General features: G+C 40.3%; 3 protein-coding genes and 1 long non-coding RNA gene across 17 annotated transcripts in view; 2 read left to right on the top strand and 2 right to left on the bottom strand.

Annotated features, from left to right (window-relative positions):
• ZNF699 (zinc finger protein 699) overlaps positions 1-11,569 on the bottom strand; it is a 13,449-nt gene extending 1,880 nt beyond the window's left edge. The window contains exons 1-6 of one of the 4 annotated variants that reach the window (XM_005611964.4): positions 11,282-11,569; positions 8,197-8,243; positions 7,198-7,324; positions 4,148-4,246; positions 3,561-3,744; positions 1-3,211 (exon numbers count right to left, since the gene is read on the bottom strand). The exon at positions 1-3,211 is cut by the window's left edge and continues 1,880 nt beyond it. In XM_005611964.4, coding sequence (XP_005612021.1) covers positions 1,756-3,211; positions 3,561-3,744; positions 4,148-4,246; positions 7,198-7,324; positions 8,197-8,238 — 1,908 coding nt within the window. In that variant the 5' untranslated portion in view covers positions 8,239-8,243; positions 11,282-11,569 and the 3' untranslated portion in view covers positions 1-1,755. Of the gene's footprint in view, positions 3,212-3,560; positions 3,745-4,147; positions 4,247-7,197; positions 7,325-8,196; positions 8,548-11,281 lie in introns of those variants that run through there. The other 3 variants (XM_070274156.1, XM_005611962.4, XM_005611963.4) reach the window with 3 other exon arrangements.
• A 12,321-nt stretch (positions 11,570-23,890) lies between these two features.
• Positions 23,891-57,662, top strand: ZNF177 (zinc finger protein 177). 9 transcript variants are annotated; one of them, XM_070274149.1, is made up of 14 exons: positions 23,891-24,293; positions 34,604-34,824; positions 35,304-35,392; positions 37,043-37,164; positions 37,676-37,737; positions 38,284-38,365; positions 48,046-48,105; positions 51,496-51,594; positions 52,823-52,908; positions 53,816-53,942; positions 54,379-54,471; positions 54,982-55,070; positions 55,608-56,616; positions 57,519-57,662. In XM_070274149.1, exons 4-14 carry the CDS (start codon positions 37,131-37,133, stop codon positions 57,536-57,538), a joined length of 1,761 nt encoding a protein of 586 aa, XP_070130250.1. In that variant the 5' UTR covers positions 23,891-24,293; positions 34,604-34,824; positions 35,304-35,392; positions 37,043-37,130; the 3' UTR covers positions 57,539-57,662. The 9 variants fall into 9 exon arrangements, with proteins under 9 accessions (XP_070130250.1, XP_070130252.1, XP_023501265.2 ...); XM_070274151.1 differs by lacking the exon at positions 48,046-48,105; XM_023645497.2 differs by having other exon boundaries at positions 55,608-57,662.
• On the bottom strand, positions 37,467-38,739 carry LOC138925169 (uncharacterized). Its single transcript, XR_011441008.1, has 2 exons — positions 38,642-38,739; positions 37,467-37,714 (listed from the first exon to the last, which is right to left on the bottom strand). It is a non-coding gene; the product is annotated as an uncharacterized lncRNA (long non-coding RNA).
• Positions 57,663-61,344: 3,682 nt separating the features above from the next.
• LOC111774296 (zinc finger protein 426-like) overlaps positions 61,345-71,763 on the top strand; it is a 14,062-nt gene continuing 3,643 nt past the window's right edge. For all 3 annotated transcript variants that reach the window (XR_011441007.1, XR_011441006.1, XM_070274155.1), the window contains exons 1-4: positions 61,345-61,704; positions 69,221-69,329; positions 70,158-70,241; positions 71,533-71,763. The exon at positions 71,533-71,763 is cut by the window's right edge. Coding sequence is in view for 1 of the 3 variants with exons in the window: in XM_070274155.1 (XP_070130256.1) it covers positions 61,693-61,704; positions 69,221-69,329; positions 70,158-70,241; positions 71,533-71,555 (228 nt within the window). In the remaining 2 variants the exon portion in view is untranslated. The remainder of the gene's footprint in view (positions 61,705-69,220; positions 69,330-70,157; positions 70,242-71,532) is intronic.

The following is a 71,763-nucleotide window of genomic DNA, read 5'->3' as shown; positions in this document are numbered from 1 at the left end:
GTGGTTGCCTCTATGGAACAATTATTGAGAAGGCAGATGAATGAAGTTTGCGGAGTTGTGGAAATGTTCTATGCTTATCAGGGTGTACGCATATGTGAAATTTCATCAAGCTGCACATTTACGATTAGCACACTGCATGCATATTAGTGTATGCATGCCTTAATAAAACAGTAAAAGGTGTTTAAAGGGAAGCGGTAAACTATATTTTTAGAAGTAAAGGGAAAACATAATGGAAGGAAAAAGTGTAGCTAGATGCACCTGAAGCAGGGCAAACCAAATAGCTTTCATCTTCTTGAATTAAAAAAGTAATAAAATCTTCCCTCTTTGAAGGTATCAAATATAAATCTTCCTGCACTGAAATGAGATGACACCCTGTCTGATGCTTACCTCAATTATACTTAATTTTCCTCATTCTCCACAGCTCTTCTCCCTGCCTTTTTGAGTTCAAAGTGGGCTTGTATAGATGCGTATTTCCCTATGAGCAAAGTGACATGATGGGATTGGACTACATAGATGACACCAGTACTTGCTCCAAACTGAGGCCAACTCTTGAGTCAGTTGATGTGCCAAAAGGACTGTAATATCAGCAAAATGACAATGCTAGAACTTGCCAGATAATCCAAGAAGTTGTGTATGCCCATGATGGACTAATTTAGAGATGTCAATGGAGCCGTTGCCTCTGAGGTAACTAAAGCCAAGCACTTATGTCCTGTTGTATTGATCAGTGGGGTCCAATAATGAGGAAAATGAGCTGGAAACTGGAGCCCACCAGGCCCCCTATGCATCTGTCTCCCTGTCTCATGGCCCCACTCAACAACTTCTTCCCTCTGCCTTCCAATTGTCTAATCTGGAACTGGATAAGGAAGTGATTCTGGGAAATGTAGTCCCAGCCATGCCCAAATTAACACAAGTTAAGCCAGCCCAACCAACTTCACTTCTAGCATTCTTGTCACAAGGTCTTTTTTTAAAACTCAAAGATTGGGTCCAATTCCCAGCCACAAGCAAGGACAAATAACAAAATACAAAAACAGCTTATCAGATGAGACTCTTCTTTCAAGACCTTTGCACTATTAACCTCTGCTGAAATTACTTATTAGACAGGAAAAGCTTTCAATAGTAAAAGCTGATAACCTCAAAAACTTTAAGTTCTCTTACTAATAAGAAGGGGAAAAAATACTGGGTAGGCAATTTTCAGTAACTGCCATACTAGATGAAAAAGTAATTACAAATACCAAAGTGTCACATCATAATCACCGGACACAATAAGAATCAATTAGAAGCTAAATTTAAAAAGGACCACTCTTGCCTACATATGAAAAAATATATTTCAAATGCCCCATGGGTCCAAAAGACTTTGTAATGGAAATAACATTTACATCTGAACCAAAATAAAGGCACTCTATAATAAAACATATGTGGCTGGAGCTGAAAAGGTATTAGAGGGAAATTTATCACCTTAAATATTCATATCAGAAAATAAAAACTGAAAATCAATGAGCCAGCAGTCCACTTTAAGGATGAGGCACTGGTCTTTGCTTCTAGTATGAATTTTCTTACACACAGTAAGAGATGTTCACGAAGGCATCACCACATGGTTTACATACACAGGGTTCCTCTCAGTTGTAAGTTCTCCAAAGTCTTCAAGAAGATGAACGACAATTTCCTACTCTCTTACATTCATAGGGTGTCTCCACAGTGTGAGATCTCACATGTTACCTAAGGTTTGAAAAAGTTTTGCAGACATTCCCATATTCCTTACATGTTTTCTCTAGAGTGAGTTTTCAGATGTCTTCGAAAGTAGGCAGGACAAACAAAGGCTTTCCCACATTCCTTACATTCATACGGTTTCTCTCCAGTGTGGCTTCTGACATGTCTTCGAAAGGATGAGGGACAACTGAAGGCTTTCCCACATTCCAGACATTCAAAGGGTTTCTCTCCGGTGTGCATTCTTGCATGTACAGTAAGGTATGAAGAATGGCGAAAGGCTTTCCCACATTCCTTACATTCATAGGGTTTCTCCCCAGTGTGTGTTCTCATATGGATCCTAAGGGCTGAAGGATAAATAAAGGCTTTCCCACATTTCTTACATTCATAAGGTTTCTCTCCAGTGTGAGTTCTTATATGTACTGTAAGGTGGGAGGAACTAATAAACGCTTTCCCACATTCCTTACATTCATAAGGCTTCTCTCCACTGTGAGTTCTCAAGTGTTCAGTGAGGGATGAGGAACGACTAAAGGCCTTCCCACATTCCTTACATTCATATTGTATCTTTCCAGTGTGATCTTTCACATGTGCTCTAAAGGATGAAGGACAACTAAATGCTTTTCCACATTCCTTACACTCATAGGGTTTCTCTCTACTTTGATTTTTCACATGCGTATTAAGGGAAGTAGGGAGATAAAAGGCTTTTCCACACTCCAGACATTCGTAGGGTTTCTCTCCAGTGTGTTTTCTCATATGGATACTTAATGAGGAGGGACAGTTGTAGGCTTTCCCACATTCCTTACATTTGTAGGGTTTCTCTCCTGTATGTGTTCGGACATGTACAGTGAGTTTTGAGGACTCGCTGAAGGCCTTCCCACACTCTTTACATTCATAAGGCTTCTCTCCAGTATGAATTCTTATATGTATTATAAGATGAGAGGAAGAACTAAAGGCCTTCCCACACTCCTTACATTCATATGGCTTATCTCCACTATGAATTCTTTTGTGTTTGGAGAGTGAGGAGGAACAACTAAAGGCCTTCCCACATTCCTTACATTCATAAGGCTTATCTCCACTATGAATTCTTTTGTGTTCTGTGAGGGACGAAGAACAGCTAAAGGTTTTCCCACATTCTTTACATTCATAATTTGTCTTTCCGGTGTGAATCTTCATATGTGCCCGATAGAATGAAGAACAACTGAAGGCTTTGGTACATTCTTTACATTCATAGGGTTTCTCTTCAGTGGGAGTTTTCACATGTTTCTTAAAACAAGCGAGAAAATGGAAAGCTTTCCCACATTCCTTACATTGATAGGGTTTGCTTCCAGTGTGAGACCTGATGTGATTCTTAAGGGATGAATGATCTGTGAAGGCCTTTTTACACTCATGGCATTCATAGGATTTTACTTCAGTTCTCTTGAGTATATTAAGATTTGGAATTTGGCTGAAGGTTTGTCCACACTGATTTTCTTCATTGCATTCATAGATGTTCTCGACCACATGACTTCTTTTAAAAATAAAAGGCACATTATTAGTAATATACTTTTACCAGTTTTAGTAACTATATATGTTTTCTGCCCTGTCAAGTTGTAAACTGAAAGTTCTCATAGAGGGCTCTACAAAAGCCAATATTATCACTGAGTTTTTGACTTAGATGATTTTTCTGATAATTGCTTACAACTGAATTAAGTGTCAAACATTGAAGATATTAGTCTCATTTGTGGGAAAAAATACCTTGTGAAAATTCTTTATGAAATCACAATTTCTGACCAAGTTTTAAATACGTTTTTTAAATTTCATGACATTTTATGATTCTCTCCTGAGACACTACTTTCTCTTGTATGAGTGGCACTCACCTCAAATGTCTCTCATGATTTTTGTTCAGATAATCAATAGCATGGTATTCCCAGTTTTTGTGCAAAATGGATGACCAGGAATCATTCCTTTTGAATCTTACTGTTTTCTGTTCCTTGGATGTTTTTTCTCCATAAATATTTTGTGGAGTGACTGATTCATTAGTTTTAAGTTGGGTCTCAAAACCTAAAACAAAAAAGGAAATACACTTATAAACAAAGGATTTTTGGCAGTTTGGCTATTTAAGGACTTTGGTAATGAGCACAAGGGTCAAAATGGTAAGCAACTGATGAAGAAATAATTTCATGGTGATTGAGACTGATGGTAATATAAATAGGGTATTACCAGGAGAGCAAAACAGAAGGGAACTGGATAAAATGCACATGACTAAACACTAACTTACAAAGACGACATATGGAAGGTCTTTCTCAAGAAAAAGTGAAAGGAGTGATAAAAAGTCAAAATAGCAATCTAAAGTATCTGTGGAAGACTGGCCTCCTCAGACAAAACAAAGCTTTGTTCTGCTTTTATATGATTTTTCCAAATGTAATATTCCCCAACCAGGAGAGTTTCTCCCAAGGATTCTTGCCTTCCTGATGCTCCCCCTGGATAGGTCCTCTCTTCACTCTCTCCAGGTCCTCCTCTTGTTTCCAATGGGAGATCAAACAGGGTGTGTGCAGTGGATATCCTGTCAATGCAGAAAGGCATATCACGAGGGGAAAAAGCAAGAAACCACAAACATTTCCATGAGAGAGGGCCAAAACTTTGGTCTTCTGATCCTCTAAAGATGGGCAAATGTGAATCTAACTGCAACAAAATGTTGATTTATTTTTTTTTTAAGTGGAGGTAGATGTATAGGGAAGACACAGCCTCTCACGTCTAGAACTGATCTGACATTCCCATCTAAACCTCAATATATTAGAAGCAAGTCTGATACTTACAGTCAGGAAATTTTGTTCTTCTGTTGAACAAAAATAACCTCACAGAAAACCAATCTTAGACAAAGTTACTCTGAAACCATGATAAAATGAAACAAAACAAGGTAACTTTACAATTTAGTCTAAGGACAGAAAAAAAAAAATTACTGTGCCACCCACAAAAGACTGAATAATAGAATTTCCCCCACTTTCTGTCAACATCTAATCTAAAATGACCACCTGTGGATTGGGTTGAACAGTGTCCCTCAAAAATTCAGGTCCAAATAGATCAATGCAACAAAATAGGGGGTCCAGAATCAGACCCACATAAATACAGTCAACTGATCTTCGACAAAGGAGCAAAGGAAATACGTGGAAAAAAGACCATCCTTTCAACAAAGACTGGAACTAGACATCAACATGCAAAAAAATAAATCTAGACACAGACCTTACACTCTTCAGAAAAATTAACTCAAAATGGATCACAGACCTAAAAGTAAAACACAAAACGATGAAACTCCTAAAAGATAACACAGGAAAAAATCTAGATGACCTGGTGTTTGGTGATGACTTGTTAGATACAACACCAAAGGCACAATCCATGAAGAAAAGAATTGACAAGCTGGACTTCACTAAAATTAAAAGTTTTGGCTCTGCCAAAGATACTATCAAGAGAATGAAAAGAGGAGACACAGACTGGGAGAAAACATCTGCAAAAGACACATCTGATAAAGAATTGCTATCCAAAACATATAAAAAAACTCCTCAAACTCAATAATAAGAAAACAAACAACCTGTTTAAAAAATGGGCCAAAGACTCTGACAGATTCCTGATCAAAGAAGATATACAAATGGCAAATGAGCATATGAAAAGATGCTCCACATCACATATCATCAGGAAAATATAAATTAAAATGACAAGATACCACTACACACCTATGAGAACAGTGAAAATCCAGAATACAGACATCACCAAATGCCGGCAAGGACATGGAACAACAGGAACTCTCATTCATTGATGGGAGGAATGCAAAATGACACAGCCATTTTGGAAGACAGTTTGGCAGTTTCCTACAAAACTAATCTTACCATACAATCAGGCAATCACACTCCTTGGAATTTACCCAAAGGAGTTGAAAACATGTCCACACAAAAACCTGTACATCCTCGTTTATAGCAGCTTTCTTCATAATTGCCAAAATTTTGATGGAATCAAGATGCCCCTCAGTGAGTGAATGGATAAAGTGTGGTACATCCAGACAATGAAATATTATTCAGCACTAAAAAGAAATGAGCTATCAAGCCACGAAAAGACATGGAAGAAACTTACATGCATATTACCAAGCGAAAGAAGCCAATCTGAAAAGTCTATACACTATATAATTCCAACTACATGGCATTCTGGAAAAGGCAAAACTATGGAGACAGTAAAAAGATAAACGGTTGTCACCAGTTAGGAAGGAAGAAGGGACGAACTGGCAGGTCACAGAGGATTTCTAGGGCGGTGAAACTACTCTATATGATACCATAATGGTGGATACACATCATTACATATTTGACCAAACCAGAGAATGTACAACGCCAAGACAGAACCCTAATGTAAACTATGGACTCTGGGTGATGATGATGTTGTCAATTCAGGTTCACCAATTACGATAAATATACCACTCTGGTGGGGGATGTTGATAGGGTGGGAGGCTATGTATATATGCACACAGTGGATATAATCGGAAATCTCTGTACCTTCAACTCAATGTTGTTGTGAACCTAAAACTGCTCTAAAAAAATTAAGTGTACTAAAAAAAATTTAACATCCACCTAGAACCTCAAAATGTTGCTTTATTTGGAAATAAGATCTTTAAAGATACAATCAAGTTAAGATGAAGTTATACTGGATTATGGTGGGCCTTAAATCCAATCACTGGTGTCCTTATAAGGAGAGAGAAAGACTCAGAGACAGAAGAAAGGTGGCCATATGAAAATGGAGGCAGAGTTCAGAGTGGTACAGCTGCAAGCTAAAGAACACCAAGGTTTGCTGGCAACACCAGAAGCTAGGAAGAGACAAGAACGGATTTTTTTTTTCCATTGGGCCTTCAGAAGGAGTAATGGCCCTAATGACACCTTGACTTGAGACTTCAAGCCTCCAGAAACATGAAAGAATAAGTTTCTGTTGTTTTTAGCCACCCAGTTCATGGTACTTTGTTATGGAAAGCCTAGGAAACTAAGACAGTCTGCTTCCACAGACCCACCCCCAAATTACCCAACCAAAGTACAAATCCTATAATATAGACTTTCTTACACCCTCTTACTGAGACACTCCACAGCTCCCCATGGCATGAGTGTTCCCCCTCAATGCACTGAGTAATAAACTCCACTTGTTAACTATAGTATGTTCCTGGTGGTCTTTGAATAAAGGGCATTGATGTCAGTAAAATTCTCAAAAGGTCCCAAACTACAAACCTCCCTGTGCCCCAAAGTGACCCACACTTTCAATATTTAACAAGCCTTGAGGCTTTCAACCACAAGAAAAAGGAAACGTGAGTTCAATACACAGATGTTTATTTTCATGGTGAAGCTCCTAGACTATAAACTCTTTGGGGTCAGTGATTACGTCTGTCTTATCTACCAATGTATTCCAATTCCACAGCCTAAATCCTAAAACAAAGTCAATTAATAAAACTGTTTTCTAAACAACTAAATGAAGGAATGTTGTCATTCTTACCTAGTGAGGCCAGGTTCTGCAAGTTTTCCAGCATCACATCTCTGTAGAGGTTCCTCTGAGCAAGATTCAGCAAATCCCACTCCTCCTGAGTGAAGTCCACAGCCACATCCTCAAAGACCACTGAGTCCTAAAACATCGCATATTTTCTTTTCAGAAAGGCTCCAACTCCCCCAATGTGTTCATGATGAGGCTGATAACATTGGGGAACTCAGGATAAATTCATAGGTAGTTCTGAAGATTTTATGGTCTTCCAACATCTTACCAAGGACTTAGTCATCAGATCTCTCTCTCTTTCTATGCACACATCCTTTCCTGACTGATCAAATCCTGTCTCACGGACTTAACACTTCTAAAACACTAAACTGATCTCTCCACAGTTTGATGGTGACTAATTCCAGTCTCCTAATGATCCAGAACAGTCCAGAGCATATAGCAGAAACGAGAACCACTCTAGAAATGAAATAATTTCCATGTTGACACCAGCCATCCTTGTTACAGAAACGATTTCACCTGCTTACTTCTCTCCCCTCATAGCAAGAACAGTGAAACACTGGATCAAATCTGGATAAGGTTTTAATGAATAAAAACACTGAGGGACAGGGAGCTTTTCTTTCTGTTTTTCCCCCGACAAACCTGAGGCCCAGGAGCCCGCAGAAGCATCACTTTCTACCTAGGCCCACAGTTGGCCATGTTTCCTTACACTCTTGGTCGGGTGTCTGCAAACTCCAGCACAGGGGCTAAAGCCAGCCCACCACCCAACTGTGTAAGTGAGGTTTTATTGGAACACAATAAAAGATTTGTTCCTATAATGTCTATGGCTGCTTTCACAGTAAAATGGCAGAGTTGAGTTACAATAGAAACTCTGCTCTCCAAATCCTAACATACTTACCACATGGCCCAATACAGAAACAGGCTGCTGATCCTGCTCTATGGAACTAGGAGATCGATGACCTGGCAGAATGGAAATACTCTTTTGGAGAATTATCAGCTCTTACTTACCATATTTTTCCGTGATTCAGCAGCTGTTCTTTCTTCCTCCATGGTCCCTTCATGAACAAAGGCAGGGTATTGAGAAGTTAGAGCTGGGGCGGAAAGAAGACATGAGAATCCACGTCTCCCCACAATTCCCACACTCATCAGCCTGGATAATGCAGCACATCCATTACGAGTGACCAATCCCCTCAAAAAACACACACAAACATGTACACGCATACTCACAAGACACACGAGCAAAGAAACTGATCTTGTAGGAAGGTGGAACAATCTTTTCTCCTCTAGAGCTGGAAAACAGTGTTCTGGTCCTTGCGGATCATTAAAAAAAGAGGTTAAAAGTCCCAGTTTATAAATTAACTGAAGTCTTAAAGTTTAGCTGACCATTTGCCCAGGATAAGGAAAAGCATAAAAAGTATCAGACAGTGCCTTCAACCGTAAGAATATAAATTCTGTCTCAAATCTAAGAAAGCACTGACTTATATGCCAGACTTCTGGCAGCTCTCCTCCCAATATTTCTTACTTCTGCTCCCCTTAGCAGGCTAACAGGCTTTAATGCTCATCTACTAACCATTGGACCCTCCCCTCCATGGGCTGCAGTCCCTGAAACCCGGTTTTTGAGAAAAGAGCCTCAACTGACTGAATTCCACATGCAGGAGGCATGCTCTAATTCTCATGTTAAACTTTGCCTGTACAGTACAGCAGCAGCAGAAAAAGAATACTTGAAGTTAGCAAATGTATCATCTCTGAGAGTGACAGCGCAGCACTGTAGCACACATTTCAAATAAGAAAAATGCAACAGTTTCTTCCACTGCAATGGATCAAGCAGTGTATTTTAAAGCGAATAAAAACTGTAACATTCTTTGCTATATTAATAACAACGTGTGCCATTTGAGCAACCATGAATGTTAGAACGACTTTGCAGAGTGATGTCCATACCTTTGCAAAGAGATTATTCATTTCCTAGAAACTCTGCAAATCAGATATCATTACAACCAGTTTATAGTTGAGAAATCTTAGAAAGAGTCAATGAACCACACACTCAATGTTATCCAATTAGAAAGCTGCTGAGATGTATGTAACTCAGGATGTCTTACATATACAGATGTGTGAATGCAGGTCTATCTGTCTTCAAAGCGTAAAAGCCCAGTGAGTATATTTCTGAACATAAACTTTAGAATTTAGTTGTTAATGAGGCCCGCATTCCCTAACATTACCACAGTCTGGCCTAAAACTCTGCTGGGCTCTTTAAAGAGTAGACAAATGAAGTGTTCTACTCGAATGTTTTATTTTGCAGCTCCTCTTGATTAAGCCCTATGTCTTGAGCAAGGATGCTTCCCTTAAGGCCCTTACCTCCGGCTCCTTCATTTCATATCTATTTAGGTAATATTTACCCTGATCGTACCACATGCAGTCACAGGGGTACACTGCTAAACAAAACAGAATAATTCTGAAGCATGTGGATGTTACATTGTTTTGAGGGAGGACAGTAAATAAACAAAATATATCAGGTAGTGGTATATGCCATACAGAAATGCAGCACATTTTAGGGACAAGGAGGCACACATAATTTATCTTTAGCGTCTCAGGACTAGTTGTGTGGTAGGGTAGAAGCAGAAAATTAAAAGAACTGTTTCAGATAATAATGGGAACCCACAGCTGGAGTGTATATACGTTTATATATTTATAAATATCATCAACTCCCAGAGAAGAAAAAATAGCATCAACGGGCTAACCACTGACCTAAAGGTTGGAAAAATAATAGCATAAAGGTTTACAAAAATGAAAATAAGACAAAATAATATTTAAAATATTTAAAAAACAGAATCAGAATAATTAACAATGTGTCCTTTGAAAACTAATGAAATTGACAAATACTAAGCAATTTTCTTTAAGAACAACAGAGCGAAGACAAAAAGAGCTATGAATGGGTCATAATTACAGATGTTACACGGAGCATATAACAAAAAAATTAAGACAAGTTATGAAAATGCACAATGGATGAATTTCTAGAGAGAAGTACAACTTTCCAGCAATGATCTAAAATAAATACAAATCTGATTACATCCAGTCATTAGAGAAAAAAGTCAGTAGTTTAAATCATGCCCACAAAAGAAACAGAAGTTACTAACTGTTTTACAGGTAAGTTCACTAAATAAGTAAGGATTCATAATTCTATGGGGGGAGGGAGGACTTTTTCCTGAGTGTTTCCAAGACCAGAAAAGCCCAACTCAAAAAAAATATGAAAGCTCTCATTCATACACATAAGTGCAAAATATTAGTACAGTCGAGAAATGAAAAATGAGGATAGTAATCGCAAACTAATTTCATTTCCTCCTAGGAAGGGGGTTAAAAATGGAATCATAGATTAATATAATTCATCACATTAACAGAAAAAGAGCATATCCTCTTAGATACAAAATAGTGACTTATTCCTATCGATATCCATTGTGATGATAATTTAACCCACTAGGACTAAAAGGGAATTGACTTTAATTAGAAAAATATATATATTATCTACAAACACCTAGAGCAAACATCCTATTTAATGGTGAAACGGTAGAATAATTCTTTCTGGGATCAGGAACAAGGCAAGGATGCAAATTACATGCTGTTCTACATTGAACTGAAGTTCCTGGCAAGTGCAGGTACAAGGAATAAAAAAAGAAAACGCTGAAACTGGCAGATGATCACACTTTGTGTGAAATTCAAAAAAACTACAGATAAGTGATTAAAATTATAGCTGCATTCAGCAAGGAGGAGGGTCACAAAGATAGTAAATAATCAGTCCAGCTTTATGCACCTGAATATAACGTAGCAAACCCTGCCCAACGGCAGGGTAAAAGTCACAGGTTAAATAATCTCTCCCGCACCAGGAGGGGCGAGGAGGGGACGGAGCTGAGGCAAATGTCACCCCGCGCTCGCCGAACACGCCGAAATTCACAGACAGCGCGGCCACAGCCAGGTTGAGCTCTCTCCCCGTGACCCGACTGGCAGGGAGGTTTTTCCCTTCCGGAAAGAGAGCAGAGGATGCTTTTGGAGGCCGACTAACATAAGCAGGAGGTTCCGCAACTCCAGCCCGCAGCGGACTCACCGACTGCTGGATCCAGCCCAGAGTCGCGGACTCGGAGAGTTCGGGACGAGCCGCAGCCGCGGACGGAGCGGGCCGGGGCTCTCTGAGGAAGCGCCGCGGCGGGGCGAGGCTCCGGCGTCGGCCGCCCTTTGACCGCCGAGCCCCAAGGCAGAGCTCTCCGCTTCCCGCGCACCCAACCCGGGCGGGCCCGGCCCAGCCGGGCAGGGAGCGCACGGAGGCGAAAATTCACCTCACACGCGAGCGAGGGAAGGAGGAGATATGGCCGCCGCTTCGCGCACGCGCAGAAGCGGCCCTGCTTCCGGTTTCTGCGCCGCGCACAGCGTAGGGGGCGGGGCCTCAGGAGCGGGGAAATAGGGATTAAGGAAGAAAGGGAGAAGGGGGGAAGCAGGGCGCTGGCTGCTTCCAGCAATGAATGGAGGAGAAATCCTAGTTGCCTCCCGCGGAGGCACACGGTGGGTCCCTAGAGCAAGAGTTGGGTTTGAACGGGGCAGAGACCATGCTAGAGGCGGGGCTTGGTTGACTAGGTGTGAGGGGCGGGGCTGGGGCGGGGCTGGGGCGAGACCGGGGATAGGGGCGTGGCTTAGGGTGGGGACCAGGTCGAGGGGCGGGACTTGATTGCAAATTCCCAGCGAGCTAAATTTGGCGAGGTCTGGGGGTGGGACTAAGGTGACTAAGACAAGGGGTCTCCCATCCAGGTTCTCAGGAGTCAGAGACAGGATGCTCATTAACTGCGTGTATACCTACCCTTCTACACGTTGCCTTACACAGGACACAATACTTCTAACTCGAAGCCTATAGCAGCCTATGAGATCTCCTTTCCATTCATTCAGTCCTTTCATTAGGCCTTTAGTTTTCCCTTTCATTGTTTTATTGATTACTGCTCATGTAGAGGAAGGTTGTTGATAATTGTTTATGTGGGTCATTTACCTGGAAACCTTGCTGACCCCTAATAGTTGTTAGCTCATTATTTTGGACTTTCAGTATAAATAAAATCTTTTGTGCATATTTTTTTCTTGTTCTAATAGTAACATTTCTTTTTTTCTTGTTTGTTCAGAGCTTTTCAAACTATGTTATAAAGTCAGAAGGAAATCAAGCATTCTTGATTGGTCAGTAATGATTATCAAGTTTCCTTGGTAAACTATTTGCTATAAGTTGTGGCCTTTATCAAGTTAATAAAGTCCCTTTTTAAGTCTGGTTATGAAGACACTTTACCAACTTTTAATCATTATCAAATGTTTTATGCATCTATTGATAACATAATTTTGCTCCTTTAACTTAGTTTATGATATCATATCTGTATAAAATATTTAACTTTTTATAACCCGATGAGTCTATACTTTTTAAAAAATGGTTTCTGAGTTTCCTAGCTTCCTTTTAAAAGTCTTCTGAAACCCTAGAATATAAAAATATTTTCCTGATTTTCTTCCAAATTTTAGTATTTGTAAACCTTTTCAATCTTTACGCCTCCAGGAATATCTTTTGATATGTAATGTAAGGTAGAGGTCTTTTGTGTTATTAAGTGACAGACAGGCTCTGTGTATTGGCGCCTAGGTTGTTTATTTCTTCACTACAGGTTTAGACCCACTAGCTCAAAAGCCCACTGGCGCCAAACTCAAATTGTGACACATCCAATTATTTTTAAAATAGCCCAAACAAGCATTTTTTAGCCAATTAAAGCCTGCCTGCTTTGCACACCCCATGAAATCTCACCCAGCATCTGCTGACATTGTTAAAATAGAGCCTTTGGTTATAAGATCCCAAGGTGCTAAGCCCGTTCAGAGCTCTCTGACCCAGGGACTCCCATCCACGCTACTGAGCAACGTCACCTAGACATGTAAGCCCCCTCCCAGATTCTCCTCTCCCTGCAGGGGTTCCCATGCCCTCCTCCCTTTCTACATGATGGCCCCTGTGCCATAAGCCTCTGGATGGCCTCATGCTATGAGGAACTTCCCCTCTCATGCAACCCTCTCCAAGTGCCACCCTGTCATAGAAAAAACAGAGGTGGACAGTAGTTAAAGTGGTAAAACAGATTTTATTCAGGACTATTGCAATAAGGAAAAAGAAAAGAAAATATAGAACCAAGTTTAATTCCAAATATAGCATGGGAAAATAAGAATTTATAGCCAAGGAGCAAAGTAGGGGTCAGTGGATAGAAAATTACTGAGGAAACATTGGGGGGAAGGGGGGCTCTGACTAAACCCTGACAGGATTCTTACTGAAGGCAGGCCAAGGTGATCAGATGTCCCCTGGAGGATGGTGAAGGATGAGGAACCTGATTAGATATCGAGAGTGATCAGATGTAGAGGATAGGGGATTCTGGCTAAGCTGACTTAGCAGCATTCTTGCTAAAACTGGACACTGCAGAGATGAACACAGAATTCCAAAAGTAGAGACCTAGTTGCAAAGGAGTTCAGGGGAGCCTGAGCAGAGTTTGGTGGAGGAGAGAATCTTGGTCAACCCAATAAAGCTTCTTGCTTCCCTCTCATGGTCCTATCTTCTTCCTACATTGGCCCCCAAATCCCTTAAACTCCTACATGTGGTGACAAGGATGGGATTTTGGTGATCAGGAAATAGATATGGGGACTACCCAGTCAACAGGACAATCAATTGGCAAAACTATACTGGACAATCTTAAGTGGGCGGGACTCAAAATTTAAAATGCCTTCGCATCAGTTTGGTATGGCGTTAGTCTGGGCTATTTTACTCTTTATGTTTTTCATGATCTCCCCCTATGTCTCATTAGCCTCAACAAGAGGTAATACCAGTGTTTGAGTGAATTCAGTCCATTGGAACTGACTTTTGGGGTCAGAGGCACTGAGCTGCCTAGAGAAGGAGGTCAGCCCACCTACCTGGGTCCCCCACTAGGCAGGTGCTGGATCTTGTAAGACTTATGGACCTAAAGAAGAAAAGGGGAAGGAGTGCACACCTCGGGACCAAGGGTGGGCTGCCCCTGACTGCATCACGTGCTGTAGCAAGAGGAGGTCTTCGTGGTTAAGCTGCTGATTTGGCGTACTCTGAAACAAGAGGATGTCCTCATCCCTTGGGACTGCTATGGAAGGTTGACAAGCCCATAAGGCAGAGATGACAGACCAAGGCTGGTCTCCTAAGGACAGTCAGGGGAGGGGCCTTTGTCCACAGCTAGCATGCTTCTTTTTAATGTAGTCTCACTCAGATCCACTGTCAAGGACAGCGTCATTCTAGCCCTTCCCCAGAGGGATATTGAGACCCCCAACTCCTGGGCTGAGCCAGCTAAAACATTACTTAAAGTAACTAAAGCCAAGGAAGTTTATATCCCTGCCCCTCCCAGGAGTCCAAAGGAGCTGGCTCCAAATCACAGGATGGGTGTTGGACCCTGCATAAGGCACTTTCTCACCAGGATGCTACCCAGAGAGGAAGTGGGAGCCTAAACTCCTGGAGGAGATGAGACATGACAGAGGGGAGGATCCTGGAAAAAAGGACTGGTGCCCACCAGAGACGGGGGCTAGAGAGGGACACACAAAAAACATGGTGTCACTAAAATAGGAACTGAGAGATTTTATCCTCCACTTTGCCAGTGACCATCCAAAAATAAAAGACAAAAAAGGAAAAAAAGAAGAAGGGCTGATTCTCTCTTGGAGAAGGAAGTATGCACCATCTCTGCAGCCCAGAGCTCAAGCCCTTCCTTAAGGAGCTAACCCAGGAAGCACCCCCCTCCACACCCCAGGAAGTGAATGACTTAGGAGGGGAATGAATTACAAGGGCAATTACCTGCGTAACTATTAAAATTGGCCCACTTTTGCTAAAAGATGCTTCTGTCCTTGTTGTTCCTCCCAGACAATCCATTTTCCCATTGTTGGAATGGGCCTCCTCAGTCAACCTCATGAAAAGCCTAAAGCTTTTGCTATTGGTGAGCGCCACCTGGTGGGGACCAGTCAACTTTCCCCTGTGGTCAATATGTGGGTGGTCAATATGCCACAGTACTAGCTAAGGAAAGACCCGAAGAATTACAGCCTATCCTAGCTCACTTAGCGAAAAAAGGGGACCTAATTCCTACTATCTCACCTTTAAGTTCCGTGGTATGGCCTGTGCTTAAAACCACTACACATAAATGGAGGCTGATTATAGAATATAGAGAGTTAAACAAGACTGTACCCTTTATTAGAGCATCCCTACCAAATATCATTGCCTTAAAGGACCACATGCAAAATAACATGGGTGAACAGTACAAAGTTATAGATTTGGCAAACATGTTCTATTCAGTGAAAGTTTCTCAGAAGAGAGAGACATCTTCACTTACCACCCACAAACTTTGCTCCACTAAACATTCTGTAAAACAAACTTGAACCTGCTCCCAATACCCAGGAAGTGGAACAATCACCTTGGACTAGATAAAACCATTTGGGCGATACCCCAGGGACAATCAGATCCCCAACTGCCAGCCACAAATGACCACCGACTTCAACCCTTACTTTGTGACCATTTCCTCTTCACCATTGCTGGGGAGCTAAATCTAGACTGCAGCTAAGCACTTTTAAATTCTGCAGTTCTATTCTTAAGAGAGCAAGGCAGGACCCCTTGTCTTATCAGAATCCAGGAGGCAATGAGAAACTGTCTCATGACAGCCTCCCAGGGGAGGCAAGTGGGAGATGGCCCCCTAGCAGCTCCTTACAGGCCTCCCATCCTCTCATGTTCTGGGAAGATCACAGGGTGTTCTGCCAACATAGGCAAGCCTTTTCCTGCGTGGTCCGTATGGATAGATGCAAAGTCTTGAGGCACCTGGAAGAGCCATTTCTCTGCAACTCTAGGTCCCAACCTTTCATGTATCTAGCTAAGAATTCTCTTTAGATACTTTTTGTGGTAGGCAGAATGGTTGTCCATGTCCTAACCCCCAGAACCTGTGAATATGTTACTTTATATGCCAAAAGGGACTTTGTAGGTGTGACTAAATTAACGCTCTTCACATGAGGAGATTACCCTGGATTATCCAGGTGGGTTTAATGTAATCAAGGGATGCTTATAAGTGAAAGAGAAACGCAGGAGGGTCAGAGTCAGAGAAAGAGATGTGAGGATGGAAGCAGAAGTCAGAGTGATGTGGGGCTATGAGCCAAGGAATGGAGGCAGCCTCTAGAAGCTGGAAACGAATTCTCCCCTACAGCTTCAAGGAGGAACACAGCCCTGTGGACACACTGAATTTGGCCCAGTGAGATCCATTTCAGACGCCTGACCTCCACAGCCTTAAGATAATAAATTTGTGTTCTTTTAAGCTGCTAAGTTTCTGATAACGAGTTACAGCAGCAATAGGAGACTAATACAGATCCCCTAATTAATTGTACTGATAGGAGCTCATACCAAATTGGTTCTGTTCCTTTTTAGGGATCATCAGGAAAGAGTGACCATGACTCCCAGTAGGGCAATGAGGGGTTCATGGAGGATATACGACAGCCAGGCTTCCATCCAGAGCCAAGCCAAATAAGTATGTCATTAAGCCAGGTGCACTGAGCTAGGCAGCTGAACATAACCTGCTTCAACTGGTCAGCAGGAAGTCCAGGGTAATAGGATTGTTCATTACCACTCATGCTAGAGTGTTTAGAACAACGTCATCATCCATGGGAAATGTACAAAATAGGCCAATAATAATAGGATGAAGCGAAAGGGAATCATATCAGTGTCCAGAAAGTTAATTTTGTTCTGTTATTTCAAGTTCAATCTCAAAGGAGCCCGCTCCTCCCTGAAGTCTCTTTGAAGTGTCTAAATGTGTGCATTGAGAAATAAATGAAAAGCAATAGAATATATTGGAGTATATGAGGAAGCCATCTGGTTTAAAACTAACTCAGCCTGACCTTGTTTTTCCAGAAAGGACTGATGTGGCGTGTTGAGCATGCATTGTACAACTGCTTTAAACATTTACAATGTCCCAAGCCAAGAATGATGCCCTTAAAGATAGGGATGTTGCTTCCCCAATATCAGCATTTCTTTAAAGATAAGCATTTCTTCCCAGAAACTAAGGATTAATTACTGACCTGCTTTAACTCATCTCATGACCACTGACCTGCTGTGCTAGCTCAGCATCTCATGACATTAGTAAAAGAACTATTCCTGTCATATGTAACGTATATTGTTTGTTCCAAGATAGTGTATGACCACTCTGTACACCTCACTTTCGAGAGCTTCCTTCCTTGGTGGAAACGTTCTCCCAGATTATAATCCTCAATATTAGCTCATAATAAACTCACCTCAATTTCAATTTATAGATTGATTACGGATTATTTGTGTCAACCGCATCCACTTCAGACGTGACCTTGGGGCACAGAGAAAAAAAACAATGGATTGAGATCTTGTTGGAGTTTTACTGTGTTGATTACAAATGCGACATCCTCATTTTGCTGCAACTAAACTCACACCTTCCCATCTCCAGAGACCCTGGAGACCAAAGCATGACCCAATTTCATAAAAATGTTTGTTTCCCCACAGAGTTTCTCTTTGGGATGCTGAAAAAGTTTTGGAGATGGATAGTGAAGGTAGTTACACAACATTGTGAATGTACTTAATGCCACTGAGTTGTACACTTAAAAGTGGTTAAAATGGTCAATTTTATGTTATATATATATATATATATGTATATTTTAAGATTGGCATCTGAGCTAGCATCTGTTGCCAATCTTTTTCTTTCTTTCTTTCTTCTTCTTCTCCCCAAAGCTTCCCAGTATGTAGTTGTATATTCTAGTTGCAGGTCCTTCTAGTTGTGCTATGTGGGACACCACCTCAGCATGGCCTGATGAGTGGTGCTAAGTCCATGCCCAGGATCCAAACCAGTGAAACCCTGGGCTGCTGAAGCAGAGCACGTGAACTGAACTACTGGGCCATGGGGCGGGCCCCTATGTACATTTTTTAAAAAGCTTGTTGTGCTTCACTGTTTTGTCTCATTGTTGGCTTTTGTCCCTGACCAGTGTGTCAGCTACCTACACTCTTTCTAATCTCCCAGGAGGAGCAAAGGAAGTCACTGGGGAAAGTGGACAAAGGATTTACCCCAGGCCACTGTGCAGGGGAGCCCAGAGACTGAGAGACAGAGGCCCTATCCTTCCCAGTGATCACATTTCAAAGGAATGGCTCGCAGGCCCTTGAGAGAAACACTTCCGAGTCGCAAGAGGTACATATTCACGGTTGGAAGCCCCTTTTAGTAAATGCTCTAAGAATGAGAGGTCAGGGGCCTATCATTAGGTGTTGGCTAAAACAAACAGTAAATTTTCCTGGCAGTGTTGAGCTTTCTCAGACAGGCATTTTAATGTGGGGCTGAGGTCATCCTAGGGACACAGCCTGATGCTGCCGGAAGCCGTGCTCGAGTTTGATCAAGTTTTTTGGTGCAGGAGTTTGGAGGACGTTGCTATGTACCAAGATTTCTGCAGTCCTTTCTACCTTCTACCTACTTCCACTACCCATTTCATATTTCCTTTGACCTAAGCTGATCATGTTCTTTGCTTTGTAGGGTGAGCCAAACCTTCATTCCTGAAGGATCTGAGCCATTATAAGTCCTACTTGAATTGGGTTGTTGAGGTTTCCATTGACTTTACTCACAGGACAAGGGAGTACTAAGAGATACCCTAGGAGATCGCCTACATTCCAGATGTAGCCCTCCCTACTCCCACTATGTAGTAGCAACCCAATTTCCCCTTGGTAGTCAGGATCAATCACCCCAACTAGTACAGTAACTGCCCCTCTTTTCCTTATTGATTCTGAGCATCATGATCCCAAAGTAGACAGGTAGTTGTCTCAACTTCCAGTTCAGTAGAATCATTATTGTGTCCCCTGGTGGAAGCATTCCCCTCTTTGGAGCTTTGACCTCTAGATCAACACAACCTGTCATGGGGATGGAAGCAAAATTTTGTTAGCAGATCATGAGGGGTAATAGTGAGTGGAGCCATTCCTGTTTCCAGCCCTTGATCCCTAGACCCATGAATACTGGCTATGGGAGAAAGAACATCATATACTGGATGCTGTGTTAAATCATATACCACATTCTAGAGGACATTGCCCCAGCCCGTCAAGCTATTGCTGCCTCATTGGTGCCACAACTGAATCTTCAAAGGGCCATTCTAGAATAGTTACATGAATCTCTAAATATGTTAAAATTCTGTGAGCATGGGCCCACTGCCACACTTTATTTGCTATGAAATGAGTTCCTTGGTAATGTGTAGAATGCCATAGGGGTGCACAGGTATCCTGTAAGTCCGCAGATGGTAGTTTTGGCAGAAGCAGTGCAGACACAGAAGACAAATTCATATCCAGAGTGTGGAAATTAATAAAAGGAACCTTAACTAAATTGGAGTCAGGAAGTCCTGTCAGGGGAGCTCTCAAGCCCTATTACACATCATCAATTACACCAAATGGGAAAAGACCGAGGCTTGCATCCTAGACAGGAGAAAAACTGCTTTACTCCTAAAGGAAGATTTCTCTCCCCACCTGGCAACAGCCCAGCCAATGAGAAATGCTGCAGCTCAGCCAATGAGAAGCCGTTGCCACTCTGAACTGCTACTTTCCCCCAATGGACTTTGATTTGGAAAGTCCCTACTCATCCCTCCCTGCTCCCCCTTCTTCTCCACAAAGGCAGCTCCCCTCCTTTGTTTTCTGGATTTGTCTGTGGGTTTGCCATAGCGTGCACTTCCCAAACTGCAATTCTTTTAGTTATCCCTGAATAAACTCATTTTGAGATAAAGTAGCAGGCAAATTTGCTTTCTAAATTGACAAGAGTAAGTGTCTACTCTACTAAGAAACAATCACTTACCTTCCCATGATGGATGTGGTCCAATGTAATCAACCTGCCACCTAGCTGATTCCCTTCCTCACAAAGGAGTGAGGCTTTTTAACCACTTTTAAGTGTACAACTCAGTGGCTCACACATCAGTGGCTCAGTAATGGTCTTTCTGTTGGCATATTGGGCACCTAGCAGGGGCTTTAATAGGGGCTTTAGCACCTTTTAAAATAGCCACTTAGAGCTGAGCCCAAGATGAGTGGTAGTGTCCATCTTGCTGAGCCCATGCATAACTTCCATCCCTGCCATCATGGCCACTTTCTTCAGGAGCCCATTGGGTCGACAAGAGCAGGTGGTGAAGGAGGCTGACTGATATCCACAGAACCAGTTATCTTATGGCCACCCTGCAGACACAGGATGGACCCACACACACCCAAAATTTGCTTTGGATGTCAAGACTGATGATGCCACAAACATATACCAAGAGGGTATGAAAAGGTTTATTACTTTGCTTATCTCACAAATGACCCTTGGATCAGCAAGCTGAAGTAACACTATGAGTAAATGGCCATCAAACCTTAGTTTTGGAAAACACCAGGGACACACTTCCCACCATTAATTTCTCTCAGTGTTCCATGAACCTTCCTTAGAGCAATAAAAAGGTCTCGATGGTCTGACTTACCAATCAAATATATTGACATTCTCCCTCTCTCCCTCTCTGTGATGAGAAAACAGCTATTTTGAATTGCTGCCTAAGTATTTTACAGTATGACAAGCCTGCTCACACCCAAAGTCTGGACATTTAGATAAGGACCTGAGCTTAGGATTCCCACCATGCTTTTCCCAGGGCACCTGTTAAAACAGCCACTTAGACTTGAGCCTGAGAAAAGTTAGTGACCTCTGCCCCAACTACCTTACAGGTGCTTGCCACCGTGCTCTCTATCTCCTGCTCACTCGTGACTTGCAACAGACACAAGGCACTAGCTTCCCCTGGCTCATTGTGCCCCCTTGTTTCTGGGATTTATAAGTAATAAATCTTGTGACTTTACTTCCTTTGTGTGGGTGGGTTGAAACTGTGCCTTCAATCAAAATGACCCCAGGGTTTTCACTTCCCCAAAGGAGGAGCTTGGATGCTGAAAGAGCTACCTGCCAACCCCACGTGGGTGGCTTGTACCTCTCCATTCACCAGGTCATAATCTTCACATTCTTAATTTAACACTCCAGCTACATGGCGGGGGGTGGGGGGGAAGAACATACTCTCTCGGTCCCTTTTCTTTCCCCACCTTGCCTGTCTCTTTGGGAACCCTTAACTTCTCAACATGTCTTTCTCGTCAGTCCTTCCACTCCCACTAAACTATTTGGATAGGACTTTGGACTCAATGGGGAGCCACTATTAGGTGCACACCTGAAGAATTTTTATTATCTCCCAGACTCTGATGTCCTAATATACTAATTTATGGTGGCTTCCCTTGAGGATCCTCCACTCTTGTGTCCCCAACTCAATTCCTCCTTATAATCACTTCAGTTTTCTGATTTACTTTCCTTGGTACCTGATGTCTCATCTATAGAGGCAACCTCATCTACAGATATGGGAAAAAGAAAGATTATAGAACCCATATGAATCAATATAAAGCCCACAACGCCTCTGCAAATTGTGCCAGTATCAAAATTCAAAGCTCTAGCAGCACTATAACCTATTGTTGCAAATTTCATAGCCAAGAGCTTCCTCATTCCTTGCACCAGGTTCTGTAACACTCCCACCTCCTTAAAAATGTAATGGGAGTGGGTATTGTTTTGTAAAAACATAAGGGCTATAAATTATATTGTGTGTCCATGCCTGCTGTGGTCCCCAACCCAAATACTATTCTGGCTTCTTTCCATCTAAAATCAACATCCTTCACAGTACTATGTCTCTGTTAAGCCTTCTGTAGTATTCCTTTACATCCTGACTCCCAGTATCTTTTCACTTTGACGTGGCAAAACAATACACCGGGACGATGATGACACAAGGCTTCATTAAAGGTCCCTCATACTTCTTTCAGGTTCTCAGCCATAATCTCCAAGACTTACACCCTCCCTATTCTTCTACCTTGATTGGAGATGTAGATGACTTGTTTTTATGTTCACCTGATCTAAGCTCTTCCCAAGAGGACTCTCTTTATCTCTGGAAAACTTTGGCTATGTAAACACATAAAGTTTCTGAGGATAAATTACAATTCGATCAGACCCAGCAGGTTCTGTTACCAAACCAGGGTCGTTTTGCCTGTCGCATGATAAAGCCAATCACTGAGACAATGAGTTTATAGCATAGAAAGGGTTTATTCATAAGGCAGCCAAGTGAGGAGACAGGAGAGCAAATCCCAAATCCACCTCCCCAAAACTGGGGACTAGCAATATTTATGGGGGAGAAGGGCAAGGTGGTCTAAAGTGTGGGAACAGATGACTGGAGGCAAGGAGGAGTGAAGTAATTAATGATCTGTGCAAGCATAGTCAAACTTCATGTCTCTTCATAGGACACATCTTCAAAAAACAGCAGTGTTGGCATGATCTGAGGGTGGAGTTTTTGGCTCCTGGACAGGAGGTTACCTATCAGTCATCTGTACAGGCCAAGTTGATGAGTTGGGGGGTCTCAACCAGAGTGAACCAGACAGGGGTCCACTCTTATTTCCTGAAAAACAACTGAAGCATACATTACCATGGTGACCCAGGCACCAGGGAAGTGTTATCTATAGGAACCTATTGGGAATCGGATAATATGTTGCCTAAGCAGCACAGCTAACAATGGGTGGGTGAATAACTAAAAGCTACCGTTAGTAATTGCCAAAAAATACTTTAGTTACTAGTTACCTAATCATTAATGGCTAACTGTCTCTATCTAGTCCATGGCATATCCCTGGGAAGCAAGTCCCTCACACCAGAGAGAATTACAGCCATTCAGAATTCCCTCCCCTTTTACAAAAAGACAACTTAGAGGAGTCCTAAGACTTACTGTATATAGTCTGTGCATTGCCAACTTAATTATCTGCCTCCTTGCATGATATGACTAATGACACTCCTGAGTCTCTGCCTTAAGAGGTCACTGCAGAGTTAGCCTTTGACCAACTCAAGGCTAATATGGAGAACTCTCCAACTCTAAGTTTCCCAAATTATGATAAATTGTTAAGCTGTTTTCTTTTTCTGTTTGTACATGAAAGGGATGGTCAAGTTCTTGGACTTTTAACTCTGAAACATAACGGAAATCAGAGACCCACTGGGCATTACAGTCACTCTGAAACCCAGCAGCTAAAGAATCTCCCCCTTGCTCCAGGACAGCAGCCTCAGCCACATAGTTAGCAGAAGCCATCTCAGATTTAAACTTAGGGTCACCTCTTCACTTCCAGTGTAGTGTCAGAGGCCCCAGACTGAGATGCTGTAGCCTTTGATCCCCGCCATCTTAACTGCAATTTGCAGCTCCCTTCCCAGGCAAGGGGAATCACAGAGAGGAGGCTGAACTACATTGAAAAACTGAATCACGTACAGTGAATTTATGTTTCCATATGAAAAGGTCAAGTGCAACTATGCAGTAAGTGTATTCACTATCTCGGGGGCGGGGGGGGGAGCGCAGCAACCGTTGTGCAATGAAGAGTTGAATGCATTTGTGCATTCAAATATGCACAAAATTTGAAAGCAATTGCTATTCGTGCAAGACGTGTAAGAGGCACAGGCTAGGGAGGAAAATAAACCACCGCGCCGGCCCTCGGCCACAGCCCGGCCTCCGGGTCTGGACCCAGCACCCCACTACGTTTCTCCCCTGCTCTAGGATGCAAGAAGCGTCTGCAGGATTTCTGAGGTCCCGCCCTTTAGGCTGTTTCTGGAGGCCGACGGTGCGCGTGCGCGAGGCGGCGGCCATCTTAGCTGCGCGCTCCCGCCCGCGAAGGGGGTGAAATTGTCGCATCTGGGAGCGTGGAGCCAGACAGACCCAAAGGGGAGGCGCGGGGTCAAAGTGCGCCGGCCTGGGCGCGGACGCGGCAGCCACCCTTCCTCCGAAAGCACCAGCTCGCTCAGCCCGGTGGAGCCGAGGCAGCAGCCCCGGGAGGAGGAGGCCTGTAACCCCGCCGGCCTCCCCTTTTCGGAGGCCTCCAGAGCAACCTGCGGGTCCTTTCTCGCGAAAGACAAGCATCTCCGTCGTTCGCGTCACAGTGACCCGGGCCCAGCGCCCCCTTGTCCCCGCCAGCCCGCAGTTCTCTCGGGTCCCGGGGAGCACTAGGCGGAGTTGCTCCGGCTGTGGGTGTCGGTTATGGGAGTCTGGTAAGTTTATATTCCAGTGGAAAGAGAAAGCTTTGCAGGTACTAGGGAGCGCTCTGTATTTAAGTGCACCAGTGAATGAATTCATATAAATATAAAATTTACCCCGTCAGAGCCCTGTAAATCCCCAAAGCTTCAAGATACAGGCGTCTCTAGGAAGAAAGACGATGCAGGCTCATGTCTGTTAGCCACAGACGTGGGTAATTGAATTTACCGTGAGTAAGATGAGTTTTGACGCATGGATTTTTCTCCCAGGTATTCGTTTTGAAATTCTTATCTAAAGAAAATCTGTAGCGGCAATCAAACGAACATCCATGACCCCTTCATCTAGATTCACTAATTGTTAAGATTTTGTCTCTTTTGTCTCTTGTTGTAAGGATGTTGTTATGATGAATTACTTAATGGTAAATTGCAGACATTCACTTCACCCATTCATCTTAAACATGCACCTCCTAAGGATGAGGACAGTCTCCCACTAAAACAAAACAGAATTCCATTGTCCCACCCAAGAAAATCTAACTTCTCCAGTTTTCCAGTAATGTCTATTATAGTTGTCTTTATAGTTGGTTTTTTGGGGACTAGAATCTAAAGATTTGCATGCAATACATTTCGTCTTTAATTTCTTTAGTCTGATTCGCCTAAAACATTCGCCTGCAGTTTTGAAATTTAATTTTGGTTCCTGAAGATTCCAGGAGAGTTATATTGTAAAATATTGGCGTTCTGATATGATGTTGTTTTCCCAGGATTTTGTTGACTTAATTTGTCTGTCTCTTGTATTTCTTGTAAAATGGACATTGAGTCTAGAGCAGTACTGTCTAAATGCAAATATAATGCAAGGTACAGATGTAACAAAAGTTTTTTAGCACCCAATTTAGAAAAATTACAAATGTACACGTGAAATTATTTTGAATAATATATCTTATTTAACCCAACATATCCAGTTATCTATAGAACATTATTAGTGAAATTAATGACTAATGTGGTCAATATAAAAATTACTAATGGGAAATTTTGCATTTCTTTTGTACGAATTCATTGGGATTGAGTGTGTATTTTACAGTTACGACACATCTCAGTGAGGGTGCTAAATTTTCATTGGAAATGCTTGATCTGTATTTAGATTTCATAAAATTTACTGTTGACAAGGTAGGTTTACAAACCCAGATTGTTCCAAACATACTCAAAAGGATTTTAGAAACTGAATCAATTTTATTTCTAAACTTAAGTTAATTAAAAGTGTCAACGAAAATAATCCATAACCAATCTATAAATGAAAATTTGGGAGAGTTTATTCTGAGCTAAAATCTGAGGACCATGGCCCAAGGCCTTTCTTCCCGAAGGAAGAAAGGGCACCAAAGAAGTGAGGTGTACAGAGTGGTTATATACCCCCAAACAGGATGTTTCACATATGATTGAAAGGTCCCTCCCACAATAGTCACAAGATTGCCCTGTTGGCACAGCGCTTGATGGACTCAGCAGGTAGTGAGTCTGCTATCTCAGAGGGCATAGCAGGAGGCAAGCCTATTGTCTTGGGCTGGGTGGTCACAGGTGAGCGCAGCAATCAGTTCCTAGCCTAAGGAAAGATGCTTAATCCTTAAGGAAATGCCAATGTTGGGAGGGGGAGGGAAGTTGCACCTTTATCTCAAGGGCCTTTGTTCTTGCCAGAGGGAATCTCTAAAGCAGATATACAATGCGTGCTCCATGGCCTCGGTCAGGCCCTTTTGGAAAGATAAGGTCAGGCCGAATTAGGTTTACACCAAATGGCTTCCTCATATACTCCAATATATCCTATTACTTGCCATTTTTATTTGTCAAAAGTAAGTAAAATTAGGAATTCAGTTTCTCAGTTGCACTGGCCACATTTCCTGTTCACAGTAGCAACATAGAGCTTGTCCAGATTTAGACTTCAAAATTTCCTAGGTGATGTGTACTTCATATTGTATGCCATCATTATGTGTCAGGAGGCAGATAAATGAAAGTTGTCCCATATTTATTAGTGATGCTAAGCATTTGGTCAAGGTGCCTTTTCTTTCATAGTCACGTTTTTCTTTTCGATGATCTGTGAGTGATACTTTAACAACAATAATCTGTTCTGCAACAGCCTTTCAACAGTGGTTTTAGCATCACTTGTTGATCTTCACCTTAACCTATTTTTACATTGGGGGGTTACAAAATGGTAGTTTTTCTAATTCTAATGTTTTTTTCCTGAGGAAGATTTGCCCTGAACTAACATCCACTGCCAGTCTTCCTCTTTTTTTTGGTATGTGAGCCACTGCCACAGCATGGCCACTGACAGATGAGTCGTGTAGGTCCGTACCAAGGAACCAAACCTGGGTCACCAAAGCAGAGTGTGCCTAACTTAACCAGTAGTCCACTGGGGTTGGCCCCTATTCTGTGTAAGTTTTCTAATTCCTTCTCCATTATTGAGCTAGCAGTCTTCTGTGAGGAGGAGCTTTCCTTCCCCACCTCCCCTGGCCTTTATACGTTTTTCTTTTTGGAGTATCACAACTTATACTTTCCTGTTACAGACCTGGAATCAATGATTTCTCCAAAAAGCCTATTTCCTTTTAGACACCAAGGTCTATGTGATACATGGGCTCAGTGCTACTGTACTAGGGTATAATTGTCTAAGCCTTTCGGTAGGTATCTAAAATATATATTTTCTTACATTATAAGTCCATATTCATATTCCCAGTACTAGTTTAATATTATATGCTTTTTTTCTTTCTCTTATTTTATAGTTGTATCTCTTTTCTCTTGTAATAAAAACTTGGTTCCTAATAGCATTAATATATTTTTTTATTCTACAGTCTGTGTACAGTAGTTTAAAAAATTATAAAATCAATATTACTACCAACTGTAGACTTGTTCAGTAAAGTATTGAGTTTCTTTGCATTTCTTTTTGTCCTTACAGGTTTATATTAAGGATATAAAGTGCAGAATACTGTGCTCAAATATTTGTATGAACTCTTAAGTCTTTTCTCTGCAAAGTTATGGGTTATGCTATCAATTTGATACACTGTTACATTCATTTCTGTTTACATTTAACATTAAGGTTTGCTTCCTTTTTGAATAAACTTGTTATTTAAGTTTTTAAAACTTTTTCATGGTTCAAAGGCAAAACCATATAAAAAGGTAATTCAGAAGTCTCACATAACCACTAGTAGCTAGCCGTTTTCATCTATTAGTTTGTAGTGTAACCGTTCAGTGTTTCTCAGAAATAATTGTCACCAAGCCCTAAGGGACCAATGACCCGCAAGTGGGAGCCACTTGTGGCAACAGAATGGGACCAGGTTCAGAATAGCAGAGCAGAAACGTTATTCATTGATCAGTGAATGGAGGAGGCAAAGCCCGTGCTCTTAAGCACCTTCTGGAAGGGAAGGTGAGCAGGGTTCTTATGGCATGTGAAGGGGGAGGGGGTCTCTGCATCATCACTCTGGGTGGGGGCATGAGGCATCCTCAGATCGTCTCTTCTTGCACAGGGCAGCTTTTGCACACGGCACCCCATCACCATCTTGGACCTTTCTGGTTTGGACTGGTTCTGCTATCTGGCCTCCTGGCATTGTTCTACCTTGGTTCCCAAAGCTGTGCTTTGTTTTTGATATGGAAATGTTTTAGGGACTTCCCTGGGTGACATAACCACCGTGTGTGTGTGTGTGTGTGTGTGTGTGTGTGTGTGTATTCAGGTTATCTTCACATGAAGGTACTTTTTTTCCCCATTTAACACTATATACTGGAAATTAATCTATACCCGGTTGTAGTGATCTTCCTTACCCTTTTTTCTGGCTACAGAGCCCTTCATTAGTGCATATATGATAGTTTATTCACCCTGTCTCCTATGAATAGAATTTGTGTTGCTTCCAATTATCCTAGCCAAAGCAGCCTGACAAAACTAGGAACAAAACTGTAGTCCAAGAAAATCAGATTTTTTTACTCATTGCAATGAGGGAGACTGCACAGCAGAGGAACAGTGGGTGTCTCAGCTGAATAAAGCAAAGTGGATACTTAGTGGATTCTGAGGAAGGGTGGTGTTTAAATTGGAATGAAGCAATGTTTTGATAGTCTCAAAGCAAAGCAGGACTGTATAAAGGGATTGACATCAAGTCTGCACTCCAAACAACCCAGGATCCCATTTCTCTGGAAATGATAAAATTAAGATAGATGTGGAATGTTGTGTCCAGAAACCCTTTATTTGAAGCTCAGCACCTGGGTTTTAAATCTAGACTCCTCTTTCTCAGTGTCGAAATAATGACATAGATCCTCCAGGTGAAATTGGGATGTTTCAGTCTTTCTGATATAATTTCAAGCAGTGAATTTCTGATAGTCTCTGATTTTAGAGAACAAAGTTTCTTAGTGAATAAGAAAGCAGTAGTAACTCTGTCATGTATTCTTTTATGAGTTCGTCAGTCAGGTGCTGCCACAAGAGGAGACAGGAGAGGCTCAGGAAGAAACAAAGGTACTCACAGGTCCTAGAGACAAGAGGCAAGGCATACTATGCAGGTTCATATAGAAAAATACCAGGGTGGTCAGGATGCAGAAGAAGCAGCAGCTAGGAAAAGGTTTAGGCCACTGCCTTAATGGGAATTTCCACGGGAAAGGTAAGGCAGAGAAAACAGCCAGGATTGGCTAGTTTGAATAATTTTGGCAGGCTTTGGACTATAGGCGTGGTCTCTAGTTGCCTACTCTTTGGCCCTGGGATGATTAAGGCAGAGGAATATTGCCTCCTACGGTGTATGGCTCCTATGGTGTGTGGGTCAGATAGAGATAGTATGGCCCTGGAGTGATTGGTTTGCATATCAAAGTTGTGCTCCTGGGGCCAGCCTGGTGGCACAGTGGTTAAGTCGCACGTTCCGCTTTGGCAGCCCAGGGTTCGTCGGTTCAGATCCCGGGTGCAGACGTGGCACCACTCACCAGGCCATGCTGAGGAGGCGTCCCACGTATAAAATAGAGGAAGGTGGGCACGGATGTTAGCTCAAGGCCAGTCTTCCTCAGTAAAAAAAAAGGAGAATTGGCAGCAGACGTTAGCTCAGGGCTAATCTTCCTCAAAAAAAAACCAAAAAGGTTTCTTTTTCAGATGTCGAAAACTTGTACTCTATAGAAAAAAAGATGTGTACGTGTACAATACAATCAGTATGCTGATATTTTGATATGATAGTAACTTTGGGGTGATGATAGTGGAGACTCTTAGAGACTAGGGCCTAAGTTTTCCTAAACAACACAGAGAGCATTTTACCATGATAGTAGAAAGGAGGAACACAAGTAGAAGCACAAGGAGTCCTTGTAGGCCAGCCCCTAATTAAGTTTCCCATTTATATGGCATTAATCAAGAAAATAAATCTAAAATTTTTTGTGGTCCCTAACAATATCTTGGTGGAGTTGTAACATGTTTTAGAAATTTGCTCAGATCAGGGTGGCACGTCTGGCAGTTTTGTTGGAGGGTATGAACTGGTAAGTTTGTAAAGTATATGTGAAGATTAGTGGTATTGTGTGTAACCAAGAGGGAGGAGTGATTATCGTCTCAAGGCAGGAGGTCATGATGAAAAGTTGGAGGGGTCAGTAGGAGAAGGCATCAGGGAATGGGTGGTCCTCTCCCCAGGACGTCGAGGGGTTGACTAATATCAGGCAAGTGCTTCCTGGGGAAAGTAATAATCTCCACTAATTTTTTCTTCTTTTTTTAAATTAAAACTTTGTTTTTAAAGCAGTTTTAGGTTCACAGCAAAATTCGGGGGAAAGTACAAAAAGTTCCCATATAATACCTGCTCTCCTCACCTCCCCCATCCTCTCCCATTATCAACATCCCCCACCGGAGTGGTATGCTTGTTACAACTAATAAACCAACATTGACATATCATAAACACCTAAAGTCTACAGATGACATTATGGTTCACTCTTTGGTGTACATTCTATAGATTTGGACAAATGTATAATGACATGTATCCAGTCCATCATTATGGCATCATACAGAGTATCTTCACTGTGCTAAAAATCCTCTGTGCTCTGCCTATTCTCCCGCCAACCCCCCAACTCTTGACAACCACTGATATTTTTACTGTTTCCATACTTTTGCCTTTTCCAGAATGTCATATACTTGAAATCATACAGTCTATTAATTTTTGGAATGATATAGATACTAGTAACCTCTACTAGATTGCCCTGTAGGCATGGGAGTGTAGGTGCGTATGTTTTGGCAGAGAGCAAGGAATATACCTTGATCATGGGCTAAGCAGACAGGGAATTTAGAATCATAATAGAATCCCCAATATCGAAGGAAGAAAATAAAAACTGTCCTACATTCAATTTGTGCTTTAGAAAAAGCACTCCATGGGGTTGCGAGGGCAGAAGTTTTAGTGTCAGGGTGAAGCCATCCCCAGTGGAGAGATCTTGGGCTAGAGTGATGTCATCTGAGGTGATGTCATCTCCAGCAATGAGCTCCTGGGCCAGGGTGATGTTGCTGAGGTGTGGAACTAGAATATCCTTTTCTAGTGGATACCCACTCCAGTTGATGTGGATCTCAGCGTTTGCCATGTTTACTTTTATTTACTTATGTATTTTTTAAAGATTTTACTTTTCCTTTTTCTCCCCAAGGCCAACCGGTACAGAGTTGTATATTTTTAGTTGTGGGTCCTTCTAGTTGTGGCATGTGGGATGCCACCTCAGCATGGCTTAGATGAGTGGTGCCGTGTCTGCACCCAGGATCCGAACCGACGAAACCCTGGGCTGCCCAAGCGGAACGTGCGAACTTAACCACTCTGCCACAGGCCCAGCCCCGCATTTGCCATGTTTAGTTGAAACAATGGCTTATTTGGAGAGTTTGAGCCTCTGGATTATAAACCAGTGAAAGCAACGAGACCAATAATAAGTCCACTGTTGCCAGAATAGTGTGCAGCTGTACTTGACAGGGTTTTTGTTTTTTGATGGAAGCTTATGTTCAAATGGGTCCCTTATAAGATAAACAGTTGCCTGGTCTTTGGGACAATCAATGGTTAGTAGGTCCCAGGAGAGTATGCCCCTTCGATCTGGCTTCCAGCCCTTATGGGATGGGGCAAGATTAAAAACTTATAGATAGAGTTTAAGGCCTGGGGCAAAATAGAGAACTTTAAGGGTTTATTTGTTGGACTGGAATCTGAACAGGATTTGTTCAGGAGACCATTATGTGTCTCAGTTAATCCGGTTATCTGTACCTATAGGGGATGTGAAAGTTATATTGAATGCCTTTTGCAAGAACCCAGCGTTGTATATTCTAAGCAGTGAAATGTGTCTTGGTTACTACCAGTAAATGTCTGTAACACCAAAGGGAATAAGGAATATCCAGGCAAATCCTTGTATTGTGGTTGTAGTTATATGTAGAGATGTGTGATTTTGATTTATATTTTTAGGTAATGGTCCAATAGTTTATGATAACTATTGTACTGCCTGAAGTTTGGCCAAGAGTGTTGTTTTTTGGGGTCCCATCCTTTATTAGAAACATCATGGCTAAAGGATGGAAAACAGCAACATTCTATGAGGCTCTATCACATATGATGGTTAGTAGTGCCATCAGCATAGAATGCCATGAATTCTCATTGCTTTTCACTCAGTTGGTCCCAAGTGGCTTCCTAGGTAGTCAAGGGTCTGCAGGAGGGGTGACATCCTCCAGCACCATGGCATCTGGCAAGAGACTGAGGACATGTGAGGCCACTCCTCCTCCTGCACGTGGGATATATCAGAGGGCCCAGGTTTGGTTCCATCCTGTGTTAAGGAACAAAAACAAGCCAAATTAATCTATAGTGTTAGAAGTCAGAATGGTGCTTCCATTTGAGAGAGGAGCGGAGTAATGACTTAGATGAGGCATAATGAGTGCTTCAGGGGTATAGAAATTCGTGATAATACACTATACATTTGTAATTCTATACTTGTTTGAATGTGTACTTCAATAAAATATTTAAAAAATGAACTCAGCTATAATTTCCAAATGTTTGAAAGAGATCAGGAAAATGAACATAAAGCATAAGTAAGGGAGGAATAAAAATAAAGGCAAAATTCAGTGGAAAAAAGTAGAACTGATGAATAGTACTAAGATGTGAATTTTTTAGAAAAATTATGAAATAGATAAACTTTGGCAAAGTCTGTTTGAGCACTCCACCCGCTCCATACATCTTATGCTCTCTGATAGGATCTACGGGAGAGTGTCAGATCTCTTATTTGAGTGTTTCTAAGCTGATCCCCTGCTGGAATAGACCAGCATTTGCAATGTATTCTGAGTTTGTTTTGTGAACCATGGTACTATTCTAGTGCTTTGAATCAAAAGTTGAGTATCACTTTTTAGACAAGGCAGATGTCAGTTTTCAAGAGTTTTCTGAAATGGCAATTTTCCTAGCCTGTCATTGTCTTGCCCGGAACTAGTCTTGAGTTTGTAAAGAAACATGTTTGGGTATATGTGTGTGTGGTGGGGGAGGTAGGGGATAATATTCCTTATCCATTCATCTACTTTTTTCCATAGCACTTACCACCAACTAATATAATACAAATTTATGTGTTTATCATCTGCTTAGCCCTTTGGCATGTGAGACACCTAAGGCATGGGGCATTTTCTGTATAGTTCACTGCTCTCTGCTCAGTGCCTAGTGTATTATGTAGCAAAGAGAAGGCCCTTCATAAATATATGCATAATGAATGAAGGCATAAGCCTGTGAAAGGACTTGAAGAAAGGCAACTTGGGCTATGTGGCTTTACATTGATGATCTCCTCCTGCACGGAGATTCATTTGACACACTTATTAAGGACACTTAAGTCTGACATCTTGTAGTCCTTTTTGGGTTGTGCTGTCACCATATGCCTCATTTACAAGTTTTACTTTCAAATTAAAATCAATAGGCACTCCCATTAGTGTCCTCAGAGACTCCTTCACTGTAAAGACTTTGGAAACCTCTTCTAAAGCCGCCTGGACTCTCTGGACCACCTTTGATGGCCATTAGTTACTAGGGCTTCTGATGCTGGCATCTGTCAGAGATACCTGAATTTGATAAACCGTTTGTGTTGGGGGTCCTCAAGACCACCCTCATACTCAGCAATTCACTAGAGGGACTCACAGGATTCGTTGCTGTTAAACCCATGGTTATGGTTTATTACCACAAAAGGCTGCAGGTTAGAATCAGCAAAGGGAAAAGACACAGGAGACTAATTCCAGAACAAACCAGGCACAAGCTTCCAGGTGTCCTCTCCTAGTGCAGTCACAGGGCATTGCTTAATCCTCCTAGTAACAATGTGTAACATCACATGTAAAATGTTGCCAACCAAGGAAGCCCATCATGCATTAGTCTGGTCGGTGGGCTGCTGTAACAAAAATATCACGGATTGGGTGGCTTACAAACGACGGAAATTTCTCACAGTTCTGGAGGCTGTGAACACCAAGATCAAGGCATCAGCAGATTTGGTGTCTGGTGAGGACTCACGTTCTGATTAGTAGATGATGGTCTTCTTTCTGCATCCTCACATGGCAGAAGGGACAAGGGAGCTATCTGGGGTCTCTTTTATAAGGGTACTAATCCCTTTTGCATAAGGGACCTAATCGACTCTCAAAGGCTTCACCTCCAAATACCATCACTTTGGGGATTAGGTTTCAGTATATGAATGGGGTAGGGGCACAAACATTCAGTCTGTAGCACCTGAGCTTTGGCATCCAGGTTTTTTATTGGAGGTCAGTTACGTGGCCGTGTAGCACCTGCATGACTGACTTCAGCCCCCCAGGGTTTGAACTTACGTTGCCCAAAGTCTGAGGCATATAAAAACAGGTGGTCACTATCAATCACCTTGTTAGCTTAAACTGTGCAAACTAGTATAGTATGGTCCAGGTCCTGGGGCATACAAAAACTCTTATCCGGCAGGATATTCCATGGGCTCGGAGGTCATTTTCCACAAGACAAGCCAAAGGTGCGTCCTGAAGACAGGACTTTCTCAGGAAAGTGCCGAGTTTGAGCAACCCAGATATGCTGTGTTAATCATTTCCTGCACACCATTTCGAGATCATCTTCCAGTCATGTTGGAGAATAATAGTAACCTCAGAAGTTCAGGCTTTTGAGACAGAGTAACCCGCATTCAAACCCAGACTCACTCCTGCTTAATTGGTCATCTTGGGCCAGTTACTACTCCTGTCTGAACATAGATTGCCTCAACTGTTGAATGACATTAATAATAACTATTTTGATAATGAGCTACTACTGTTTCTGACATATAATGAGTACTCAGTAAATGACAGTTGTTATTGTTTATATTCATGTGGTTTAGCACTCTACAGTTTCTGTTGGCTTTCACATATATAACCTCATCTTCCACAGAGGCTGATAAATGATGCTTGATGGCAGATGAGTATTACCTGTTGCTTAAAGAGTGACGGTAGGAGGCAAGACTCCCAGTTACTACCTGATCAAGAGGAATTGAGATTGACCTATCCATTAAATTCAGACACTGTCTTGAAGAGACTTTGGGAACAAGAAATATTTGGGCAGATTTCACTCTCTGACTCAATGGATGCCAGACATTGATCTTTCCCCTTGTGGTAAGTCCTTGTTGATGCTCCTTTCAGAGACCCTGTGTTAACTAGCCCATGAACGGCCCGTCTTCTGATCAGGGCCTGAGCAGTCCTGCTTCTCAGCTGTCTAGGAGGGGCCTTAAGCAGATAGACTATCCTGTTGTCCAAGTCCTGGTATTTGGAAAGGAGGAGTAAGTATGTATATTTTTTTGGGAGAAGTTTTGCTTAATCATATGATGAGTTTTATCATTGTTGGCAAACAACAACTCTATCTTTCTGGACTTTGAATTTTTTTATCTGTAAAATGGGATTATTAAACTCCTCCTCCTGTTTATCAAAGTCCAGAACCCCTTTTCTTTCGTAACTTCAGATGAGAGAGGCTGCTCGGGCGTTTTATGGCAGGTGTGTGTGTGTGTCCATTTAGTATTAGTGTGGAATGGCTTTCAGGCTTGTGAGTGTGGAAACTGGGCAGCCTGGGTTCTCAGGTTTTATTTCTTCTCCACAAGGTCGTCTTTCCCAAGACTTTTTCTGTCTTCATAAGGAGAAGTCAGAAGGGGAAAAGACTGTGGCTGGATCTCTGACAAATTAGTCTCAGGTAAGTAGAAAATATATTCTTTTATTAAAGTGCATGCTTCTTCCTACCAGGTAGACAGGGTTCCTTCTAGTGGAACGGAGCTTCTTAATGTAAATAGGGCCTGCTTAGGGCCTGAGTCTCCAGTTAAATTTCCTCAGGACCTCTCACGTGGTTGACAGGTTACATAGGGAAATGGTACTGTTGTCCCAGTACAGTTGGCCCTTTGTATCTGCAGGTTCCACATCCGCAGATTCAACCAACCATGGATCAAAAATATTAAAAAAAAAAAAAGGAAACCTCCAAAAGGTTCCAAAAAGCAAAACTTGAATTTGCTGCATGCTGAGTACTATGCAGAAGCCATGCAAATGAAGTGATGTGAAGGCATACCCTGCTGTAGCCTGCTGGCATTTCACAGATCCTCAGTCTCTTCAGCACTCCTTGTTTGAGCATGCTTCACCTTGAGTCTGGCTCATTTGCTACTTGTGTTGTATGCACCCTTTGTTTCTGTGAAAAAAATGGCTCCTAAAAAGCAATTAAGTGGTAAAAGCAATCCCTCGAAGGCTAAGAGGGAGTGTTAAGTGCTCTCTCTCTATGAGAAAATAAAAATCTTAGATCTTTTGAAAAGTGTCATGGCGCTTGTTGAAGGGCTGTGAGGTCAGGAAGAAGAAACTGAGCATTTGCACAATCAAGCAGAAGGAGCTTGAATTCATGGAAGTGCTAGTGCTGCCCCTACAGTGGCAAAAATGGTCTCTCTGGTTCACGGTAAAGCACTTGCAAACACTGAGAAAGCATCGTGTGTGGCTAGAGGACATGTCACAGAAGCATATCCCTGTTGATGGCAAAACTATGAGTGGAAAAGCACTTACCCTCTATGAGCACTACTGTGAGGGGGTTGAGGAGAGCCAGAGCAAGGAGTTTAAGGCTAGCTAAGTAACGTGCTACAGCCTCAGGAATACTTTTTTCTCATCATTATTACCTAAAAACATGGTATAACGACTATTTACATATTGTATACATTGTGCTGGGTATTATAAGTAATCTAGAGATGATTTAAAGTATACAGGAGGATGTGTGTAGGTTATATGCAAATACCACGCCATTTTATGCCATTTTATATAAGGAGCTTGAGCATCTGTGGATTTTGATATCCTCGGGGAGGGAAGTGGGGGGGGGGGGGGTCCTGGCACCAGTCTCCCTCGGATTCCGAGGGAGGACACTATTTATTAACTCAATCCGATTCTCATCCATGTTGATCGTGTGTTGTCATTTTGCTATGATAGACAGTGAGAGAGTAGACATGCAATTCTCAGAATTTGTGCTGTCACTGGAGGAATGATTCATTCATTTACCAGCATTTATTATATCTGTAATCTGCTCAGCACTGTGTTAAATCCTATCAGTAGAGAAAAGTCAGACTAGAAGAGGTCACAGTCTGGTTGTGAGGAGGTAGATACATTCATTCAGTCGGGTGAAAGAGGTGCTCTTAAAGCTATGTAACTGGATGAAATCACCAGTGAGTATGTCCAGGTAGAGAGGAGAAGGTCAAGCCCTCGGGGAGGTGGTGGGAGAACGTGGAACCCTGTCTAGGCATTGGATCTCCCTTCTTCTTTCTCCAGTGAATATTGGTGGAGATGGCAATTTCCTGATGCCAAGATGTCTGTGATGGTTTAGGACCCAGTGAGAGAACGTGTCTGTGGAAGTCAGCCAGGAGGAGTGGACTTTGCCGGAACAAACTCAGAGAAACCTGTACAGAGATGTGATGCTGGAGAACTACAAGAATCTGGTTGCAATACGTAAGGCTGATAGCATTTCTTCATTTAGTTTTTTCAGGAACAAATATTTTTAAAGTGAATGTATCTTAGGCTCTGTGCTTATTAATCGCAATGCAGTAGTAAACAGAGCAGACATTGTTTCTGCTCTCAGGGACCTTACCATCAAGTATTTTCCTCATGAAAATGAAGATCTGTTCATTGCACTGGCTTTACTTTCTCTATGGGTAAAAGGCTTAGGACTTCAAAAATGTTTATACAAGCTTGAGCCGGGATTTCAGGGGAAAGATCAGCAACCCTTTTGGTGCCCAATGAGAGACAGAATGTGTGTTTGCACTTTAGTTTATTTGAAAGTTTTCTGGTTTATTAGAGTTGGCATGAGCATTTTGTTGTTTCTCAAATTATACCAACACTATTTGATATCCCTGAAGAGCAGAATTTTGGCCCCTTGGTTTATGGAAGTATTTGCCATCCTTGCATTTTCTTCTTACATCAGTCGTCTTTCTCTGAGAGCAGACCTGGTCTGATCTTTCAGGTGGAACAAAGAGGAGAGCTGAGGACACTGGGAAGAGTTCTGCAAAGCGAGGGAGAAGGCAGGTGTGGTTCTTTATGTGAAACAACTCTAATCCATGAAAGGTGCAGACCATTTGGAAATGTTAAATAGGAAGCTTTGAAGATCTTTTTTTTTTTTTCTAAGAATACTGAGGCCACTTGGTTTCTAAGGTTCCTTTCGTACCTCAAACTTCCCTTTTTCTTTAACTTTTCATCCACCTTCTTAAACTTCCTTTTGGCCTGGGGACAGTAAGATCTGTCCCATTTCTTCTTCAAATTTATCATTTGCATTTAGCTCTTTATCCATTTCTTTCAACTTTGTTTTCCTGGTTATACTGCTTTCTGTTCACTGTTAGTCTCAATGTTTATAGAATCATTTCTTAGTAAATCACCTAACTGTGACCACAGTACCTTATCACTGCCAAACTCTTAATACAACCAAACTTCTCAATCTCTGTTTTCATTTATTTCTTTTTTTCAATATATTTTAAGTTAATGTTTGAAAGTAAATACACATTGGCCTTCATTTTTAAAACCTTCCTTCCATCATTTATTTCTCCAAGAACTTATTTTTTTTTAATCTTATTTCAGATTGGGACACATGTCTTAATACCAAATGGTCAGAACCTCAGCAGAATATTTTGCAGGGGAAACATCCAGTGTGGTGGAAATGGTAAGATTCACAAGGTGTAATTCCTTGCCTTCCACACTAGTAGAAGATTGGAAATTCCATAAATTAGAAAAGCAGCACAATAATCATGAAAGACGTTTGAGGCTAGTGTTATTCACCCAAAAAGAAGCTGTTTCTTATAGAGTCTTGGAGAGTGAACTTGGCAAATACTTTAAATACCCTTCACAATATATTTCATCAGTGTTCACTCAGCTAAATATTCCCATATATATAATTCAGATGAAGTTTTTGATAAATAATTCTGTCTCGATCACTTACCAGCTAAACTCTGTAAGAATCCTTGTGAAATAAAGAATACAACAGAACTTTCTACAGAATTGTCACTTCATACTGCTTGAAAGCACGCAGGTCTGGTACCGTGCATTGCAGTGAAAATGGAAGAAAAAACAAAAATACTTCAGTCATACTGATTTGTTTCCTGTATAGTCTAACACAATTCAAGGCAGAGGGGAGAATCTCTGAACATAGTAAACCTAGGAAACTTTTCTCAATAATCTCTTCAACAGGAGAGAAAACACAATGGAGAGGAATCGTTTAACTTTTCCCATTGTGAAGAAGCCTTGAGTGAACGCTCATACCATAAAACTCACAGGAGTACTTACATCAGAAAGAAAACTTGTGAGTGTAATAGTGTGGCAAAGCCTTCACAAAGAACTCTGCCCTTAAACTACTTAAGAAAACCCATAGTGGAGAGGAACCTCCTAAGTGTAATCAATGTGAAACAGCCTGCAGCCAAAATCTACATCTTCTGGTTCACAAGAAAACTTATACTCAAGAGAAATCCTGTAAATGCGCTGACTGTGGAAAAGGCTTACCTTCTTCCTCACATCTTAGAGAATGTATGAGAATTCATGATGGAGATAAAACATATGCTCTTAAGAAATATGGGAAAGTTTATTCTCCTTCTATAAGCCTTTTTGTGCACATGCGAACTCACAATGTAGAAAAACCCTTTGAATGTAAGAATTTAAGAAAACCTTCACTGGGTCTTCACATCTTACTCAACATTTAAGAACTCACAGTGGACTGGTGCCTGTGGAATGTAAGAAATTTAAGAAAGCCTTCTTTATTCCCCAGATCTTGCTAAACATATAAAATTTCATACTGGAGAGAAACACTATGTTTGTAAGAAGTGTGACAAAGAGTTTACTTGTGTCTCAAAACTTAATATTCACATGCAAGTTCACACTGGAGAAAAATCATATGAGCGTAATAAATGTGAGAAAGCATTCATTGATTCTTCAGGTCTTATAAAACACAGAAGAACTCACACTGGAAAAAAGCCTTATAAATGTAAGGAATGTGGAAAAGCCTTTGCTAGTTTCTCACACCTTACTGTATATATGAGAATGCACAATGGTGAGAAGCCTTATCAATGTAAGGAATGTGAGAAAGCCTTTAGTAATTCATCTTGCTTTAATATCACCTGCAAACTCACCCTGAGTAAAACCCTGTAATTGTAAGAAGTGTGGGAAAGCCTTTATTAGATCCTCATTTCTTATTCAACATTTAAGAATTCACAGTGTAGAAAGTCCGTTTGAATGTAAGGAATGTGGGAAAGCATTTAGATATCCTTTCCGCCTTAGTCAACGTAAAACAACACATACTGGAAAGAAGCCATATAAATGTAAAACATGTGGGAAAGTCTTTACCATTTCCTCACACCTTACAGTACACATAAGAACTCACACTGATGAACCACCTTTTGAATTTAAGGAATGTGGGAAAGCCTTTACTTGATCCACATATCTTATTTGACATTTAAGAACTCACAGTGGGGATAAGCCATATATATGAGGAATGTGGGACAACCTTTAGTAATTCCTCATGCATTACCAAATGTATAAGAATTCACACTTGAGAGAAGCTTATGCTTGTAAAGAATGTGGGAAAGCCTTCAACACTTTCTCACACTTATTGAACATGTACTAATTTATACTGGAGGTAACCTTACTCTAAGGAGGTTGGAAGCCTTTAGCTCTGCCTTATACCTTAATATTCAGCTGTGATTTCACAAGTGTGAAAAATCTTACGAATGTAAAAAGTGTAGGAATTTTTATCCTCCTCTATGGGAAGATCCCATGAGTGAAATGGATAAAGGAAAGCCTTTGATTGTTCTTTGTCATTAGGAAACATGATTCACACTGGAGAGAAACTGTAAATTAGAAATATACGGAATGTGGGGGCCAGCCCTGTGGCTGAGTGGTTAAGCTCGCGGACTCCACTTTAGTGGTGCAGGGTTTCGCTGGTTCAGATCCTGGGAGTGGACCTCACACTGATCATCAAGCCATGTTGAGGTGGTGTCCCACATAGCAGGACTAGAAGGACCTACAACTAGAATATACAACTATGTACTGGGGGCCTCTGGAGAGAAGAAGAAGGGAAAAGCAGAAGATTGGCAACAGATGTTAGCTCAGGTGCCAATCTTTAAAAAAAAAACAAAGAAAGAAATACAGGGAATGTGGAAAAGGCTATCTTAATTTACTGTACATGTAAAAAGTCACACGGGAGAAATTTTGTTTGAATAAAAAAATCAGAATGCTTTTAGTAAATATGTTTTTATAAAAATAAAAATCCTAAAAGGGTTTTTTTCCTTAATGAAAAAATTTGGTTATCAAAAGGGTTTTAAGGTGCCAGCCCCATGGCCTAGTGGTTAAGTTCGGCACACTCTGCTTCAGTGGCCTGGGTTCGGTTCCTGGGCACGGACCTACACCACTTGTTGATGGCCATGCTGTGTCAGCAACCCGTATACAAAACAGAGGAAGATTGGCACAGATGTTAGCTCAGGGCGAATCTTCCTCAGCAAAAAAAAAAAAGGTTTTTAAATAAAACCTAAGTGTAAGAAATTTGGGAAACTTTTGGAGTACAAATTTTCCCTTACTGCCTACAAGAAAATTGATACTGGATAAGAAAACAAAGTAAATTTTTATTTAAATATTTGCCTTTGTGTGTGTGTGTTTTTTAAGGTAGACCCATAGTTTTAAAGATTAACGATGTTGAGCATCTTTACGTGTGCTTCTCATTCATGTATTTTCAGTGAACTGTCTGTTCAAATAGCTTTTTTCTTGTTGTTAGAGTCTTTGGTTTGAGTTATTATTGAGGTTGGTTTTCTTAATGAACAGGTTTATTGAAATATAATTGCCATACAATAAACTGCACATACTTTAAGTGTACGATTTAAGTTTTGGTGCACACACATATATCCTTGAAACCATCACCAATCATTTCCCCATATACTAGCAAGGAAAAAATGGAATTTGAAATTAAAAACACAATACCATTTACATTAGCACACCAAAATATATGCAAGATCTATATGAGGAAAACTACAGAACTCTGATGAACAAAATCAAGCACTAAATAAATGGAGAGATATTCCATGTTTATGGATAGAAAGACTCAATATTGTCAAGATGTCACTTCTTCCCAACTTCATCCATAAATTCAATCAAAATCCAAGCAACTTGTTTTATGGATATTGACAAACTAACTCTTAACATTTATATGGAAAAGCAAAAGATCCAGAATAGCCAACACAGTATTGAAGGAAAAGAACAAAGTTGGAAGACTGACACTGCCTGACTTCAAGGCTTACTGTAAAGCTACATCAATCAAGACAGTGTGATATTGGTAAAAGAGTAGACAAATTGATCAGTGGAACAGAATAGAGAGCTCAGAAATAGACCCGTGTAAATATAGTCAACTGATCTTTGACAAAGGAGCAAAGGCAATGGAATGGAGTAAAGAATTCTTTTCAGCAGAGGTGCTGGAACAACTGGACATCCACATGCGAAAGAATGAATCTAGACACAGACCTTACACTCTTCACAAAAATTAACTCAAAATGCATTGTCAACCTAAGTGTAAAACACACAACTATGAAACTCCTAGAAGATAACATAGGAGAAAATCTAGATGACCTTGGGTGTGGTAATACCTTTTTAAATATAACACTGAAGGCATGATACTAAAATAAACTGGACTTTATTAAAATTAACTTCTGCTCTGCAAAAGACGTTGTCAAGAGAGTGAGAAGACAAACTACAGAAGATACTTGCAAAAAACACATCTGGTTAAAAGGCTGTTATCCAAAATAGACAAAGAACTCTTAAAACTCAATAAGATGATAAACAGCCTGAATAAGAAATGTGCCAAAGACTTTAACAGACACTTCACCAAAGAAGATATACAGATGGCAAATGAGCATATGAAAAGATGTTCCACATCATATGTCATCAAGGAAATGCAAGTGAAAACAACAATAAAGAGCTGGCCTGGTGGCATAGTGGTTAAGTTCCAGCGCTTTCTTTCGGTGCCCCAGGGTTTGCCAGTTCAGATCCTGGGCATGGACCTACACCGTGCTCATCAAACCATGCTGTCGTGGCATCCCACATAGAACTAAAAGGACTTACAACTGGGATATACAACTATGTACTGGGGTTTTGAGGAGAAAAAAAAAAGGAAGATTGGCAGCAGATGTTAGCTCAGGGCCAATCTTCCTCACACACACAAAAAAAGTGAATAGTTAAGACAGGTAGGTAGTCCTAGGCTGGGCCCTTACGGGTGAACACTCATCCATGGTTCTGTGGCTGTGATCCTGGAATGGATAATTTTTATCTCCTTCCATTTCTTTCCCCTCTCTTGGAAGTTACACAGCAAATTGTATCCATCTGATTGAATGTGCATATCATATACACTCTTGTTAGACCTCAGATAGCTCAGCATGACGCTAGTTAAGCACATGATTTTATTATTAAGCCACTTACTCTGCAGATCCCAAGATGAACCTGAAAACTCACCCATCAGCGGCCCCAGAGACCTATTACATCAGGGTGAAATCATATCAGAATAAGACTGACCTTTTTTCCTCAATCATTTTGCCTCTTAGTAATCATTATTTTTCAAATTAAGAGCCATCACAACTCAGGGAAAAGTAGAGAGAAGGACTGTTTATTTTTCCCCACTGTTTTGGCACCTGTAACAGTACAGTTGGTTTAATTTCAGGTTATCACAGTTATATATGTTGGTTTTCATGAATCTCAAGAAAATGAAAGATTTATTGCTCTCATCAGAAATAAGAGGAACAAAACTTTCACTCATGTGTCAATTGCAAAAAAAATCTTAATATTTGATAAGGAAAGATACATATTTTTTTGAAAATATACATGAGTGTGTAATGAAGCTGGAGGTTTTGATTTTAAATCCCCAGATATCCCAGATTTAGTCTGGGAATTTGTATTCAAATATGTCTCTGCTCTTAACCCATATGTGGTGCAATTTTGCCAGTTTTTGATCCAGATATAAGTGGTGAGAGGGACCTTTGTTTTTTAAAAGAAAATTCCAAAGTAGTTATTTGTAAAAACCTGAAAATGTGGCCCATATCCTAACTTGGTTAGAAGGAGCCACGTTTGTCTTTTTCCGTGTCTCAAAATAAAGGCCTTCAATTTGTCACCAGTAAGTTAGATGTTTCCCCTACGTTTTTGATATATTTTCAGATTAAAGATCTTCTCTTCCAATCCTTATTTTCCTCACTTACTAAAATTATTTTTTATAATAGCTTTATGGAGTTAAAATTCACATATGGGTCACCCATTTAAAGTGTACAATTAAGTGGATTTTAATATATTCTCCGAGTTGTATAATCATCACCACAACCTAATTTTAGAACATTTTCATAACCCCGAAAAGAAACCCGGTACCCATTAGCTGTCACTGCTCATTCCTCCCTACCTCCCAGACCTAGGCAACCACTAATCTATTTTTTGTCTTTATAGATTTATCCATTGCGAACATTTCATATAAATGGAATCATACAATATGCGGTCTTCTGTGACTGGTCTCTTTCATTTAGCATATGATTTTCAAGGTTCATCTACATTGTAGTATGTGTCAATATTTAATTCCTTTTTATGGCCAAATAATACTCCCTTGTATGGATACATCACATTTTATTTATCCACTCATTTGATGGACATTTGGGTTATTTCCACTTGTCGGCTATTATAAATAATGCTGCTGTGAACATTCACGTACAAGTTTTGTGTGTATCTATGTTTTCATTTCTCTTGGGTATATACCTAGGAGTGGAATGGCTGGTTTATATGGTAACTCTATATTTGACATTTTGATGAACTGCCAGACTGCTCCAAGGTAGCTGCACCATTGCACATTTCCACCAGGAAAATATGAGTTCCGAGTTCTCTACATCCTCACCAATACTTGTTAGTCTTTTTGATTATAACCATCAGAAAGGGTGTGAAGTGCTATGTCATTGTGGTTTTGATTTATGTTTTCCTGGTGGCTAATGATGAGCATCTTTTCATGTGTTTAATGGCCATTTATATTTCCTTTAGAAAAATATCCATTCAGATCTTTTGCCCATTTTTTGTTTTTGTTTTTGTTTTCTTTCTCCTCAAAGCCCCCCAGTACATAGTTGTATATTCTTCGTTGTGGGTCCTTCTAGTTGTGGCATGTGGGACGCCGCCTCAGCGTGGTTTGATGAGCAGTGCCATGTCCGTGCCCAGGATTCGAACCAACGAAACACTGGGCCACCTGCAGCGGAGCGCGTGAACCCAACCACTCGGCCACGGGGCCAGCCCCTCTTTTGCCCATTTTTTGAGTTGTCTTTTTTTTTATAGAGTTGCTAAGGCTGTTAAGTCATGATGCGATGTTGGCTTTTATCAAACACTTTTACTGTATCATTGAGATGATTATACTGTTTTCTCCTTTGATCTATCAATGAAACAAATTATATTAATGGATTTTCTAATAAACCCCTTTTGCATTCCTGGGATAAATCCAACTTGGTTCTGATGTGTTATCTTTCTCGTTTATTGATGTATTTGGTTTAGAATTATTTTCCTTGGAATATTTGTATCTATGTTTATAAATGATATTTACCTATCATTTTGTTTTCTTATAATGGCTTGTCGTGTTTGATATCAATATTGTCAGTCTCAAAGAACATTCCTCTTCACTTTATACTCTTAAACAAAGATAAGTCAAACTGTTACATGAAATTGTTTTAAAAGTGGCCATGTCCATCTGCCCGCATCCCTCCCCCAAGGTAATGTAATAGACTAATCAAAATGCAAACGTGGCGTTTTGGATCATGCCCAATTCTGGAGTTCTTACATGCAGGCTAAATTAAATAAAACCTTCCAAATATCTAACTCTTGCCTTATAGATTTGATAAGTCATTACCCCTACTAATGGTTAGTAATATGGAGACATGTGACCAAATATGTTGAAGTATAGTTTAAGTTACCAGAATCTTCGTATGTCTAATCCCTAAAGACTTTGAGTCAGATTGGACTGTTCTCTTCTTTGAAAGGCAGCACTGACCTATAAAACCTCTGGGCCTGGTGTTTTCTTTGTGGGAGTAATTTAAATACCTAGTTCTTTATTCTGCTACTGCTTTTGTTTTCGGGTGTTCTTTTTAAGGAATCTGTCCAGGCAGTGAGTTATCAGGGCTGGGGAGACCTGGAGCCTCACTGAAGGGATCAGCAACAGCCCAGATTATTTCATTTTTTTAATACATTTTTTATTGTGGTAAAATGTATATAATATAAAATTTGCCTTTAAAACCTTCTTTTTTTTAAAACGTTTTTTGGTGAGGAAGATTGTCCCTGAGCTAACATCTGTTGCCAACCCTCCTCTTTTTGCTTGAGGAAGGTTGTCCCTGAGCTAACATCTGTGCCAGTCTTCCTCCACTTTGTATGTGGGATGCCACCACAACATGGCCTGCAGAGTGGTGTGTAGGTCCGAGCCCAGGATCTAAACCTGTGAATCCTAGCCCTCTGAAACAGAGTGCGCAAATTCAACCACTATGCCGCCAGGCCAGCCCCCATAACCATTTTTAAACGTAAAATTCAGTGGCATTAATTAAATTCACAATATCATGCAACCATCACCTTCCAGTTCATATTTGCAATTATTTAATACTATTCAGTTATTTCTATCAAGTCATTTTTGGTAAATTTTATTTCTCTAGTATCCTATTGTGTGTGAGTTTTGAGCTTGATTGGCATAAAGTTGTTCATAATGTTTAGTTATGAACATAATTAAACACATAATGTTTAATCATATGTTAAACTCTGCAGCATCTGTAATTGTGTTCTCTTTTGCTTTTTCATTTTCTTTATAGGCCTCCCTTTTTTTCTTGAATAATCTTGCTTTTTTCCTATTTTATTTGTTTTCAGAGAGCCAATTTTTTTACTTGATTGGTCCTCTCTGTTATTTGTTTTCTAGTTCATATTCATACCATATTCTTTTTTTCCCTCAACTTTTCTTCATGTATTTTGAGAATTTTTTCTCCATCCTCTTAGTTGGAAACTTAGATTAATTTTTAACTTCATTTCTTTTCTAATGTAAGCATTTAAAGCTTACTTTTTTTCCTAAGACCCACTTTAGCTACAACCTACAAGTTTTGGTACCTAGAACTAATCATAAGTGTGATTTTTTCCTAAACTCCAAATATATGACTTTTTTCTATTAGAACGAACCATATGAAGCTGCTAACATTCAACCATTTTTTTAACTTGCTAAAATGCTAGTTTCATGTGATTCAACATAATACTTTTCTTCTGTTATTACTATATAAGTTAATTACATTTTTCTCAGAGAAAATACTTGTATACAAATTCTTTGAAAGGTTTAAGACTACCTTTGTAGAATAACAGTAGGGCTAGTTTTTGCAAACATTCCACATGTGATTGAAAAGAATATGTGTATTCTCCCTTTCTTGAGCATAGTATCTGTAAGTGTTTTAGATTAAGCTTGTTCATTTTATTATTCAAATCTTCATGCCCTCTTTTTTTCTTCTGATCTGTTCATTACTGAGAGAAGTGTGTTAAAATCTCTTTCACTTGTCTATTTCCACTTTAATTCTGTTAGCGTCTGTTATAAAATTTATGAGACTACGTTACTCATATAACCAACTTCAGAATCTTTATAAGTTCCTGGTTAATTGAATCTTGTACCCTGATGTAGTCACCTTTTGCAGTGCCTTTTGTCTTAAAATGTATGAAGTGAAGTTAGCCAAACAAACTGTTTTGGTTAATATAGCCTGGCAGGTGCGTTGTTTTCATATTTGAGATTCGGACTTTCAGTGTTATTTTGATGTTTAGTGCATCTTATGAAGGAGCTTCGAGCTGGAGTTTGTCTTCATCTACCGTGGCAGTCTCTGGTTTTCAACTGTAGAGCTTAGGCCACTTACTTGTACATTTATTGTGATTATTGAAATAGACGTTCTCTACCATTTCACATGTGCTTTTTATTTTACTACTTTTTTTGGTTTCTTTTCCCTCCTTATTTTTCTTACCTTTGGAATAATTGAGGGGTTTTTTTTCTCATTCTATTTTTTCTTCTAGATTGTGAGTTAAACCTTCTATGTTCATTTCTTCAGCTGTTACCCTAGCTATGTTATCATGCATACTTGGTCTAAAGCTAATCAATATCTTTATTCTCTACTGGAAGAATACAAGGAACATAAAACTGTAATTACCTCCCTCCCAATTTGTATATTTTTATTATTCAGTATTAGAATTCTAGCTTGCTTTTCCATCTCACAAATTAGATATTATTATTACTATTTTATATAATCAAGGCTCATTAGTTTTACCCATTTTATTTTTGTTCACTCTACTTTCTTAACATTTCAGGTGTTCAAATTCCTATTTCCTGGAATCCTAGAATTTACTTTAGGGATGATCCTTTGATGGGTAAGCTCTCTCATATCTTTATTTTAAAATGTCTTTATTTTACCCTCCCTCTTTTAAACTTCTAAGCTTTTCATCTGAAAATTTTCCAGCATACACAAAACTAGAGAGAAGAGTATAGTGAATCCTCATGTCGTTGACACTCAGCTTTGACAATTATCAATATTTTACCAATCTTGGATCACCTAGGCCTGAGCTGTGTAATCCACTAGCCACGTGTGGTATTTAAATTGCTTAAATAACACTAGCCTCACTTCAAGTGCCCAATAGCCAAATGTGACTGGTGGCTACCATATTAGATAATAGTGTTGGACAGTGCTTGTAACCTATCTACCTGCTCTTCCTTATTTCTGGAGGGTTTTTTTTTTTTTTTTACAGCAAATTCCAGACATGTGCTTTCATCGGTAAATACTTAAGTATACATCTTGAGCTGATACACAACCATCACAGCATTTTACCCCCTGGCAAACTCCGAAGTTCCCTGATCGTCTCCAGAATATCTTTTTACAGTTGGTTTGTTCAAATCAGGATCCTATCGGGGTCCCCACATTGCTTTTTGAATATATCTCTCTTAAGTTTCTGTTTTCTCTCCTTCTCCTCCTTTTGTCTTTTTTTTGTTTTTTACCCATTGACTTATTGGACATATCAAGTCATTTGTCCTTAAAATGTCCTACATTATGGATTTGGCTGTTTCTTTGTGTTGTTTAACTGCTTTATCTCTCTATCTCCTATTAAAAGTAGTTAGTCTAGAAGCTTGAATAGATTGAGGTTTGATTTTTTTAAATTCTCCCTTAAACCTAAAGGAGATATTTTAACTGGATTTAGAATTCTAGGTTGATAGTTACTTTCTTCTCAGTACACTGAGCATATTGTCCTGCTTTCTTCTGACATTCATTGTTGTTCTTAAGAAGTGAGCCATCAGTTTGTTTTTCCTTTTTAGGTGACCTCTTTTTCCCCTGGCTGCTTTTAAGATCGTGTATGGAAAATTTCTTTGTTTTCTTTAAAACTTTGAATTATGGATTTTCAAATATACTCAGGAGAAGAGGGTACTATGATGAAGCCTCGGTGTACCCATCATCCAACTTCAATGATTACCAGTATTTTTGCCTTCTTAATATGTCTCTTCTTCCCCAGCTTACTATTGTAGTTAAGTTTTGTTTTCCTAGAGCATTTTAAAACAAATACCAGACATCATATCATTTCACCCATAATTTGAGAGGTATCTCTAAAACAAAAGGGTATTATGAGGATACAACCAGCTTAAGCCAGTTAGGGGCTGAAAAAGGAAGGGAAAACTCTTACAGATCCCTTAAAAAGAATAAACTTTTAACCCAAGTTTTTAGCATTTTCACAATACCGTTCTCACACCCCCCAAATTAATCATAGTTCTTGGTATTGTCAGTGGTCTTTGGCTAAACATGTTGGGACACACCTGTAGTTAAACAGATCGGGTTTATTCTGCTGGCAGGAAGGCAGAACACGTAACATGGTGAACTGTGGGATGTCTCGGTAAGAGAGTGTTAGACTTAAAGGATTTGGGCTTGTGTTAGGAGCTTTTGGGGGAGGGTTCCAAATTAGATGTTGTCAGGAAGTGAGGGTAATTCTATGAGTGCATATCTTAGTAAAGCTACCTAGAAGGAGGAAACACTAGGCCGGAGTAAAGCTGTCATTGATAAAGAAGAAGCAATTGCTCATATTAGCCAGAAGAGAGGGATGTTTGGTCACTTTTGAGGCCCAGATGATGTTTATGATTTGTCTGTGTTCAGACGTCATTACAGAGCGGCCTTGTCTTTGTTGATAACTCATGGTCCCAGAGTGGCCTTGTCTGCTGTTGCTGTTCTGTGAAATTGTTTATGTTCAGCAGGAGAACACCCAGACCTAGCTGATGGTTCCCAGGCAGCTCCTAGATGTCGGGGGCTGCTTTTCTCTTTACCAATATCATCTAATACCCAGTCTGTGTTCAGTTCACCCCAAATACCTCAAAATGTGTTTTTACCCTTGGTGTTGTTCGAATCAATATCCAGGGTCCACACATTCAGTGGATTGTTATGTCTCTTAAGTCTCTTAGTCAGTAACGTTCTCCTTCCACTTTCTCCTCCAAATTGGGTTTGGCTGATTGTAACCTCATGATGTCATTTAACATATCCCTCAGTCTCTCCTCTTCCTCTTCTCAAATAAACTGCTAATTAGTTGAAAAGATTTGTCAGGGTTTTTTTTTTTTTGGCAAAATTATAGTTGGTGCTGTTTCTTGTTACATCATATCAGAACTCACGTGCTGTCCAGATGCCTCTTTTGTGATAAGAGTAATCAGTTGGTTCTGATGTCAGCTTGACCCTTCCTTTATAAAGTTCTCCAGCTTACTTATAGAGTCTTAAGTTATCCCCTAACTAATAAGATTCCTTCTTAATTACAAAAGGAGAAAAGGGTAACTTAATGGAAAAACCTGTTGCATGCCACCTTAACCAGGTGATCAAAGTTATCACCAGTAATGAGACAAACTGGTGACATATGCCTCCTTAAATTATGCCCTGAGAAGGACCTGCATCGATTAATGTAATGCTTCATCCGAAAATGAACTTTCTGAATCTAATCATAAGAAAACATCAGACAAACCAAAACCAAGCTACAGACTGAAACATTCGTCCTGCACTCTTCATATCTTGAAAGATAAAGGAAGGCTGAGGGACTGGTCCAGATGAAAAGAGATTAAAGAAAGATGGTTTGAGGGCATGCTCTGGATGGGAAATTTCAAAAGTGATTGCTATTGTGGACACCTGGATTTGGCCACCCCAAGATATGTCGCTTTGGCATGAGGACTATTTGAGGCTGGTTTCTTTGCAGACAGGAAAGCAACTAAAAAGTAGAACTAAATCTCTATCTGTAAAGGTGCTTCCCTCTCTGTACCAGGAGAAAAAAAGGAGATGACCTTCTTTCTAGAAACTCTTAATCAGTGCCAAAGGCAAGGACTTAAATCTGCATTTTATTGTGCTTGTCTTTTAACCTCCTGTAACTGACTTCCCTCCCCCTCTCATTTCTTTAAGGATTAAGCATCTTTCCTTAGGCTAGGAATTGATTGCTGCTCTCACCTGTGACCACCCAGCTCAAGACAATAGACTTGCCTCCTGCTACGCCCACCGAGATAGCAGACCCACTATCTGCTGTGTCCATCAAGCACTGTGCTGACAGGGCAATCTTGTGACTATTGTGGGAGGGACATTTCAATCATATGTGAAATATCCTGTTTGGGGGTATATAACCACTCTGTGCACCCCACTTCTTCGGTGCCCTTTCTTCCTTCAGGAAGAAAGGACCCGGGCGATGGTCCTCATAAAGCTTTGTTTAATTTTCTCTTGCTATTCTGTCTCATGTGAATTTAATTTGTTCTCCTGCCAGATGAACCCACATTGGATAGAGGAAATGTCTTCCTCCCCTACACTATAAAGGACATGATTGGGCCAGTTGGTGAAATTCTGCATGTGGACTGTGTGTTAGGTAATAATATTAAATCCATGTTAAATGTTCCTGGTTTTGATTGTTGTGGTTGTGATAGAAAATGTCCAACTTCCTATGACACTGAAATATGTAGGAGGAAAGAGTCATGACATCTGCAGTTTCCTCTCAAACGAATTTCTGTCAGTATCATTCTTGCTAAAGCTCACACATGCACGCACACACATCCACAGCCCCCTACGAAGAGAGGAGAGAGAAAGCAAATGTGACAGAACTTTAACGGTTGGAGAAGAGTCTATGTGAAGAGTATATGGAAGTTCATCATATTTACACTATTCTTACTTATTTGAGTTTGAAATTTTTTCAAGGTTAAAAGTTGGAAAGAAACATCCCCACTCTTTACCTAATATTTTAGTAGCCATTGATTGTCATTGCCTAGATCGTTAATTCACTAGTGGTTGTACAATGGTGACTTTCTAATTCTAGCATTGTCTTCATAATAAATGGAGCTTCTAATAAGGCTTCTATGATTCTTCAGTAGGATAAAGGATAAGCTTTCCTTTATCATAACTATTTGGTAATCATAAAATATTGTTGATAAAGGAGAGGAGGGGATACATGCTTGATTCTTTCTTATTATGAATTTCGAAATAATGAATTAATATCCTGCCCACCTCCAACAGTGACCATTGAAGGATTTTTTAGGTACCATTATGGACTCATGATTTTTTTTTACATTTGCTATATTTCAGTTGACTCTAGTCATTATTCTTTATTAAGTTGTTCCACCTGAAGCCAGACTTAAAAGGAGCCATTTTAAGTTGTCTCCCATATCTTTTTGATGCAACCCAATTAGTCTTTGAAAGGCTCCTTGCTTTCCGAGTATAGGATGTTCCAGGCTCATCTTGAACGTTTCTTGGTCTACTCTATACTCAGCTATTTCCCAGATGAGTCCTGGTTTCTTTCACAGGTAAATGGCACTTAGAGGCATTTTGGCACTAGAAGCCTCATTGCTCTTTAAGTTGTTAAGGACTCCAGGCATTTTTGGTGGTTCAGTCTAGGAAAAAGGTTACAAAGAAAAGATAAGTACATACTATATTCCCAATTCCTAATTGTTCTTGGGTAGGGAGATAAAATCTTAAGAGTGAACTGTACCGTGTGTTTGCACATGCGTGTATGTGGTTACTCTGAAGCTCGTATGCAGAAGCTTCCAAGCCTCTGAGTGTATCTGTCAGTCCTAGGCTCTCACAGCTTCTTTCTTCTGCTCTAGCTCTGCTTGCTCAGGACCCTGCCTGGCCAGGAGAGAGACACACCAGAGGAACTATGGCTGCAGGATTGCTGAGAACCTGGTCACAGGTATGGGAGAAATTATTCTGTTTCCAAAAATACATCACTGTTCCCAAAGAACACATCTCTCTCTTTTTTTTTCTGCTGAGGAAGATTCGCCCTGAGCTAACATCTCTTCCAAATCTGCCTCTTTTTTTGCTTGAGGAAGATTAGGCCTGAGCTAATATCTGTGCCAGTCTGTCTTTATTTTGTATGTGGGTCACCAACTCAGCATGGCTGAGAAGTAGTTTAGGTCCACGCCCTGGATCTGAACCTGCAAACCCGGGCCACTGAAGCGGAGCACACTGAACTTAACCACTATGCCATGGGGCTGGCCCTCCAAAGGACATATCCCTTGCCTGTGACCCACAGCGTCACAGCCCAACTAGGCCAGCCTCAGGCTTCCCTAGTTCTCTGGTTTTCTTAGAATGGGAGAGAGAATGCCTTAGGAAAGCCTTCTATTCCTACAGTATTTGTTAATTTTTTTCATATAATTTTTTTCATATATTCTTCCACGGTAAGCGTTGGTTCCATATTCTGCTCGGTGCTATGAAGAAAAGAAAGATTTTTCACTAGGAAAACCATTTCATCCATTTTCCAAGTATTTTTCTTATCCTGCAATGTGCTCAGTCTGTATTGGATCTTGAATAAGACTGGAAGAGTCCTCACAACCTACTTGTGGAAATATCAGGCCAACTGTGTGTTAGAAAAGCTGCTAAAACCACAGGCCTGAATGAGATGGTCCAGGGAGTGAGAGCAAAAGAAGAGAGTTCCAAGAACTGAACCTTGGGTCAGATAATGAGAGACCTCTGAGGCATGTCTGAGCTTCCTAGGCATTGGTCTCCCTCCCCAGTCCTGTCGGCCTCACCCACCGTCCTCCCAGGTCAGCATTAGAGCTGGTCCTTGGCTGAGCCAGAATGTGTGTGTGATGTTTTAGGACTCGGTGACCTTTGAGGAAGTGGCAGTGGACTTCTCCCAGGAGGAGTGGGCATTGCTGGATCCTGCTCAGAAAATCCTGTACAGAGATGTAATGCTGGAGAACTTTAGGAACCTGGCTTCAGTGGGTAAGGTTGGGCTCATTCCTTTATTTATACATTTGTGCATGCACTAAACAGTTTTTCATCACATGTAGTGTTCCAGGATCTCTGTAAAGAATGGCAGTATGTGGTAAACCCAAAATGGATGGTCCCTGCCTTTGTGGGGCAGTCTCATGGCTTCCCATGAAAATGTGCTGATTTCATTTTCTCTTTCATTAAAAGATTTAGGTAATTTGCAGCATGTCTGTGATCTTGGGCATGGATTTCAAGGGTCAGTTCCATGCGGGATGTGGAGTGTGGGGGTTTGTTCTGAGGCCCTTGTGAAAGAGCTCTGATCTGATTGCTTTGCTGCTCCTAAAGTTGTACTTGCCTGTCTTCAGAATCCTTTAAGATGAAAGTATTAGACTCAGTTTTGTGGAAGGATTTCTAGTCTCCTACAGTCATGTGTCTTTCCCATGAGCAGGGTATCATCTCTGCAAACACAATCTGATCACTGAAGTGGAGCAGGAAGAACTGAGGCCAGAGGAGAGAGGAATTCTCCAAGGTGCCTGTACAGGTGAGCCCTCGGCAGAAAGGGGTCACTGTGTGGAGCAGCCATAGCCAGTGAGGGGAAGTACATTTGGGACTGTCAATCAGTGAAGGAAAAGAATTCTGAGGCCACTACCTGAGCTTTCCTTCTTTTACCATCTCCCCATTCATTCATACTTTCATTTGGTCTCAGAGAAAAAAACCGTGTTAATTCCTCTTTCAAATTCACATTTCCTTGAATACTTTTCGTTTACTTCTCCCTACTTTGCTTTCCAGATAATACCCTCTCTTATTGTCTCAAGCCTCCAGAATCCTTTCTATGTAAAATACCTCCCATTTCCATTATTTTGTTCCTGTCATTGGCATCTCTTCCCAGAGCGTAGTGCCTAAAATAATTTCTCTGGTCACTGGTTGGATCTTTCACATTTTCTTCCTATATTTAGTGTTATTATTTGAAAACAGATCCATAGGATGCCTGCCTCCTTTTTTCTTTCGTCTACTTTTTCTCCCAATAGTGATAAAAATTCTCCCTATTCAGTTTCAGACTGGGATACTCAACTGAGATCCAAAGATGCAATTCCTATGCAGAATGTTCCTGGGGAAAAAACTTCCAGTGGCAGAAAAATGGTAAGATTCACTAGGAATGATTGCTAATTTTTTACAGTAGGAGAGGTCTGTGAATTTCTATGAGTTAAAATGGCAGCAGCACTGAAACAAGGGGAGACAGTTGAGGCAAGTAGACTTCATTCACCAGAAAGCTGTCTCAGGAATGACTTTAGGAGTCTCGTAAAATTGAAGGAATCTCCAAACCTACCTCAACACTTGCTGCCTCACAGAGAATATCAAAAAGTAAACATTCACTTAAATGTGATTCCATTATTAAATATTATTAAATATTTAATACATAACTCATTCATTCTTCACTCATTAGAAAGGATGCCCTTTGATGGGAATGAATATGACAGAGCCTCGGGAAGAGCATTCGGCTTATTCAACTTGAAAGAACTAGTAGGGCAAAAATCGTACACTCTCTCTAAAAATGGTAAAAATGTCAGTCATAATAATATGCTTTCTCTATATGGTAGAATCCACATGGAAAAGAATCCCCATAAGTGTAACGAAAGTAAGAAAGCCTTTAGTCACCACTTATTCCTTATTCAACAGGCACCAACTCATTCTGGCCGGAAACCCTTAGAATTTGATCGTTGTGGAAAATTCTTCAGAAGGAACTGTCACCTTATTTGTGCAAGATATTGCAAGGGAGAGAAATGCTACAAATGTAAAGAATATGGGAAAGACTTCAGCCATCCCTCAACCCGTAGAAGTCATGTGAATACTCACACTGGAGAAAAAACTCTTGTATTTAATGATTGTGGAAAAGCTTTCAATCAAGAGTCATCCCTTAGGAAATGCTTAAGAGCTCTCACAAAAGAGAAATCTTATGAGTGTTATCAATGTCTTATATCCTTCAGCTTACACTCTTCCTCTTCAGTACATGACCAAATACCTACAGGAGAGAAACTCTGTGAATGCAGTGTCTATGGGAAAAGATCTTCTCTCAGTGTCCACCAAAAACTATATACTGTGGAGGAAAGCTTAAAATTTAATGAACATGAGAAAGTTTTCACTGGCCCCTTGTCCCTTCAGAAATATGTGAAACCTCACCCTGGAGAGAAACCTTACGAATGTAGTGACTGTGGGAAGGCCTTCATTTTTCAGTCTTCCCTTAAGAAACACGTTAGATCACACACTGGAGAGAAACCTTACGCATGTTATCATTGTGGAAAATCCTTCAGCCAGAGCTCTCATCTTAATGTGCACAAAAGAACTCACACTGGAGAGAAACCCTATGACTGTAAGGAATGTGGCAAGGCTTTCACTGTTCCTTCCTCCCTTCAGAAACATATGAGAACCCACACTGGAGAGAAACCCTACGAATGCAGTGACTGTGGGAAAGCCTTCATTGATCAGTCATCCCTTAAGAAACATACACGGTCTCACACTGGAGAGAAACCTTATGAGTGCAATCAGTGTGGAAAATCCTTCAGCACAGGCTCTTATCTCATTGTACACAAGAGAACTCACACTGGAGAGAAAACCTATGAGTGTAAAGAATGTGGGAAGGCCTTTAGGAATTCCTCTTGCCTAAGGGTCCATGTGAGAACTCACACAGGTGAGAAGCCCTATAAATGTACTCAGTGTGGAAAAGCATTCAGCACCAGCACTAACCTTATAATGCACAAGCGAATACATACTGGGCAGAAACTCTATGAATGAAATGACCGTGGAGTAGCCTTAAGTGGTCCTTCACACCTCACTTCTCATTTTAGAACTCACACTGGAGACAAACCTACATTGTGATCAATGTAGAAAGCCTTTAGGTACATCTCTTGATTCACCTTATACCAGGACCAACCTTATAAATGTTATAGTTCTGTGATTATCATTATCAGTGAGTGTTTCATCCTTAAAGTGTGACAGCGTATTAACTGATGAGTGTTAAAGGTTACGTAGCACTCTAAATTCTCCTTGATCTACATCACAAAAGTTTTGATGTATAATGTTTTCATTGTAATTTAGTATTAAACATTGTCCGATCCTCATCAAGATGTCTTGGACTTATAGGTTATTTAGAAGTTTATTTTTTAATGTGCAGACTGTATCATATTTTAGTTATCTTTTTGTCCTAGATTTCTAACTTCATTGAATTATGCACAGAATGCACGATCTTCATGATAGAGATTCTAAACAATATAGATTCAAACAGAAAATTGTTGGAGACTTGCTGTGTGGCCTAATGTGTGAGACACTACACATTGCCATCCCAATGTCCAGTTTTCCCTTCCTTCCTTAAAGTAACAAAACTACAATTTTGTTCACATTGGCAGGGTGGACAATTTTGTAAGGACTCAGCTCCAGCTTTCCTTGCAGCTCTGACTGCCCATAAGCCCATCGTTCTGTCCAATGAGCAATAGGCAAAGGTCACTGCTTGTTGGTTCTAAAGAAGCCCATGGAAATGGGAGCATCTCATTTGGCATTTTCTCTTTACCCTTTGCCTTGTCTCTTCTTTCCTAGAAAATAGACCAAGAGGATGACAGTCATAGGCTACTGATTATACGAGAGGGACATACAATATTATTTGGCTGTGCCAGCCTTGGGTTGCTTATTTCTGGACTTCGTGGAACATGAGAAAAATAAACTCCTACCTGGTTTAAACTACTCTTGTGGGAAGATTCTGTTACAGTGGATGTCAGTCTCAACTGATACATCTCATATGTGGTCAGGTTTTATGAATCCTTCAACTATGGTTGGAAGCAATGTATATTCTGTAATTGTTGGGTATAATAGATTCTCTCTTCTTGTGTTTTTTAGATCTGTATCATTACAGACCTTACCTCGTCATCTGTCCTTTATTGAGACAGTTGTGTCAAAATGCCCCACTATGACTGTGGATAGTCAGATTATTTTTTAAATTCTTCTCTCTTGTTTCATTTCAAGGCAATATAACTGGATGCATACAAGTGTAGTCATTTTATATGTTTCTGTTAAATTGTCATTACATTCTTATATAGTGCCTACCCTTTTTCCCTAATAATGAATGTTCATTAATTCATTTGATATAAATGTGAGCTATTGACCTAATTGATAGTATTTTCTCCCTACCAATTTGTAAAGACAATCAGAAACATCTTCCCTTGGCACTATGTAAATTATGATGTTCCTTGCCACACCAAGAGGGATATCCTCGGTGTGACATCCCCTGTGGGAGACAGAGAGATCAGGAAGTCCCCAGCAAAGACACCAGCAGCCCTTGCTTCTCTCTGTTGTTCCTTGCTTTGCTTCTGTCACGACTTGCTCACCAACCTAGTGGGATAAGAGGGATATGCTCAATGGAGACTGGTGGCTCAGTGTTTAATGAAAAAGGAAAAGGGGTGGGACAATTTGTTCTTGCTCCTGCTAAGAATCCTCAGGAGGTTTCTCAACTCAAATTGGTTTGTAAATCTCCCAGTGAATGTGCTTGGGCTGTCTTCAGTGCCACTGCCTATCAACGTGTAAGAGCATCTTCCTAAAAACTCAATTATTACAAAATTGGGATTCCCCCATGTTGCTTACTTGGATGTAGACTCCAGTGCTTCTGAGGTTGATAGGGACAGTCTAGAAAGGGAGGCCCCCTGCTGTGAGCAGGGGCCACTCAGGACCACCAGGACCTTGTCAGGCAAATACCTAAAGGAAAAAGCGGGGAAAGACGAGAAACCGACAATAAAACAACAAAAAAGAAGTAGTATAAAGGCCTGGGCTTTACGTGGCTACAAGCAATTCCCCCCTTCCAAAAAAAGGGAACTTTAAATTCTATGTACCGAGTAACTGTCAGGTCTAGCAAACACAATGCTAGTCTTACTGATTTAAAAACAACAATGAAAAATAAACCCCTACATACAGGGGAGAAAATAAAAGGTAAATAAGTAAAATTTTTTATAGATTTGTTTTAATTGAGATTCATAATAGTTTACATCATTGTGAAATTTCAGTTGTACATTATTTCTTGTCTGTCACCACATAAGTGCTCCCCTTCACCCCCTATGCCCACCCTCCGCCCCCCCTTCCCCTGGTAACCACTGAACTATTTCGTTTGTCCATGTGTTTTTTTATATTCCACATATGAGTGAAATCATATGGTGTTTGTCTTTCTCAGTCTGGCTTATTTTGCTTAGCATAATACCCTCCAGGTCCATCCATGTTGTTGCAAATGGGATGATTTTGTCTTTTTTATGGCTGAGTAGTATTCCATTTTATATATATATGGCACATCTTCTTTATCCAATCATCAGTCAGTGGGCGCTTGGATTGTTTCCATGTCTTGGCTATTGTGAATAGCACTGCAACAAACATAGGGGTACATATGTTATTTTGGATTGTTGATTTCAAGTTGTTTGGGTAGACACCCAGTAGTGGGATAGCTGGGTCATATGGTAGTTCTATTTTTAGTTTTTTGAGGAATCTCCATAGTGTTTTCCCACAGTGGCTGCACCAGTTTGCATCCCCACCAGCAGTGTATGAGCATTCCCTTTTCTCCACATCCTCTCCAACATTTGTTGTTTTTGGTCTTGGTAATTACAGCCAGTCTGACTGGTGTAAGGTGATACCTCATTGTAGTTTTGATTTGCATTTCCCTAATGATTAGTGAGTAAATAAGTAAATTAAATACATAAATGTAATATTTAATATTTGATGTATGTAAATAAATTATAAATATATATACACACAAATAGAACTAAATCAAAGATCCATAATTCAAACAACTGAAAAACCAAAATTTATATATTAAAACTTATATACTAAAACTTACATAACAAGTTGTATATAATTATCATATATGTAATAAATATGTGACAAAATTTATATACAGTCGTGTGCCACATAATGACATTTCAGTCAACAATGGACTGCATATACAGTGGTGGTCCCATAAGATTAGTACCATATACCCTAGGTATGTAAGTCTGGCATTTTTTAATTTTCTTGATAAAATGTGATTTCATGGACGCTTAGTTAAAATAAATAATATGGCCCAATGTATGTTGAAACTGGGCCTTCAACACTTAAAACTTATTATATAAACATAATAATGTACTGCTTCTCCGCATAATAATTCAATTTTGCCTGTTCTAAAAACTGAAAATAAACAACTATTTCCATGCCTTGGGATTAGCTGAGTAAACAGCAATGACAGTTCCTGGACTATGCCAACTGTGATCACTGCTAACCATCATCTGTGATGAAGCACAGTCGAATGTTACTGCTTTCCGTCTCTTACGTTACACCACATACAAAAATTAATGGATAAAAGACCAACCATAAGAGCTAAAACTACAAAATTCCTAGAAGAAAAACATAGGGGGAAAACTTCATGAAATTGGATTTGGCAATAGTTTCTTAGATGTGATACCAAAAGCAATTGCAACCAAAGAAAAAAATAGATAAATTGGACTTTACCAAAATTAAGGCCTTTTGTACGTCAAAGGTCAATCAACTTAAATACTTTTGTACTCCAAAGGACACATCAAGAAAGTAAAAGACAACCCATGGAATGGGATAAAATATTTGCAATTCATATATGGGAATAGGAGTTTGTATATAGAATGTATAAATAACATAGTATATCCATAGAATGGAATATTCAGCAATAAAAATGAATGATATACACTACCACGGGAAACATGATTACCAGAGAAACTTTAGCTCTATTCCTGAATAAGTTAAGAATGCCCAGGATCAGTGCTATTTCAAAAAGAAATAAAAATTAAAAAAAAGAAATACATACTAGAAGAGGAAAAAAATAAAACATTTGCAGAAAATGTCATTACAGTGAAAACCCAGAGGAATCCGTTTTAGAGTTCGGAGTTTACCATTGTGTGTATTTCAAATAAAAGCCTAAAGACAGGATTGATTAGAGGAGACAGATCACTTCCTGGACTGGCAGGATTATCAAAACGGGAGAATCACTCACTCTAAGGGCTTTAGGAACGAGGGGAGAAGAGGGAGAAAACCTTTTGATGTGCTCGCTGGTGGCTGGGTCTCCACCCTCAGCCTCGCCCTTCAGGCTTGATCGTGCACCGTCCAAACGCGCGCTGGGTCTCATCCCACCTCCAGCCCCGCCCTCAGGGATCGGCCGCGCCCTCCGTCGTAGCTCCAGCCACAGGGCTGGTTCGAGATTCATCCACGGCCCTGGGCCTGATTCGGGCCCCAGGCCTGGCGCCCAGCTGGTCCGAAGCCCATGCGCGCTCACGCAGGAGGAAATCAGAACTTCTCTGAAGTGGTCCCACGTGGTCCCGCGCTCCATCGCCTGAGCCCCGCCCCCCGGTAAGAAGCGGAAGTGACGTCACAATTAGGCACAGTTTTTGCCGCTGCGCGCGGGGCAAGTCTTAAAGCGGTTCATGTTGGTCGTCGTCCGGCCCGGATCGGCTTAGGCGAGGCCGGCGTGAAGTAGGGGGAGCGGGCGGAAGAGGGAGTCACGGGACGGGTTTGGCCGGCCGCCCGGGGCCTGCTTAGAGGGGCCTGGTGCGTGCTGCTCGCTTCCGTCGTTCTCCACGAGGAGCCGGATCTGCAGTGGGGTGAGGGCGCTTCTGTGGGGTGGTGTCATCCTCTGTGCTCCTCCCTCCAAGGCTCCACAGCAGCCTTGTGACTTTTCTCCGTGAGGAAGAGGATTTCCGCCTTTCAGATGGGTTGACTCCGGCCCGTAGGAAATCAGATGAAGAGAGAGGTGAGTATTGTTTCTCTTTAGTAGACAGATTTACGGTCTAAATATGCTAACATTTCTGTACAGAAATATGCACACCATAGGCATCTAAAAAAGTACATCATATTTCTACCTGAACATAATGTATCAAAAATAAATAAAGACAAATACTCAGATCAAGTACACAAAACTTCAAAACATGGGCCTCAGAAAAACGGATGTAGGCTTTTTTTCCTCCTAGTTCTGGAATAATTGAACTTCCGGTAAACAGGCTGTTTGCACTAAGTATAGTTTTTCCCACATTTTCTGTTTGAAAAATCTTAAACGTAAATAAAGTGTGAACATCCAGTACAGTGACTGTCCTTTGAAGTAGGTTCACCCATTTTTAGCATTTTGCATGTTTCCTCTCTCTAGACTAATATCCATTTTTTCGTGAATTGAGAAAGTAAGTTGAAAGTAAGTTGCAGACATGATACTTGACCTTTAAATACTTGGCGATGCATCTCCTAAAGATAAACACATTGTGTTTAGAAAACCACGATACCATTATTTTCCAAAAAATGTACAAAATAATGTCAGTTACTACCTACTCTGTGTGAAAAGTAAAATTCTCCACATTGTTCCAAATATGCCTTTGGGTGTGTTTGGATCTAGGATGCAGTCAGGGTTTATATATGGCAAATTTTTATGTCTTTTAGTCTTTTAACCTAGAGCATTGGCTGTTGTTTCTCCATTATATTGACTTTTCGAAGAGTAATACATTCTTTTATATAGTCACACATTTTTATATTTCTTTTTCTTCAGATATAATTGACATAGAACATTACATTAGTTTCAGGTATACAGCATAATGAGTCAATATTTGTATATTTTCTGAAATGATCACTACACATACAATTTTTTTCCCTTGTGGTGGGAACTTCTAAGATCTGCTTTCTTAGCAGCTTTCAAATATACAATACAGTGTTATTAACTATAGTCACTGCTGTACATTACATGTACCCAGGACTTATTTATCTTATAACTGGGAGTTGGTACCTTTTGACCACTTTTACTCATTTCTCCCACCCCCCCCCACCCCGTTTCTGACATTCACTCAACTGTTTATCCAAGAGTTTCAGTCTTTTGTTTGAGTTCCATGTATAAGTGAAATCATATGGTATTTCTCTTTCTCTGACTTATTTCACATAGCATAATACCCTCAAGGTCCATCCATGTTATTGCAAATGGCAAGATTTCCTTCTTTTTCATGGCTGAATAATATATCATTGTGTATATATACCACATTTTCTTTATCCATTCATCCATCAGATGTGAGTTGATATTCATTGTGGTTTTGATTTGCATTTTTCTTATGATGAGTAGTGTTGAGCACCTTTTCATGTACCTGTTGGCCATCTGTATGTCTTCTTTGGACAAATGCTTATGCAGATCCTCTGCCCGTTTTTTAATCAGATTGTTTACTTTGTTGCTATTGAGTTGTATGAACTCTTTATATATTTTGGATATTAACCTCTTAGCAGATATATGATTTTCAGAAATTTTCTCCCATTCTGTAAGTTGCCTTTTCATTTTGTTCATAATTTCCTTTCCGGTGCAGAAGTTTTTTACTTTGATGTAGTCCCACTTCCAAAAAATCATCTCCAAGACCAAAGTCAAAGAGCTTTACTACCTTTGTTTTCTTCTAGGAGTTTTGTGGTTTCAGGTCTTACATTCAAGTTTTTAATCCATTTGTTTATGGTGTAAGATAGTGGTCCAGTTTTATTCTTTTGCATGTAGTTGTCCAGTTTTACCAACGCTATTTATTGAAGAGACTGTCCTTTCCCCATTGTATATTCTTGGCTCCTTTGTCGTAAATTAATTGACCATATATGTGTGGGTTTATTTCTGGGCTCTCTGTTACGTTCCGTTGATCTGTTCATCTGTTTTTGTACCAGTACCATCCTGTTTTGACTACTATAGCTTTGTAATATGGTTTAAATCAGGCAGCATGATGCCTCCAGCTTTGTTCTGGTCTAGAGGCTTCAAAAGATCATTTACAAAACACTTTTTAGGTGATGTTGTATACCTCAAGTTGCATTTCATTGGGAAGACATAGACTTAGATTGTCCTTCAATTAATGATGCCATAGTTGATTGATGAAGGTAGTGATCGCCAGAGACCTCTATTTTACAGGTAGACTTTTCCTTTTGAATAAGAGAGTCATATGTGGGGTGGTATTTTGACACTCATAGTATCTCGTTCCCCCGCAACCTTTCTATCAATTGTTCAAGCGTCTCTGAGTAACCAGCAGTGATCTTCTGTATATGTTGTTTCACATTTTTAGAAGTGCATTTCCAGGGCAGGATTTTAAGGTTGGTCAAAGGACAAGTACATATTTAATTTTTCTGGATATATAAATCCCTTCTGTAAAAATCTTGTGCCATTTGGTAGTTTCTGAATCAACTTCAAAACATGTTGAAAAATCATTCTGGAAAAACACAAGGAACATATCTGAGTTTTAACTGCAAGACACTTGTTTTCAAAATGAATGCTGGTCCACTTTCTTCCTGAGTAAGAATACTCAAATACATTTCAGAAGTACAGTGTTTAGGCTTATATTGTGTTGTTCACAGACATTTTATGTGCTTCCTGTTTAATTTTTGTGTTGTAGTTCTATTTTTTGTGACTTCAGTTTGTGCTTATCCTCCACTGTAACATTTTCGTGGTGAATGGCATTCCTCTGACAATCCACAGATGATCATTGTCATACTCTGATGAGTTATGTGGTGTGCCAAGGACAGGGAAACAATGGCCATCAAAACAGAGATAGTACTGCCACCATGAGGCTTACAGTCTATTTAGGAAGACAGATTTTAGGTGAATACTGGACATATAATGACTTAACATGTGGGGAGAAGATATATTGGGAGGGGTTGTTATCTGGACAGAATAATGGCTTAATAGGAGGGGAGAAGATATATTGGAAAGGGTTGCTTTTTCAGTTGAGAATGAAAGGATGGATATGATTTAGCTAGTCAGGTCGTTGAGCAAGAATGGGGAGGTATAGAGTGAATGAAAACATTGCAGACGAAGAGAACTTCATGAGCAAAATACAAGAGCAGTTGAGAGCTTTAGTGTGTTTCCTAAGCTGAGGAAAGAGAGTTGGCTGAAGCAGAGCAGAACCAGAGAATGATGGGAGGTAAATTGGAGAGCGGGGATGGGACCAAGGGAATTACATACTTTGAACTGTACTCTAAGGCCATGGGAAACTTAAGAAATATTTTAAGAAAGGGAGTAATTTGAATCTACTTACAACTTGAATAGAATTCACAAACTCCTAGTTTGAGAATGGCCTTAAAGAAATGTGAATGTGAAGGTGTGGAGTCAGCATAGAAGATGATGTTGACTAAGTTTTAAAACATAATAGTGGCAACCTACAACTGGATGATTATTATGGGAAAAAAAGTAAATGAAATGACTTGAGAGTTTTATAGAAGGTAAAATTGAGAGAATTTTAATTACTAGATGAAGTTATTCATCTGTTGATTTACTAGAAGACATATAACTAAGGATATAGAGCTTCAACTCTACTCCTCCAGGTGGTACTAGCTTACTATGCAGAGTCATCTGTAAACTAGACTCTTGTCTCAGTCACCTGAGTGTAAGGACCGCCACAGAAAGGTATACACGTGGACTGGAGGTAGTGCAACTGCAGTTGGTGTTGGAAGAACCTTTGCAAGCTGCCATACAGCTTACTTGTACTCACTGTAGTTGCCAGAACTTGATCTCTTAGGAGCCCTTAGAAGCTTTCACGTTGCCTGGTTTCTTCTATTTTGTGTTGTAAGCTATTTTTGCCTGCCTTAATTTTATGTTTTATACCTGTTCCCTTGGATTTTGTATTAGTTGTGAGTCTAGAGGCAACAGCAGATGTTTGTGGTGGGTCTTGAGAATGAGCATTGCTTATAAGGCATCTACTCCAAGTGAAATTATGATGGAGTTCTCAAGCAGAGGAGGACTAGGCTCATCAGAAAGCAAATGGCAAGCTACCTACTTCATGGTAAAGGAGAGTCAGAGTGTCTTGGGTGTTCAAGATTTTGAGTTTCATCTGGGTCCAATTAGATGTCCCCATTTCACGTTCCTACTCATTATTCCCTGATCACTGCCCTCAATTTCACATTAACAACTTCATGAGACTGAATTTTACTGTGGTTGAACAATTTTGTGTTTGATTTTCAGCAGTATCTTCCCCCTGTGACCACAAGAAGTGAGTTTTTAAGAGCTGTCATGGAATCTCTCTGGTCACAGACTTTGATTTGAGCGCCGAGATCGCAGATCTGAGCTTGCCATTTTCTAGGCAACTACACTGAAAAGAACCCAGCCCTCATCACAACCATTATAATCATCGTTATTGCTGTAATTGTTAATCGTAGCATTCACTGGTTCTCCCAAGGCAAGTGCTTCAGTTGGCACTGTATCACAATCAGCCATAGGTAATAGCTTGGCTATTGTAACTCTGTGAATGTCTTTCCCATTGGCAAGGAACTCAGCTCTTTGCTGAAGTTCAAAGGCTTGACCAATCCTATCCCAAAATCTTCTCTTTACTCGTTTGTCTCCAGGGATCACTGTCTTTCTCAAGTCTGTGTACGTCTACATGAAATCAAGATACAGAAATCATACTTTGATTTAAACAGGAGAAGTGTAATATAAAGAGAATTATAACAGATAACCTAGAGTTGATGGACAGTACCTAAGGCAGACCAAAGTTTTAGGGCAGCCCTCTCCCCAAGACTTGACTTCAGATCTTGTTGGAGAAGGTGTCATGGCAGTCCATTGGATGGTGAAGAAGTTTGCTAGGTTGCCAGGGCCAGAGCTAGTCAACAGTCAGAGGGCAAGCAGGAAGGAACCTTCTGGAATGCAGACAAGACATGACTGGTGGATACATGTGGAATAAGTTGGGGTGACACTACGTGTGCAAGACCTAGAGTGCTAAGTATCCATATAAGGAGGCCGTGGGAATCAACTGAGTGGTGTGCAGAGAAGCCGAGGCTGGTGGATGAGTGCTCGGAAGATGACAGTGTTCCTCCCACCCTTACATTCTTAAGGTAGTTAAATACATTTCTGAAAACTGAGATGTACATTGTCTTGTGAACGATTATTTACCTATAATCTATATACACTTGAAGAGCAGTGCAAAGGTTCTCCATTGTCCTTTAAATTGTTCATTTTAAGTTCTCTGGATAAATACCCAGAAGTGGGATCACTGGATCTTATGCTATTTGTATTTTTAATTTTTTGAGAAATCTCCACACTGTCTTGCATAGTGGCTGCACCAGTTTGCATTTGCACCAGCAGTGTGTGAGGGTTCCGTTTTCTCCACATCGTCTCCAACATTTGATGTTTTTTGTCTTGGTAGTTATAGCCATTCTAATAGGAGTATAGTGACTTCTCATTGTCATTTTGATTTGCATTTCCCTAATGATTAGCGATGAACATCCTTTCATGTGTCTGTTGGCCATCTGGATATCTTCTTTGGAAAAATGTCTGTTCATCTCCTCTGCCCATTTTTTGATCAGATGGTTTTTTTGTTATTGAGTTGTATGAGCTCTATATATTTTGGAGATTAACTCCTTGTTAGATATATAATTTGCAAATATTTTTTACCAGTTGGTGCGTTCTCTTTTCATTTTCTTCCTCGTTTCCTTTGCCTTGCAGAAGCTCTTTAGCCTGATGTAGTCCCATTTGTTTATTTTTTTCTTTTGTTTCCCTTGCCCAAATAGACATAGTATTCAAAAAGGTGCCACTAAGACCAATGTCAAATAGTATACTGTCTTTATTTTCCTCCAAGAGTTTTATGGTTTCAGGTCTTACCTTCAAGTCTTTGATCCATTTTGAGTTAGTTTTTGTGTCTGGCGAAAGATAATCTTCTCCTTTCAGTCTTTTTCGTGTGGCTGTCTGGTTTTTGCAGAACCATTTATTGAGGAGACTTTCCTTTCTCCGTTGTATGTTCTTGGCTCCTTCGTCGAAGATTAGCTGTCCATAGATGTGTGGTTTTTTGTTTTTGTTTTTGTTCTTTTTTGAGGAAGATTAGCCCTGGGCTAACATCTGCTGCCAATCCTCCTCTTTTTGCTGAGGAAGACTGGCCCTGAGCTAACATCCGTGCCCATCTTCCTCTACTTTGTATGTGGGATGCCTACCACAGCATGGCTTGCCAAGCAGTGCCATATCCGCACCCCGGATCCGCACCCAGGATCTGGACCGAAGCGGAACATGCGAACTTAACCACTGCGCCACTGGGCCGGCTCCTGGATGTGTGGCTTTGTCTGTGGGCTTTTATTCCTGTTCCATTGATCTCTGTGTCTGTTTTTGTACCAGTACCGTGATGTTTGGGTTACTATAGCTTTGTGATATATTTTGAATTCAGGGATTGTGATGCCTCCAACTTTGTTCTTTTTCTCAAGAGTGCTTTGGCTATTCAAGATCTTTTGTTGTTCCATGTACATTTTAGGATTCTTTATTCTATTTCCATGAAGAATGTCATTGGGATTCTGGTTGGGATTGCATTGAATCTGTAGATTGCTTTAGGTAATATGGACTTTTTAACTATGTTTATCCTTCCAATCCATGAGTATAGAATGTCTTTGCATTTCTTTATATCTTCAGTTTCTTTCAATAATGTCTTATAGTTTTCAGTGTATAGGTCTTTCACCTCCTTGGTTAAATTTATTCCCTAGATAATATATTCTTTTTGTTGTGATTGTAAATGGGATTGTATTCTTGAGTTCTCTTTCTGTTGTTCATTATTAAAGTAGAGAAATGCAAGTGATTTTGTAAGTTGATTTTGTATGCTGCAGTTTTGCTGTAGTTGTTGTTTACTACTACTAAACTATTAGTAGTTTTCTGATGGATTCTTTAGGGCTTTTTATATATAAAATCTTGTTATCTGCAAACAGCGAGAGAAGTGTATTCTACAAAATGGCATGCTCCATCCACCAAACAGACGTGTTTCCTTCTAGATTGACCTGTCTCCAGAGCTTCTTAAAGAAATGTAGCTACTCAAGGATGGAATTCCTGTTGAATTTCCTCACAAAATGGTGCTTCCTATTGGTGATGGATTACTGTCAATAATCTGAGTATTTCCATTATTAGTACCAATATTGACTCTGATGAGAGTGGCTGCATAATTTTTATATTAGTTAATGCAGTGACAGATAGTAAGGAAGATAAGAGTGTGCATTTCTCCAAAGAATTTATTTATTCACCAGCACTTACAAGTGTCTGCGATTTCTCAGGAGCGTCTTGCAAGAGGGAAATAAGATGAGCTTTTAGTCTAGTTGTGGTGAGAGAAGTTCAAGTGTTCCAGGTTCCATTAAAGGTATAACTGAAGGATATAAATGGTGAATGAATTTAGATAGAAGAGTACCTAGGACCATTGCACCCTGGCGGAGATGATGAGAGACCTTGAAACTCTCTATTGCAGTTACATCTCCCATCTTCATTCCCCAGTGAATTTTGGTGGAGATGTCACTTTACTGAAGCCAGCTTATGTATGATGGTTTAGGGTTCTGTGACCTTTGATGAGACATGGCTGTGGACTTTAGTGGACCTTGCTCAGAAAAACCTATACAGAGATGTGATGCTGGAGACCTACAAGAACCTGACCACAGTAGGTAAGGCTGCCATCCTTCCTGTAGCCTCTTATGATATAGGTAAATATTACGTACTTACTATGTTTCTGGATGGGTGATGTGAAATCTGAATACAATGGGAAATAAGAGATACATAGTCTCTGCCCTATTGGGTTTTAATTCAGCATAGTTGCTATAAAAATGTGATTGTATGACTAACAACCTCACCCTCGCTCTGTTAGAAATGTGCATTCTCAGATTCCACTTTGACATAGTGAATGAAACTCTGGCACTGGGGCCTCAGTCATCTGTGTTTTAAGAAACACTGGACAGGATTCTTTCTGATGGACACCGGAGTTTGACAGCCACTGGTGTATGATTTCTCCATGAGAATGAAAATGTCTTTTTTGTACTTTATTTCCTCTTTCAATGAAAGTCTTGGTGTTTTGTAAACATATATATGTCTACCTCTAAAGGGAATTTCAGGGGCCAGAGATCAACGGTCTATTTGGGACACAGAAGGGGGGTTTTTGCATTTTTATCTCATTTGAAATAATTTTACAATATTCATTAGAAATATAAGACCTGGGGACCAGCTCCATGGCCAAGTGGTTAAATTCGCGCACTCCGCTGCGGCGGCCCAGGGTTCAGATCCTGGGCACAGACATGGCATCACTCGTCAGGCCACGTTGAGGTGGCATCCCACATCCCACAGCTAGAAGGACCTGCAACTAAGATATGCAACTGTGTATGGGGCGGGGTTGGGGAGATAAAGCAGAAAAAAAAAAGAAATATAAGACCTGATACTTCCAAGTGTTTATCATGTTTTACAAGAGCCTTGTCCATTAATATATCTTTCCTCCTGGACAGGGTATCAACTGTTCAAACCCAATCTGATCTCTTGGTTGGAACAAGAAGAAGAGTTGAGGACAGTGAAGAAAGGAATCCTCCAAGGTGAGTCATGGTGAAGAACTTCTCTGGTTAATGAATATTTCACCATGTTTGGAATAGTAATGAGGAAACTGTTTAAGATGTTCTTTTTCTCAGATGGCTGAGGTCATTGGTCTCTGAATCTTTGGGACATCTTCAGCTTCACATAAGTTCTTTCTGTACATTTACTCAGAATTTCCTGTGATTTCACCAAATGACTTATTCTGGTTTGGGCGGATTTTTTTGTTTGTGGGGAGGAAGATTGGCCCTGAGCTAATATCCATTGCCAGTCTTACTCTTTTGCTTGAGGAAGATTTGCCCTCAGCTAACATCTGTGCCAGTCTTCCTCTATTTTTTAGGTGGCATGCCACCACAGAACTCTCAGCTGCTGAAGCAGAGAGTGTGAACTTAACCATTGCACAGGCCCCTGGTTGTTTTTTTTTAAGTTTATCTTTTTAATGTATGCTTTTAGTCCAGAGCTTGCTTGCTTGATTTCTCTGATAATATTGTGTCTCTTTTCCAAACATTTTTAATTTTCATAGAATCATTTTTTAATCAACTACTCAATTTTACCTCCATATCTTTATCATCGTTAAATTGTTGACCTAGTCAAACAACTCAATCTGTCATGGTTTTTCTCTTTTCACCACGGTTAATTTGTAAATAATACAAATGAGTCTTTTTGTTTTTAATTCCTTTAACCTACCATTTCTTTTTGCAAACTTTTGCATTTGTTGATCTCTTTTACTTTAGAATGGAAAATGCAACTTAAAACCAAAGAGTCCACAGTTTCTCCACAGGATATTTTAGTGGAAAAAAACATCCAATAGGATAGAAATGGTAAGATCAGTAAGTTTGAAAAGAAATATTTCTTTTCCACATTCAGGAAAGGCTAGGAATTTCATTCGATAGAAGATCGGCACAAATGATAGATATTTGAGATAAGTGGCATTCTCCTGAGAGAGCAATGTCTCTGGCGAGATATTGTGAATATGGTGAATTTGGGGAAAACCTAAGTTGAAACTTATTGATTGATAATTTGCACAAGTACTCATTCCTGCATATGTAACTAAACATTGGGTTTTTAAAACTTTTCCATGGAACTGTGCAGCAGTCTTTTATGATCAGAATTGATCGCACATCATTTGGGCAGGAGTTTATCATTCAACTTGAAAGAAATCAACAGAGTAGTAACTTGTATGAATGTAATGAAAATGGTAAACATCAAATCACCATTGTAATGATGTGTTAATTTTTAGATGGATAAGATCAATTAATGATTCTGAGAAGTCTTTTAATCCTCGTTCATCAACAGGAAAGAAGCCACAATGGATGTGAACTCTGTGATTGTAAGGAATGTGGAAAACACGTCAGTGAACATTCATGCTTCAAGACACCCAGGAGAACTCAAAATGGAAAGAACACTTATGTGGGTAGTCAGTATGGAAAAAACTTCCTTACTCTGCACAAGAAAACCTCTACTGGAGAGAAACTTTCTGTGTTCAATCAGTCTGGAAAAACTGTCAGCCTGACTCCAAATATTGTG

This window comes from Equus caballus, chromosome 7 (assembly GCF_041296265.1).
Source record: "Equus caballus isolate H_3958 breed thoroughbred chromosome 7, TB-T2T, whole genome shotgun sequence".
In the NCBI taxonomy this organism is placed as follows: Eukaryota; Metazoa; Chordata; class Mammalia; order Perissodactyla; family Equidae; genus Equus; species Equus caballus.
This window is presented reverse-complemented; position numbering and strand designations above follow the sequence as displayed.

What these genes read in the sequence shown, in the direction of transcription:
- ZNF177 (XM_023645497.2), top strand. Translation starts at nt 37,131, where the DNA reads ATGCTGGAGAACTACAAGAATCTGGTTGCAATAC. An exon ending in CAAGAATCTGGTTGCAATAC is followed by an intron (nt 37,165 to 37,675) that starts GTAAGGCTGATA and finishes CTGATCTTTCAG; the next exon opens with GTGGAACAAAGAGGAGAGCT. An exon ending in TGCTGAGAACCTGGTCACAG is followed by an intron (nt 52,909 to 53,815) that starts GTATGGGAGAAA and finishes GTGATGTTTTAG; the next exon opens with GACTCGGTGACCTTTGAGGA.